Genomic DNA, 70,546 nt, shown 5'->3' with positions numbered 1-70,546 from the left:
CTAGAAGAAAAATTATAGTAGTGACTAAATGTTCAAATTAAGAAAGGGCATGTGATTTTTGTTTATCCTCTTACCTTATTGATTGAAAAAAAAAAAAAAAAACCCTTTACAAAAAACAAATTAAGCAAAAATTAGAAGAGGATACCTGATTATAACGGCCAATACAAATGTAATGGCAGGATATAAGTTCAGAATGGCAATTGTAGTGGTGCTAGAAACCATCTTCAAGCTCACCACGTATGCATTGTAACTTATTGTCCAACTAGTAAAATTTTCAACATAAATACTTGTATTAGTGAAATGCTATTTGTTTATGTTTATGAAAAAAATTATAATTTTGAATGTAATAAAGAAAAAATGTAACTTACCCAAGAAGGCCGCATAAGAAACTTAATCCCATTACTTTCCAAGTGAGTTTGGATCGATCTTGGGGATTTTTTCTCCTTTGAAAAAAGATTTTTTTTTAATTAAAATAAATTAGTGACGGAATACTCTTAAAAAAATACACAAAATGAAATAAAGTAGATTGTGATCGAAATGTGCTTACCATTCGAAGATGACAGCCGATGGTACTAGGAATATGGCTGCGATAGTCATAGTATATGCAACCATATCCTGTATTTTAAAATTTCTCTCCTCTATGTATGCGTATGCAAGGGCGATCACGGCTAGAATCAATTGAGCCGTGATCATTGCAAGTGTTGCCGCAAAATCAATAAAGAGGGTCATTTCTAAAAATTAGAAAACATAAAGAGTAATTAGAAACTAGTTATTTTAAGAGGTAAATATTGTAAATGCATGGGGTGCTCATAAACTAGCTAGTGCATATGATTTAAATAATAGTACGTAGTATATAATAAGCACTCACATCAATAACCCATAGTCCCATATAACCTAATGTATATGTCCATAATTAAATGTTTAAGACTTTAAGAGTAAAGAAATGGTGGAGGAGATGGTGGGAGTGTTAAGGAAGGAGATGAGAAAATGACGACTTTAAGGTCTTAAAAGTAGTATGTACTAATGGCTTCTTACTAACTTAATAAAGATAAATTAACCTATATTATATTGCGTTATTAGTTCCCAAAGTCGTATGCTATATTCAGATTACATCCAATTAAAGCAAATATGAAGTAAATGTTAGTAGTATATAGGATCGATCAAGAATAAAAGGTGTCTTTAGCCAACCATTAGGGTATATTTTCTGTAACTTTATTATTATTACTCTTTTAGGGACTTTGACACACAACAAAGGGACTTAAAATAATGAAACAACATGACATAATATTTTAAAAAGACATCACTTAAATATCATTAATGTTATAATGTATCATTTTATATCCTGTCAAAAAAACGTATTATATTATATTAAACCTTGAAAATACATGATTAAATATATTTCCGAAATTTTACTTATTTACTGTGTAATTTAAGAAAAAAATGTTATAAATTAATTATAGCTAACATTATTTCAGTAAAACTCAAGTAAATTGTAATGTACGTACACTAATAAAATTTCTTTTTAGCTTTTGCTAGGAGGTTTAACATGTCGAAGAGAGGGTTTAGACCTCCCAAGTAAACTAGCCAGGTTGACGTTAGCCACTAACATTATGCAACTAACATATATAAGATAAAAAAAAAATGACGTGTATTCTTCTAATTGGTCATTTACATATTTAAAAATATTTCCCAATTTAATTTGTTTCATGCCCTAACAATAATATATTGACTTAATCATGCATGAACTCAAAAAAGTCATTTCAAATTCACCACAATTCAATCTGAACCCTATATATGTATATATAGCAGCCAATATTTTACGTACCTCGGTTACAATTTTACAAATGCCACGTAGCGACCGGTGGCAAAGACGGATAATTTTTGAAGTACGTGTATAGTATTACGAATGCCCTAGAGGAATGCTATTTTTTAAGAGTTATGTTTTATGAGAAACTCTATTTTTGAAGAAGGAAAAGAGGGTTGTATGCTTGTATCTTTTGAGAATGAAGAAGAAAAAAGGATCCAAAATGCAGACTTTTAACTGTGATTAATCTTGGTTAGTTTCTGTAACTAAAACTCTGTTTTTTTTTTTTTTTTTTTTTTTTTTTTTTTGGAGCGGAGAGATAAATAAAGTGAGAGAGGGAGAAGAAGCAATGAGAGAGTGATTAGAAGTAGGTAGAAGCAAACTCCATATAAATAGAGAAGTGAGACGTAAAACCAATTTACAAACAACTCAAATCAAGTAATTAATTAGGGCTTGTTCTGATTTACTGAACTAAGCTGAGCTGAACTAAACTAAACTGAACTGAATATTTTCTGAGAGAAGGAAATTAGGAACTGAAAATAAGCCGAAGAGAACATACCCTTAGTATGTAAAGTGAGGAAAGGTAGAGGCAATAATATAAGGGCCATTTTTGGTCAATTGATGTCAAAACTTCATAAAATTGACTATTTGAACCAGTTTCAAGTTATAAAAACTTAAATCTATGTAAATTTGGTAACTTATAAGTGTTAGTGACATTGTTTGCACAAAAAAAATGTATTACAGCATTTACAGGCAAAGTAGAAGTAATTATACACATATTTTGGGCCATTTGGGTCATCAAACTGACTTTTTAAACTCTTTTAAAGTTATAATTAAAAACCTAAAACCATGTATATATTGGTGGAGTGAGCTAAATTAATTGCCTGTAATTTTGATGGATTACCAAAAAGATTGAATGCTTAAATATTCAATGCATGTATGACCTACTTGACAGTAGTAGATATCATGATGTATTATTGTGTATATTTTGTATTCCCTCCGTCCCTTAAAGAATGACCCATTTGACCTAATTTTAGTCCAAAAAAGAATGACCCATTTGTTTTTCCCAACATCTATTAAAATCACAAAATTACCAAATATATCCTCAAATATTTTTGTCATGTAGCTCCTTCTCCCTATTTTACCCTTGTATTTTTCAGATCTTTGTGCCATCTCTCTAGGTATTAATTGCAAATTATTGTTGACTTGTGTTTCCCATACATTTGTACTTGCAAATTAAGTTTATTAATACCCACAAAATCAACCCAAATGGGTCGTTCTTTCGGGGACGGAGGGAGTACTTGTTATGGAGTGGAGTACTCCAAATATCTAATGAACTTAGCTTGTATATTATGGCATGTTATGGAAGAATAAGCAAATTAGTCAAAGTTTCAGCCTATTTTGGTAATTCGTAGTTTCGTACGTTGTAGAGTCAAACAGCCAAAAATATGATTGGTAGAATTTATCTAGCTTAAAAATTAAATTAGAGAAGGTTTTAGATGATTTTGTTTCACGTGAGTCCGGTTTATAATGCATACTGCCATCCCCTACCCACTGTCACTGCCTGGCCCATGTCGACGACCGACAACCTTTTCCCACCCATGCCGTGACGCCGGCGACCCTACCCCACCCATACCCGACGCCAGCGACACTGCCTTTGTTAAACCACGGAGAAGTTGAGCGGATGTCAAGAGATCGAACATGGTGAGCACCCCGTCGGAGAAGTTTGAGACAAGGAGGGGAAGAGGTTTTTAGTGTAGAGAATAATATCAAGAAACTATCTTGATATTATTCTGAATCATATCTTTGACTAATAAAGATATTTATGGGAAATAGCATCAAATTAGCTTCGTAGTTTTGTGTAACTGATATCTTTGATTTAGGTAGTTATATTCCTTAAATCACTCCACTTGATTAGCTGTAATTTATTATGTAATATCTTATGTACTTAATTAGTCAATAGCTTGCATATATATAGGCTGTAATTTTATACAAAGAAATACAATTGCTTATCTCTTCTCATGGTATCGGAGCAGGTTTAATCCAAACCTCAATTTTTTATTTTTTTTCCTGCCAAAACAACCCCTTCATGGCTTTATCTAACAACATTGTTGTACCTCCACATCCTCTTGTTATAAGCCTTCAAACGCAAATGAGACATACTACTATGTCTGCCCCAACTCATACTACAACACCCCACGCTCACATTACAACAATCGAAAATGCTACACCTCACACAACTTGGCTCCTTGACACAGGTGCTAGTCACCATGTCACCTACAACATGTCAAACTTAGCCTCCCTACATCCTTATGTAGGATCCGAGGAGATTGTCATTGGCAATGGCACTGGCATTCCGATCACTCATACTGGTTCTCTTACTCTCTCTACTTCTTCAAAATCTATTCATTTATTGAATGTCTTATGTGCACCCACTATGACCCGTAATATTATTTCTGTTTCCCAATTATGTTCTGACAACAATCTTGCTATTGAGTTCTCTTCCAATTCCTTCTTAATTAAGGATAGTCTCACGGGGACACATCTTATCAAAGGTCCAATTACACAAGGGGTTTATGAATTATCATCTTCTTCAAACATCCTAGCATTATCTACTACTAAAACTCATGCAATAGATTGGCATCATAAACTTGGTCATCCTTCATTAGCTATTTTCAAGAGTCTTGTCTCAGATTATAAGCTTGATGTCCCTGCTAGTTCTTTTTCTTTTAATTGTGATGCATGCCAATGTAACAAGAGTCACAAGCTTCCTTTCAACAAATCCACTTTACATTCTCATGCTCCTCTGGACATAATTTACACTGATTTATGGACTTCACCAGTTTATTCCCTTGATAATTTCAAATACTATGTTGTATTTATTGATCACTATACCAAGTACATTTGGTTTTATCCTCTCAAAAACAAATCAGACACAAAACCAGTTTTCATAAGATTCAAAGCCTTAGTTGAAAAGTTTTTTGATAGGTCTATCAAAATCTTATACTCTGATAATGGGGGAGAATATGAAGCATTAAACACATTCTTAACCATAGATGGGGTATCTCATCTCACTTCCCCTCCTCACACACCTGAACATAATGGTTTTGCCGAGCGTCGTCATCGCCATATTGTAGAAACCGGACTCTCTCTTTTGTCCTATGCTCAATTGCCACTTACCTTTTGGTCTTATGCCTTTACCACGGCATCTTATCTTATTAACCGGCTTCCAACTCCTACTTTGTCAAACAAATCTCCATACCACAGCTTATTTGGAGATTTACCTAATTATCTCAAATTAAAGAGTTTCGGTTGTTTGTGTTATCCATGGCTTAAACCATACACTAAACACAAATTAGAGTCTAAATCCAAGCCTTGCATTTTTATTGGGTACTCTAAAACTCAAAGTGCATATCATTGTCTAGATCCCATTTCTAATCGAGTATACACTTCTCGTCATGTTCGATTTGTCGAAACTGACTTTCCATATACTCGGTTATGTGCACAAACTACTTTAGAGCCCATTCCTAATACAAACACTTGGTGCTCACTTACTATTCCCATCATTCCCACTAATCCCACGCAAATTCCTACGCCTAACACATTACCACAAAATTCCTCATTACCTTCCACTTCGGGCCCACCTACAACTCCATTACTCTCATCCACATCAGACTCTAATTCTACCACTACACCCTCATCATCACAATCCATTTCTATGCCACAACCCACTACTACTCAACAACCTACATCTCCACCCTCCTCTTCCTCTGAAGAAGAATCATCTCATTCTAATACACAAGAGTCAGAACAGCCCACTGCACCAACCAATATCCTCCACCAACCTCAACCTCCATCGGGTATCATAACTCGATCTAAAAATAATATTCACAAGCCAAACCCAAAGTATGTTAATTCAACCTCCGTAAAAGGAAAACCCGTAATACCCAAAACAACTTCTCAAGCACTTAAAGACCCATTGTGGAAGAAGGCAATGGAGGAGGAAATTGCATCAATTTACAAACTTGAAACTTGGGATTTGGTGCCTCCGGAACTTGCCCGCAACATTGTTAAATGCAAGTGGGTATTTCGGATCAAATACACACAAACTGGTGCAATTGAGCGCTACAAGGCTCGGTTAGTAGCCAAAGGCTTTCAACAAAGGTCCGGTATTGACTACACAGAGACCTTTAGCCCGGTTGTAAAACCGGCAACAATACGCACTCTTCTTAGTCTTGCGGTCTCACAAGGTTGGAACCTTCGTCAACTTGACATTAATAATGCTTTTTTACAAGGTACATTGCAAGAAGAAGTGTACATGTCACAACCACCCGGATTCATTGACTCTAAATTTTCTACTCATGTTTGCAAATTAAAGAAGGCCATTTACGGTTTAAAGCAAGCTCCACGGGCATGGTACACCGAGCTTGCCAATTTTTTACTTGGATTGGGTTTTAAGAGATGTGTCTCTGACACCTCTCTATTTATTTTGCATCATACTACCACTCCTATTTATCTCATTGTTTATGTTGACGACATTATTATTACTGGTCCAAGTGCAACTAATCTTGACATGTTTATCAAGACTTTGGCAAGCAGGTTTTCTTTGAAGGACTTGGGTCAATTGTCCTACTTTCTTGGTGTTGAAGTCATACCCACATCCAATGGTTTATTTTTAAACCAACAAAGGTATATCATTGATCTCCTTGAAAAGATGGGAATGCTTGAATCTAAGCCAACACCCACCCCCATTGTCATCACTCATACATTGACTGCCAACTCGGGTACTACTCTTGATGAGCCCAAAGATTATAGAGCTGCTGTTGGTAGTCTCCAATACCTCACCCTAACTAGGTCGGATGTTGCCTTTGCTGTTAATAAACTATCTCAATTTATGAATCGACCAACGACGGAGCATTGGTCGGCACTCAAACGCCTAATGCGCTACCTCAATGGTACACTTGACAAAGGCATACACATCTACAAAAATTCACCTCCTATCCTTCATGCTTTCTCCGATGCGGATTGGGCAGGTGATAAAGATGATTTCATCTCAACAATGGGCCATGTAGTCTTTCTTGGTCGTACTCCCATAACTTGGTGCTCCAAAAAGCAAAGGTCCTTAGCTCGATCATCCACCGAAGCAGAGTATAGAGCAATTGCTTCCACCACTGCTGAAATCATGTGGGTTCAAAACCTACTCACTGAGATGGGCATTCTTATAAATAATACTCCAGTTATATACCGTGACAATCTAAGTGCCACTCACTTAAGTGCAAATCCGGTCTTTCACTCCAAGATGAAGCATTTGGCTCTCGACTTCTATTTTATTCGAGAACAGGTTCAAAAAGGTTCTTTGCGTGTTACACATGTACCAACCGGTGATCAACTAGCTGACTTCCTCACTAAACCACTTTCAAGACCGCGGCTCGACTTGCTACTCACCAAGATTGGACTCACTGACCCGCCGACGGTCTTGCGGGGGCATGTAGAGAATAATATCAAGAAACTATCTTGATATTATTCTGAATCATATCTTTGACTAATAAAGATATTTATGGGAAATAGCATCAAATTAGCTTCGTAGTTTTGTGTAACTGATATCTTTGATTTAGGTAGTTATATTCCTTAAATCACTCCACTTGATTAGCTGTAATTTATTATGTAATATCTTATGTACTTAATTAGTCAATATCTTGCATATATATAGGCTGTAATTTTATACAAAGAAATACAATTGCTTATCTCTTCTCATTTAGGGTTTTTCGTGGGTGGGTGAATGTTTTCAGGGGAGGGGGGGATCGCTTTTCGGGGAAAAAGGATCGGCGGTAAAGGGTGGGTGATGTGCGACGAGGGCCGGCGAGTGAGGTTGGATGGTCATTGGGTGGTGGGGTGGCTGGAAAAGGTTTCAAAGTGAAGAAAATAGGAGGTTCCATACTTCTATGGTGGTGGTGTGGTGGTTTGTTTCCTTCTGTTTTTTGTAAAACAAGCAACATTATACTCAGAATGGTTTTTCATTTCATTCTCAAACAGCCCCTTAATGATTTTGTGATGAAATTTTTTATATCATGTGACGTGGAATTTTTCTCATGGTAACGGGCGCAGGCAACCCTTTAAACTTTTTTTTTGGGTAAGGAAATATGGAAAATACTTGATTATCATGGGGGTAGAGGATAAGGGGGTAAAATATGCAACTACAATATTCTGATGTACGAGTAGTATTAAGAATTTTTATTTCAAAAAAAAAAAAAAAAAAAAAAAAAAAAAAAAAAAAAAAAAAAGTAGTATTAAGAATTTAAGATAAAGTTTTCAAAGAATTTAAGATAAAGCAAAAAAAAACATACGAAAAATGACAGCTGTGGGATTTGAACCCACGCCCTTTCGGACCAGAGCCTAAATCTGGCGCCTTAGACCACTCGGCCAAACTGTCGAATGATAAACTATTTGCACAAATACAATACAAAGTATTAAACTTCTATATTTCAAGATTCCACCGACAGTGAGAATATGAAATGATGTATTTTGTCTCAAATTATGTGGTGCAAATTATCATCTTAATTTACAGTAAACTGCAGTCACTATCATCTTGCCAACACAACATTATCAATTTCAAAGGTATTTACTAGTTTTCTTTTGTTAATTTTTAACAATTTGTTTCTTGTTTCTTGCTATTACAAACCTAATCTTGCTTTAATATTGATAATAATGTTGGTCAATTGTTTAATTTTAAATTTACAGTAACTTTAATTAATTGCCCACTTGCTTGATTCTAGTGATGTTTATTTTTAGCTTTCACTTTTTTTTGTTTAATTTGTGTTTGTACCCCTTAATTGCTTTTGGCCCTTTAATTAGTATTGGATTTTAATTAATTTCTCAAGGACCCCATATTACCTAATCCATTGTATGTTTCTTATTTTAATTTGTCACTGCTTTTGGGTCCCTCATTTTGATCAATTTCTTGATTTTAGTTATATTTAGTATAGGTAAGTTTTGGCGATTTTGTATCATATGATCCATAACATGGGTCAGGTATGTTTTAGGAGCAAAATTGGAGTTCATATTATAGTTATTTTGAGCTAATTTAAGCTGTATCATCTCATTATGCTGAATTATAGATTTAATTTATAAAGGACTGCATCTACAAATTGTAAATCATATATCTTCATGCGTTTTTCATAAATCAGCCATTCATCTAGCTGAAGTTCATCTTTGCATATAACATAAAATCCGATTAATTCCGGGTTGTTAGAGATTGTTTTACTTCTTAATATTCGAATCGGGAGGGAAGCTTTAACCAATTGAGCTATCCCCTCACTCTCAGATTTAACCTTAGCTTATAGACGTTTTATATCATAAGTTTTTTTTAGTCAGAAGTTGAGTGTGGAAATTTGACATTGTTTATATTAAATTGACTAATGATCCTAAAGTAGATCATTTTTCAGACTGTGTGTCTATGTATAGAAAGGTCACATTAACAAATTGAAATTCTAGAGTAGAATATTGCAAGTTGAAGTAAGACATAGAAAATTGCTTGATCCTGCTAGTTGGTGTTTATTTAGCTTTTTATATCAACTGTACTGCTTGCACTCGAAAGATGCTGCAACATGATACTGCTTTTTAGAATATGCCTTGTTGTGTTACTATATGGAGGCACGAGCTTGGTGTTTCGCGGTATCTTGCATACTACTATACATACTTTCATGAGTAGTTGGCTTGTTGCTGATTTTATAGGTAACACACCTCATTCATTTTTGCTTGAATCGTAGTTCCCGCCTTAATGTGATCAATGATATTAATTTCTAGTATAGGCATACCCAGGCCATGCTCTGAGGACTAAAATTGTGAAATGAATGACATACATAATTACATATCATGAAGATAGCATACAATATTACAATGACTAGAAGACTAAAAGTCCTCTGTTCTTGCTTCAGTTGCTTAAATTCCATTATCAAGGTTAAAGTTTTTCATGAAACTTTTTGACAAAATACAAAGAGAAAAAAATTAGTTGCTTTAGGTGTGTCTCGATTATTTTACTTAGTACTCTCCATGGAGGAAGATATTCATTAAAGTACTTTTTTCGCTATTCGCAATTGTGTGGTCATGTTGTTTGTTTTTTATAAAATTTGGTAGAAGATTGATCAGGAACCTAAGATATGTCTCACTTTGTTGTTCACTTTTGTGTGCTAACTTTCTGAGTCGTCTGTACTTGAGGCTCCTGATCACCTGATGAGTAAATTCTAGTTGCATTTTGCGGACTAATCTGAGGATTTTGTAAAAATTGAGTTATACTGTTATAGTATCATCTCTGTTGCAAATATATATGAAACTTATAGATTCATGCTAAAATTGGTGGATTATTCTCTAGAAACATTTCACTAATTTACAATCTATACATACTGAATTCTAAATGTTTTCTACAAACTAGCTCTCTCATCTCTAGTCAGACACAGAGATGCTCACACAATCATGCAATCACATAAATAACTAAACACTGCACTTATTTTTGTTGTTGTCAGTGGCATCGCCTAGCTACCTGCCTACCGTTGTTACCCTCTAAGAATCAGGGCCTTGGTTGAATGCCATCTGAACTTTCGTTGTTATCGTCTTCAATTAAAAGAGCAAGTTTCTCAACACATTCATTTCCTGTCACTTTGTTTTAAACAGATGCATCAGGTCCAGGTATCCCACCAGTGGGAAGTGGTACTTGTCGGATCAAAGAGACTCCCGGCATCAAAGCTGCACCATTTCATTGGTGATATCAAGGAACCATCTATGTGCTCGGTTACTTTCAGAAGTTCAGGTTCCTCTTGCCCCAAATACGCTATGTTTCCACTTTTATCATCGTCAGAGTAAAGTGCCCCTTGGTTGTCCATTTCTTCCTGTAAGCTGCTTGATCTTGCTGTTATTCCTGCAACAATCTCACCATTTTCTCTGCTCATATCTTGGTCGTTGGCTTCAATATCCTTGCATACATTCTTTCTGTCATGCGATTTTTCTAAAAGACTACGTAGTTCCTGCAACTGTTGAAAACAGACTGTTAGTCTGCATATTCTACTGCAGAATATACTTGAAAAGTTAGGGAGTATAGCAGAAGCAAAGATACCTGTTCTAGCAAGGACTCTCTTTCTTTTTTGATGCCTTCTAAGCGAACTTTTAGATTATCATAGTTGGATTTGAGCACTCTGTAGTTCTTCTCAATTTGCTTCGACTTCCACCTAGCTCGTTTGTTTTGAAACCATATAGCCACCTGTCGAGGCTGCAGCCCCAACTCTCGAGCCACTTGCACTTTCTTCCTTGGCTCAAGCTTAGTTTCCGATTCAAATATAGTTTCAAGAGACTTAACTTGCTCGTCGCTAAACCTCCTCTTGTTCCTACTCCTCCTCTTCCTTGATGTTGGTAGCTCATCTTCGCCACTCAAGGGCTCAACCTCGATATCAGCTTCTGTTGCCTCTGGGGAGGGCTCTCTTCCTTGCATCATCATATTTCTTTTAATAAGTGAAAACACTCCACTCTCAACTCAAAGTACTTATGATCATGAATTGAATATGTTTTAGAGTCTTGTATAAGAGGACATGTTTGGGGATATATAGTCAGCCATGTAAATAAAGTAATATTATTGTCACTTTCATGCTAATAGAAGGTTTTTAATGATGGCTTATCTAAAGCCAATGGGGCCAGTTATCGTAGGAAGCTTTCTCACTCATTTGTGGAGTATATCATATATAGGTACAAATCTATATAATCTTCTTGCAAATACAATAAAAAACCACAAATGTTATTAAATTAGTAATAATACATAATATCATCTTTCTGTTATTTTTACTTAATATTACTTATGTACATTTTTATGTATTACTGGTCAACCCTATTGTTGGCATGTGTGGGGTTAATTGATCTAACTGTGTCAATTATTCTACAACGGATGAAGTATAATTTTTATTTTTTATTTTTATCATATTCATAGATTGAGTTGGCACGTGTGAGGTTAATTGATTTAACTGTGTCAATTATTCTAAAACGGATGAAGTATAAATTTTATTTTTTTATGTTTATCGTATTCACAGATGGAGTCGCAGCTGTATTAGCTTTTTGAATACGTTCAACGGCTATTATGGGTGCAGGTATGTTTGCTTGTTGATAGCAGACCCACCATAGGATGGTTATGGTTTTGGGAGTTTTCATATGAAAAAGACAGGAATGTGATTTTAGCGTCTAAATATCTTCGTCTCTGAACCTCTCATAGTGCAGCAGTTGGTCCATTCTCTATTTACCTCGTCTACTCTAAAGCGCCCACATTTTAACCACCATTGTCACTTCGATTTACTGTGGATAAGAGAGATTGTGAAAAGGGAAAGATTTTGGTATGTGAATTTCCTTTACTTTTAATGGCCAAAGGTGAATTGATGTCTCTGCTTTCTAGCTTAGGTGCTATTCTTTTCGGCTTATTTTAAGTTCAATTTAGTTCTGTTCCTAGTTCCTAATTTCGGTCATGCTCTCATCAGATTATTTTCAGTTCAGTTCAGCTATTAATTTCCTTCTCTCATAAAATATTCATTTCAATTCAGCTCAGTTCAGTTCGGTTCAGCTCAGCTCATTTCAGTCAATGAGAACAAGTCCTTCCTTCTCTTATAAAATGTTCAATTCAGTTCAGCTCTAATCAATTCAGCTCAGTAAATCAGAACAAGCCCTTACTGTTACAAACAAAAGTGTGCTATAGTGAACGTGTGTGTCGCTAACAACTGTGTTAAACACTATCCTTTAGCAGTCGAGATCTTTTATACCCCTCTGTTACATCTTATATCTCATTATCTATAATTAATTAATCATATCGCATAATTGGTACTTCGTAATATATATTTTCATGATATGTCTAACTTAAAAAGAAGCCGGGTTTAATTTTAGACTAAAATTGGACATATTTTCTTCAGCGTCCTTGAGTAAGTTATGGGTTTAGCCTGCACGATTTAGAGACTAGACGGTACACTCTCCCTGTTTTCATTTAGCCTTGTAAGAGTTGTAACCTTGACGCACAATACATTTTATATTTTGTGCTTGTACTTGACATTGTGTTTTGTACTCAAGGTAACAAGTCATTTTCATCTTGATAAACATTATGTGGTATTGTCAAGTGTGGTTTCTTTTGGTAATAGTTTTGAAAAGCTAACAGGTGGTGGGTGGTCCTGGTTATTGAAATTCATTGAATCAAAAAATCGGCCGCAGAAGAGGCAAAAAACGATAGCGATACAAGCTTATTCATTCATTCGATCACACTTGCTCACATTGCCTATTCTTGCGGATCACTTGTAGCTTTGTGGTACACATTTTCGTTTCTTCCACAAAGCTGTGGAGTGACCAAATGCACAACCTAATAACCTATATGTAACGTTACACTTCAATTAACGAGTATGAATGACCCAAGGTTTTAAGCTCATATTCAAGCTAAGCTTGTAGTCTTGTAACCCTAGATGGTTCAAGCTTGTGCTTGAGCTTAGCTAGTAGTTTTATAAATTTGATGTGTAAATTTAACTTTGTTAGCTTAAACATGTTTGAAGTGAAAATAAACAAATGAAATATAAGAATCAATATTTTAAATGAAATAAACGTTTTAAGATCTTATCACCTCTAATCAGTTACTATATACTACCTCAAAACATGATCTTTGAAGTGGGCAGATCAATAAAAGTTAATTAAAATGTCCGAGATAAGCCTAAGCGCTCCTCAAGCAAATATTGCAAACTTTACAAAGTTGATTCAAACTTGACGCACTTGATTTAAATCAACTCAAATTGGCTCTACAACCCGACCAAAACTAGATAACTTGGAGTTACTTAAGTAGAATTCAACTTCGACTTGCAAATTTACAAAGGATTGATATTTAGCACGAAATTCTCGTGCATAGATGGCCCTATCAACTTATTAAATAGTACGGAGTACGAGTAAATGCAAAGGTCCATTGATACAGATAGGTATTGAAAGATTATATTTGAAACCAAATCTATCAAATACGAAGTACATCACCTTAGGAAATTTATCAATTGAGGTCACAAAAATCTGTAAAACTTTATACTACATTCTTTCCTCCATTGCTGGCAATAGCATAGTTTGTCGAGAATCTTAATTTGTCAATTTTGTAACTATTAATACGGCTGAATCTTAAGATCAAATTTGGTCCACCAGATTAATTATCATCCACTAGATCTTTATAATATCAATTGGTTCATTATTTCCATATTACGAGAATGACGTGGATTTATAGAATATCACTTACTAAATAACTGTTGAATCAATTTTATATATGTCATTTCTTGGTGAGATGATCAGTCATTATTACTATATTTAACAAAACTCATGGATGAGTAATGTTTAAGCTAGGTGACAAACATTGTGATGAGTTGGTGCTTTTTTTAGTAGTTTTAGTATATTATTATAATTATATGCTATTTGGATGAGCTAGGTGACATTATTATTTGGACCCTATTGAGTTTTGGAACATTTTGCTTTTGAATTTTGATGCTTGAATATTCAATGCATGTTGAGCTACTTGATAGTACTAGATATTATGATGTATTATTATTGTATATATACTTGTTTATGGAGTGGAGTTCTCCAAATATCTAATGAGCTTATGGCATGTAATGGGAATATTATGCCATTATTACTCAAGGTTTTGGCCTATTTTGGTAATTCATACTTTGTGAGGTTAATTAATTGGCCTTTGATTCTGCTTTTGATCACCGTGGTTAAACAACCAAAAAGATGATATTCAACTATTTTAATGCTGATCAATGTTACAGTCAAAATATAAATTTTACTACATTTTTTGTAAGACAACTAATTATTACCATTACAGATGAAACAAGTGAAGTGAATCGAAGATAATTTATCCTATAATATATAATCGTTGGTTGTAAGAGAGAAGGAGCGAGTTGATGAAGATATCCCTTCATTATCTCGCATTTTAGCTTACAACTTTTCTTTCGTTATATCCACTTTCAATTTTATTTTTCAAATTAGCAACTTATCTTAACTTTCGTGTAACAAGCAAACAAGAAGATACTCAAAGCCAAACTCCTTTGCTTTAACATATCAACTTTTAATTAGACCTCAAAAATGCAAACACTAATGTTACAAGTAACAAGAAGTTAATCCTCAAATTGTTAGCTAAGCTAGCTTAATCGTGTTTCTCCAACTTAAAGTAGAAGTTTTTGAGTGTTTCATTCGGACAAACTAAGGTGGAGGTGACCAAGTGGATACTAACATCATTTGCCTTTACTACAAATTAAGCAGATAAGAACTCAAAAGGGGAATAATTAAAAGAATTCTGAGACGCTGAATAAACAAGTGGCTTTTTGAAAGTGAGAGGACTATCATTTTCGCCTAATAAATCCAAATAAGAAAGGATAAATTAAGAGAGAAAAGAAGGAAAGTTTTTGTTTTTCTTTGTGAATTGTACGTGTAATAAATAATAATAATAATAATAATAATAATAATAATAATAATAATAATAATAATAATAATAATAATAATAATAATAATAATAATAATAATAATAATAATAATAATAATAATAATAATAATAATAATAATAATAATAATAATAATAATAATAATAATGTATAATTTATCAAATTATATTCTTGAAAAAACTTTTTTCTAAGGTTTGATTTGAAAAAAATTGTGTGAATTTTTTCTTTGTATTTGACTTAAATTTTGTCATGTCCCTTTTCTTAAACTAAATTAGAAACATTAATTTGCTTTTAATATGAGAAAATGAGATGCATGTCTGACCTTCTAACTAAAAAAAAATATAACTTTGTAATTATGAAATGTAATGTTAGATTACATCATGGTGGGTTGGGACCATTTGGACCAATTCTTTGTTAGTACAATATTGTGTCAATTAGCTTGGAGTTGCCCAAAGGATTAGTACATCATACATTTCTCTGTCTTCTTGACAAAAAAGCTAAAAATAAAAAATAAAGATGTTCCAATTCGATTGGGCCATTTCATAAATTTAGTTGTTTTGATTGAATAGAACAAATTAAATTGAAGATTTCACTTCATGAATATTCCACATAGTTGTATTTCCTAATGGATAAGGGAATTCATAGCTTGAGGATTCTTAGTGTATACTAGTGTATTATCTTGTTAACTATCAATTAATTTACTTCAGTTGACAATGATCTCATTTACCTTGGTTTCAGATGTTTATAAATTAGATTTAATTTCTAGTATTGAGTATCTTTTTATTCTCCTTTATATTAGGATTTTTCTTTTTTTAATTTATAACGAAATAATCCTCTCAAGTCTATATATTTATCCACTAACAATTGTAAAAATTACAATTTTCCTTAATATTTCTTGTAAAACGGATGTGATTAAAAGAAGGGTTAAATTACAATTTTACTCCCCTAAACATTACTAATTTACTCAATTGAAGTTAAAGATGACGGAACTCAAGTGACCTCTTTCAATTTATAAATTAGTTACTTGACCATTAAGCTAAATACCTCATTACTCCGCCCTAAAAAAAAAAAATTATTTTGGGGAAGGGGATGATGAAGTTGGTAAGGAGAAGGATAGTAGTTAAAAATTCACTGCAACTGAAGGAGCCCTTAAATAATTCCGCACAACTTGACTCGGATCTTTGGTAGTTTCAGCGTATAATTTTAAGAAACTCCTCGTAAGAAAGAGTTAATGTAAGAATATTTTTGGTATTTAGAGAGCCACAAGGGCGGGTGATGAGAATCGATCCTAAGATCTCTTGAAATCATAAGGAAAGCTCTAACTACTTGAGCTATCCCTCACTCTCAGTTAATGTAAGAATATGATGAATTCAAATGAAAATGTTAATATATATATATATATATATATATATATATATATATATATATATATATATATATATATATATATATATATATATATATATATATATATACAAGAATATACTTCTTTCTTATAATAGTAATTAATTATATTGTTAAATAGTAGCGGACTAAAAGAATACTTATTAATTACGAGTATATTAAAACCCTGGTATAAACTAATGATGACAAAATCGTATCTAAAGTTTCAACTAGCTCATAAAGTTAAACCCTTACAAAAATAATCTCAACTAACACCAACTTAGGGTCTGTTCTCATTGACTGAACTCAACTGAATTGAGCTGAACTGAACTGAACTGAACTGAGTTGAACTGAACTGAAATGAAATGAATATTTTATAAGAGAAGGAAATTAGGAGCTGAACTGAACTGAACTGAACTGAGCTAAACTGAACTGAACTGAGCTGAACTGAACTAAACTCTTGTTTTTGTGGGAATATTATGCGAATTCAATTCTATTATACACCTAGTTGGCACAATGGCATAAACACATGAACACATACAAGACTTACATACTTAAATCTTGCATAAAACACAAACGTTCATATATATATAATTTCATTGGTAAATTTGGAATTCATTCTACTTGTCAACTTGTCATAAGTCATGAAGAAACTTCTTTTTTTTCCAAGGTTTTGGGCCCTAGGTCATTAGGGTTCTCATTTTTGTTGGTAAATGACAAGATAGAAAAAATCATAAATTCATTGACACTTAGTAAGATAGTAAAAGTTGTACTAACTAAAGTGAAATTGCTTGATAAAAAGACAAGTTAGGCAAAAAGAAAAGCGTTGTGTACCCCCCCAAATTTTCAAAGTATGTCTTTATCATTTTTATTTATATCTTATAATATGGACAAGTACTTTAACCTTGTCTGTCGAAATCCTGAAGACTATGCCATCAATTTTAATTGAAATTTGTACTTTTATTATAAATAAAAATCTAAGAATATGGTAAAGTGGGGTTAAATACTTGCAACTATTTATGAAAATGACACACTAATTTGTCTTTAAACGGCTATAATTATCATATTAAATCTTAACAATTAATGTCTAATTAATTTGATCCCAAAGAAAAACTTAATGACGGCAAATCCAAATATGGTATGTTGCTTCAAGGAATGAGATGGGACACATGTAAACAAATGAGTGGTGTGATATGGCAGTCGTTAAAGGTTTCATGCACAATTTGGACTGCCTAAAATGTTTTCATTATCTTAATTATAATCTAGTCTTGGTGGAAAAGCTTAAGGATTTGACTAGCTTTCAAAAATAGAAAGGATTAATTTGAAGTCATATACAATCTTGCTCAAATTTATGATAAAAAATCGATCATTTCAAAGACTACTTAAAGATCTCTTCCCCCACTAAGGGAATGAATAATTTGGTTCCACATGTGATATGTTGGCCACCATTTTATTTTAGATGCCGATTTCTAGAATGTTTTAGTGCTTAAACTTCGAAGTTAAGTTTGATTTAATATTCTCACAAACGAGTAAATTATAAATACTAATAAGACCTTGCCTTCAAAGAAAATAAAAATACTAATAAGACCTTTGTCCTAAGGTTGAGATAAAGGTCAACGTATAATATATCACATTTTTAAATTGCATTTAAGTTCATCAGAACATTAAAAAAAATTAAATAAATAAATAAATGATTAAAAAATAGTTGTAGAGAAAAAGTATCAAAATAATTGAGAAATTAAGATCAAAATTGTTCTCAAGGATGACTTATTTGTTTTTTTTTTTTTTTTTTTTTTTTTTTTTTGAGGCAATGACTTATTTGTTTGATGAGCGTTGGATATTGATATTGAAATATCCTTTAATTTTTTATTTTATTTTTTTTTATTTTTTTTTTGAGAAAAAAAATATATCCTGTAATTGTCCTCTTAATAACAAGTAGTTGATTAACCATGTTGGATATTGATGTTGAGATTTAAGATATCATGTAATTAACCTCTTAGTCCCAACTCCCAAGATGTAGCATAATATAGGGGTGGTAAAAGTTAACCAAACTTGATAATTAGACCTGAACCCAATCTGAAAATAACACTTTTGATCAATTCTTTGCAATCCAATTTTTTTACTAATTGAATTAGGTTAATGTTAAGATTTTCAACACAAATATCCTAACATTAACCTAATTCATTTAAAATTGATCTCAAATCAATTAGTCATTTTAAAATTGATCTCGATTCAACTAGTCATATTGAAGTTAATTACATCTAAATAACATAAGGTTTATAACGGCTTTTCTATTTATTTTATTATTATTTTCTTGTATTTTAGCCTTTATTTTCTTTCATCATGGCGGGGTTTAGTCATTGTGCTTTCTCTTCATGTCCACAGCTACCGCTCATTACCACTTTCATAGGCCTATTTTACCTATAGATTCAATTCAACTCAAAAATGGCTAGTCGAACAGGTTTAAGTTAACACATTTAATACTTCACGTTAGGGGTCAAAGATTGAACTCGAAAGTTCATACAAGTTGGTTCAAGTTGGAAGAGAGTCAACCCGTTTAGAGCTAACCCAAATACAAACATGACCCAGCCTAATTTGATAATTGTCATAATTGTGGAGGCGCAAAATGAGAAAGAAAAGTGTAAGCGGGAACATATGAAATATGATCCTTTATATCTTGGCCCATGAGGGATATATATATATTTTTACTTGTAATTTTTCTCATTAATAAATACGAGTAATAATGTTTGTCGATGAATTACTTCTATCACTAAATTTCTTTAATTGACACTTAATGTTATTGAAATATAATACTCCTTAAGCAGATTTTTTTTGGACGGAATTATGAATAGCCTAAGAATCAAAATCTTGCAAGTAAAAAAACAAACAGATCAAGTATAAAAATGGGTGCATTAAAGTGTTGGTAATAAATGGGCTTCGATTGACCATCATGGAAGATAAATGGGCTTAAAAAAACTGGCCCAACCCCAATACAACTATAATAATTACAGAAATCATATGAGAATCAACTTTAATAAAAGTAAAGTCGAGTTTCAATTGATGGAAGTCATTCAAATTTACTAAAAATATAGTTTCAAAAGCTGCCAGAGTAAATCAAAAGTCACATATTAGTTTTTTGGAAAAAAAACGTCACATATTATAGATAATGAGCTTCACTAATTAACAATCTCTCTTATTTTATCACTATTACAATGTCATAATGAAATTGGCTTATTTCTATCTTTCACAAACTAAAAATCCAAAAAATCTACTTTAATACAAAAAGAGATTGAATTTGCAATGGGTTTTGATCTAATTAAAGACCCTTTATTTTTAATAAATTACAGACCCTAGTTAAAATAAGCATCTTCACCAAGTAGACACAGGAAATGAGCTGATTCATAATTTTAATCAAGAGAGTGATCAAGGATTCCAAAATCAACCACATATACGACGAAAACAATTCTAAAAATAGCGGACTAATAAAATGCAAATTGTCTTACTAATATGAATATTCAAAAACCAAAGGCAACAAAATTATCTGATTTCTGGACAAATAAGACTACTAAGGAAGATGTACGCCTTATTTAAAGATATAAATATAGTAATAATACTAGAACTAAAAGATCAAATGTTTTAAAGCTAATTTGAGTAAACTCCTCCTACGAGCCATAGTTAAACAGCTTAGTCCGAACACTGACACCACATGGAAACCGTTGCCCAAACATTAGCTGCAAACAATTGGTCGCTCTACTTGATCTTCTTCTTTGGCCTCAACTGCAAACCAACAGTGAAATCATCAATTTCAAACCAGAACAGCCACAAAACACGGGTAAGTTCGTTAACTGAAAGGCTAAATGTATAAACTTACCTGGTTGCTGTGGCCACATTTCTTCTTCCTGCAGTTAACAGCACGAGGATGCAGGCGAGCATAGCACCTAGAAGATTTAAGATTGAATTAGAGCGCCATCAACCGACAAAAAGACACTGCTATGATCATGACCAGAGCTAACATTGGAGAACATTTACATGCAGATCCACAAGAAATATCTAATTGCAATGGAACTCAATGTGGTTTGAGATAGAACTCTAAATCCATTAAATTCTGGTTAGGAAAGCTAGTCTTAATTAAGCTGGATAAAAGACATGTAAGATTAAACATAAGATGGTAAAAAAAAAACCCAAGTCACATTTTATAAGCAATTTGAACTCATGTTACCAAAATAATTAATGAACCAAACACCATATAACTATGCTCATGACCTCATGAATTCAACCAAGGCATTTGTTTAAAATCTCGATTGTTACTATGCTCATGTTAGATTAATAGAGCCAGATTAAGAGGATGCTCCATTAACAAAAGGAGACTGCACACAAGATAATATCAGTGCCAATTACAAACCTCTGCTATCAAAAGCATATTTTAAAAAGCAAAAAATTAACCAAGATACTTACTTGCGACAAATCATCTTGTCTTGGTTGAATTTCCTAGCCAGGGCCATCAGGGAAGGCTCAATAATTCCACCACGGAGCCTCAGAACCAGATGAAGGGTAGACTCTGCAATTGCTCAACAATTAATCAGATGATCCCGTATATGAATAAAAGTAAAGCAAAAAAATCAATACAGAACCAGAAACAAATTAAATAATACTAAGCATTCCTACATTAATATGAAATTGGCTTGGAATTTAAATTGAAGTATATATATAATTTCTATAGAATCGAGGTGTAGCCGTTTCACTATGTAAGGCATGCCTATATTAATCATACAAGAATTTAACCAATAGAAAAAGGGAAAGCCGTAAAAGCAGAGCAACTAACCCTTTTGAATGTTGTAGTCAGCAAGAGTGCGGCCATCTTCAAGCTGCTTTCCGGCAAAGATCAGCCTCTGCTGGTCTGGTGGAATGCCTGTTGCAAAGAAATCATCATTAACCCTTTGATGTATAATATTCACTACTGTGCAAAAATTAAGAAGGTACGACGCACTATTAACCCATACATCAATATGTATCACATCAAAACACAGCACAATCACATGTAGCTAATAACTTACAAAAGCTACCTGTTAGGATTATGACATTCAATGAGTGAAAACTATAAAGATAATATACTAAAAAAAAATTTTAAAAAAAATCAATTGGCCATACACAAAATTTTAAAACACAATTACACTAAGATCAAACTGCAATACCCTAATTTCAAACAATTTGCCAATGTCACGTTAAATCAACAAAGATTAATAGTAAAATAAATGTGAATCAAATTAAAGAAATTCAATTTCGATAAATTTTCAAACTTCTACATTTAAAAACCTTATTAAAGATCACACCTTCACTGTAACCCACATCAAATTTCAGTTACCCACTATACAAGTTCCATAGATAAGTACATTAACGATTTTCCAATTAAATTTATACAAATGTCAAAACTCAAATTAAAATTACCAGCTCCAAATCACAATCAATCACAAATAAAAGCTTAATTATAAGCAAATATAATTTTATATTCAATCTCAATTGTATAATTAAATCTCAATTGTTCAAATTCAATCTCAATTGAATAATTTAATCTCAATTTTTCAAATTCAATATCACCCGTATCAAAAATCATCACTCACAAATCATATAACAAATTAAATTAAAGCTGTCATCCAATAAGTTCAATTACAAGCAAATTAAAGTTTAAATTCAATCTCAACTATATATTTTCAATCTCAATTGTTAAAATTCAATTATCGTCAGCCAAATTAAACAAGTAACAACTATAAAGATTATACCTTTATCATCACGCACTTCAAATTCCAATCACCAATATATAAAATATCAAAACATAATCGAATCAAAGCCATAATTCAATTCGCAATCAACCAAATTCAACAAATTAATCCATAAAAATTAAACCTTTATCATCACCCGCATCAAAATTCAATAACCCACAAAATCATAATTGAAATAACAACCAAATTAAAACAAAATCAATCACCCATAAAAGCAAAATTATACAATAACCAAATCAAACAATACAAAACAACAAAAGATAAAAATTTAATAAAACCCATCAAAAATAATACCTTCCTTGTCTTGAATCTTAGTTTTGACATTGTCAATAGTGTCGCTTGATTCAACTTCAAGGGTGATGGTCTTCCCAGTAAGAGTTTTCACAAAGATCTGCATCTTGAATGACCTTCCTACCCTCTCGTTTAGAATTCTTTCTCTTACTTTTTTTCTTAGGAAAATGTGAGAAGTGGAGGAAGGCGATAACTTGATTCTGAGGTGTGAGATTGGGTTTTATAGTGCTTGGTTGAAATGATAAAATTAGGGTTTTTCCGTTTTACCGGGGTATAGGGTTTTTGGAAAGCTCTTTGGAGGGGTAGTTTGGTCATTGTAAAATTCCGTAATTTTTTACTGGTAGTTCAGTCCAAGTCCTAATTTCATTCTCTTATAAAATATTCATATGCGTTTAGTTCAGTTCAGTTCAGTTCAGCTGATTTCAATCTATTAGAACAGCCCCGTACTCTGTATTTTGTGTATGCAACCAAAACGCATCATTATAGTACATACCAAAATTTATGAGGTTTTCGATCTTCTAGAAAAAATTAGGTAAACAAGTAATGTTCATTGCACTTTTGAAGTATGATGAGTTAGGCTAAGGTCCTAAATTTTGGATTTTATCACCATAACTATGTTGTTGTCCCACACTTTAGGTTCTCATCACTAGAATCCGGCCAAAAAAATAAATAAATTAGGGTGTATCGTTGGGTAAATAACTTAGATACGTGAGTTATGCGTTATATAGAATATTAAAATGTTAGCTAAATTTTAGTCCACGGAAGTGTTAGGTTATATATATATATATATAACTTAAACTTGCTAGGGTTTGTACACCATTTTTTTTTTAACACAAAGGCCCTGTTTGGGAGAAAGCCGAAAGCTGAAGCTGATTTTGACTGGCTGATTTTATTAACTGATTTGACTAACTTATTGTATTAACCGATTATATAAAAGTGTTTGGTAATAGCTGATAGCTTAAAGCTGATTGAGTATGTGAAATGACCAATAAGCTAATTGTGGGGTAGGTAGTTTGGATAGGATTTTAAATTAAATGAGGTTATAAGTGTCATTTCACAATAATTAATGAATAAGCTAATTGAAAAAGCTCCTAAAATGAGCTTTTTCAAAAAGAGCTTATTTAGTGGATAAAGCTCTTTCAATAAGCTTACTACCAAACACTTGTATTAGCTTGTTGGACTAGTCAATCAGCTAAAGTTAGTCAAATAAGCTAATATACCCCCAATAAACTTACTACCAAACTGGGCCAAAATAAGGCAAAGCAAATCAATCCCCCAACCTTCAATGACTAATATGCCATGTAACTTTAATATACAACCTATTGGAAATTGGAATGATTTATTTTAGATTTGTATAAGTCTTGTCTTGTAGTTTATCATACATAATTGTCACTTCGCCAGAATAATCCCTTCCAAAACGCTCATCTATTAAGCGGTTCAAGTGATGGAATCCGCTGTTTACCAAACCAGCTACTTGTCTATTCAAACCTTGAATCCGCTCATTAACAACAAATGGCATCTTCATTTCAAACACTCTCCCACTCAACAACAACGCAAAGAACCCCCATTAGATTCTCACAAATCAATCAATCTCCCCCAAAAAACCCACTAATTTCTTTCCCTGTAAAAGCTTCAAACTTTCCTCTCAGATTCCCAGCAATTTCAATCTCAAAAAGCTCATTTAATTTCACACCAAAATCAGCTTTAATGGCGAAATCTGAAAAGGGTTATTCCAATGTCGATATTTTCGATTCTGAAGAACAAGTTGCCTTTGAATTAGCAAAGTTTACTGCCAATTTATCAGATCATTTTGTCAGTGAAAGGGGCGCTTTCACTGTTGTTGTTTCTGGGGGTTCTCTTATCAAATCTCTCAGGTAATTTTGACTTTCCTATAGAAAAAGATTTAATTTTTTCAATGTTCAATTTAATGGGTATTATTATTGTTGAAAATTAGGAAATTGGCAGAACCTCCATACTCGGATTCAATTGATTGGACGAAATGGCATGTGTTTTGGGTTGATGAAAGGGTTGTTCCAAAGGATCATCCTGATAGTAACTACAAGCTTGCCTATGATGGTTTCTTGTCTAAGGTATGTTTTCTTGTTTATTAATATGAATTACATTTGCATCAATTATATGATTGTACTATTAATTTATAATGTGTTTATATATTGATAATGAGATATTTGGTCTTGTTGTACTTGGGAGTTCTATGTGCTGTTTTCCTAGTGTTATTGCTGTGATTAGAATGAATCAGATATAATCCTTTGTTGTGGCTAAGGATTTTGTTGTAGGGTTGTAGAAAAGAGAAGTCGAGTTCAGGTTGATGTTGTAGAATGATAAATCATGATTTTCTATGCAATGCACTTGCTTATTTACAGTAATAAATTTATCAATTGGTCTGAAGCTAAGTTAAGTTTTGAGGTTTACATTGTGTCATAGCACCCGTTTTTTGCAATGACTGATAACATAACCGAATTCAGCTAGGAAGAATGTTGAGAATTCGACTGCTATATGGGTAATATGACATCTCTTGTTGCTTTGAAGGACTCAACATTGTAGTAGATTTTTGAAGTTGAAGTTAAATATAATACAAGAATACCGCAATTAGTTTTCAGTCATAGCCAAAATCGAGATCCATTGCTCTTGTAGGTAGAGATTTCCTTTGAGATTTCTTTTAGAAGCTGTCAAGCAACCATACTGTCACTTTTTTTTGGAAGGGTTATTCTGAAGAACAGTCAATTGTAGGTTTGTTGTGTCCTTATTGGCTATTGATTTATTTATAATACAGAGTGCTTCATTTTATTATTGTTTTTCTCTAGAGACCTTGCAATTCTTGGTCGCATACTATATTGTAGAACTGCAAAACAGAAATCGACTGAATTATCCTCAAATTCTATGGGGTTTTAGGCATACTGCATATCGGTGGGAGTTGTCCTCATTAATATACCTTGGATGAAGTCTGCTCGATTGACAACTCAAAGATATTGGCTTAGATAAGTTAGAAGTATTATGCTTGTTCAACATTAAACCTTAGATGTAGCGTAAACTAGAAAGGAGCTTTTTAAAAACTCTATAGTATGATGAATGAATAGCCTTTTGTGGTCAATGCCAACTTATAACCAGTGTGCTTTAACTCAGACAGGATGAAAGATTGTCTAACACTAGCAAATTCTCTTGTGCCAGAAAAAGAGAGAGAAGAACTTACACAAAGGCTTGGATTTGGCTTGCCTTGAAGTAATTATATAAATGAAAGAGCTATAATAGAGAAGATAATATAAAATGGTTGCAGCTTGTACTTATTCCACTAATGAAAGTGCAACAATTAAGTTAGAGAATGCTGGAGTTTTTTATTGCTACCATCAGAATAAAGTAAAAGATAGCCTTGGCCAACAAACCAAGGCTTGCAAGGTTAGAGCTTATAAAGCTTGACAGGGTTGGAATATTGATCTGAAAGTTTCTGTAAAATACATGTGATGCAGTTAAATATGATAACACTCTTAGACTCGCAGTACCTATCAGTGGAGGGAATTGCAAACTTACTATTTTCCTCAGGTAGATGACTGCATATTGTTGATAAGTATTTGTGACTTGGTGCTTATGATTTGTTGTCTCCATTGTTAGCCCATACTTTGAATAATTGTGTCTTTAGCAAATTTTATTATATTAATTAGATTTATGTTCATTTGCAGATTTCGATCTTTTTTAATCTTTTATTGTGTTTGATTGAAATTTCAACATCTCAAGCAAATTCAGATAGATGGTAGCTTGGCCTTGTGTGTAGCTTCCTTGTTATCTTTGAGGGAAAGGTTTTGTAAATGAATCTTGCATGAGAATTAGGTATGATAATGTCCGCAAAAGTATTACAGTTAATCAAGCATTAGAGATGAAACTGAATCAACTCCTTTCAAAGCATGAAACGAAGCTTAAAAACTCTTTGAGCCATTCACAGGACACTAGCCAATAACTTCCATATTACAAGTCATGTATACATTCCGTGCACTCACTATTGTCTCTCCCAGTCACCAATTCTCTCATATCCGTGTTATCTATGAACAGAATCTTTAAACAATAGCCACACCCATGCACACACAGAGCTTACCAATTTGTGTAACGGATACACTACTCAGCAAGAACCGTGGGTGGATTACTTGTGAGCGAAGGAGGAGGAGAGGTCAGCAAATAGGAATGTTAAGGACTGAGACAGAAGGACAGCCACCAAATCAGTGAGCAGCCCCTCTTCTCATGACAGCTGCCATAATCTTTTGTCTTCTTTCTCTTTTTAGGATGATCATGTATATATAAGAAAGGGAGGGTAGGAATGTGCAGGTAGGCAGAGATTTGTAAGCATTAGAGCTAGAGAGTAGTGGCCTCAAGCCACCATTGTGCAAACTTCATCCATTTTCATTAATCAAAAAGCTGCCTACTTTCCTCAAAAATCACATCTTTATTGCTTATTCATTAATATTACAAGTTTATACTAACCAAAGTGTTACAATTTGTTGGTCCAGGGGAAGAGCATAGGAAGATTTATGAACCCAAAAAAAAATATGGAACATATATGAACTTTGTAAAACAGATTACTACACATTTTCTACTCATTCTTCCTCGTATATATATTTAATTGAATGGGTAGGAGCTTGTAAGAAATGCTAGTATATTGTCAATATAGCAATAAGTTTTCTTCGCAATAGAAATAATTCTTTGTTGGATGAGAGGCAGAGGAATTTTTATACTTTTAGCAGTGGATTTGGCATAAAACTATAATCATTTTAATTACTGATGGGTTAAATTTACTTCTAGTATTTTGCTAGTCATGCTGGAAGAATCAGGAACATATACAGAACAGAAACAGGATTTTGTTGTGATTGATAAAAGTGTATTTTCTTTCCTTGTGCTTTGTTGCTCATTGCCTTCTATTTTCCCAGGTTCCTATCCCCCCTGGTAATGTCTATGCTATTAATGACTTGCTCTCAGCTGAAGGCGCAGCTGATGATTATGAAACTGGTCTCAAACAACTGGTAAAGACAAACATATTAGCAACATCACCGACAAGTGGTTTTCCGAAATTTGATGTCATGCTCCTCGGGATGGGTCCTGATGGACATGTTGCTTCTTTGTTCCCGGGTCACCCTCTTCTCAAGGAGAGTCAGAGATGGGTTACCTCTATCAATGACTCCCCGAAACCACCACCAGAGAGAATCACTTTCACCTTCCCTGTAATCAATTCCTCGGCCAACATTGCCCTTGTAGTTTGCGGAAGTGGAAAAGCAGCAGTTGTGAAGACTGCACTAAGTGGAGACCAGAGCTCTGACATGCTGCCTGTTCAAATGGTGTCTCCTGAAGGAGAGCTGAAGTGGTTTTTGGACAAGGAAGCAGCTGCAATGTTGTAGCTCTCACCGTGTCTTTAGGCAAGTCAGAAGTATACCTACATAGGTGAGACCTTGTATGTTGTAATTGTTTATCAGAGTAAACTAATTTTGCAGAATAAAATGGTGGGTATGCAATGAGGCTTTGTATTTGGCGTAAATTTTCTTGACAATTCTATCTTGTATGCTTGTACTAGTACCTCTCCCTCTCAGAAGTTTTTAATAATAATGGCATCAGTTTACATTCAATGAAGTCTCAATCTTCAAATATGGAGTGATATCTATTAGCAAATCGGCAAATACAACTAATAACAAATTAACAGACATGATTATATTGCGAATTTTGAATTATGTGTGATTTAGATTGCTTTTTGGAGTGAATCAGAGGCAGTTATTATGTATTGTACAGTTGATTTTGAATTAGTTTTCTCTCAAATTACTTCATATAACAATTTGTAAATCAGATAATAGTTATATTCCGTTCTGAAGTTGCTTAAGAATTAATCATGCAGCTCTAAATGAAACATGTGCTTAAAACTTCCTAAAAAAAGTTGGAAGAAGAAGTAGATGATAAAGAATCAGAACCTAAAAAAAGTCTTGTTTTCTTATGAAAAAAGAAATCTTAAAACGGCGTTTTTATTAATTAAATTCACATGGGATAAGATTTTTGGATGATACTTCTCTTTGTCCCAAAGATTTTGAGATTTATTATTTATATAGTTCCTGATCACATCATTCTAAGGCAGCAAAACATTATTTGAAAGCTATTGTAAGCAATGACAATGCATTTACACAAGTGATACTAATAGGTAAATTTCACCAAGCTAAGCTAAGCTAGTCTAGTGGTAAGATAGTACCTTCCAACCTTAAGGTTCGGGGTTCAATTCTCCCTCATTAGAGACACTTTGAGGGTGGGGATCCCTTACCCTTCCTCCTCACTCTTAAAGTGTCTGACCCTTAATACCAGACCAAAAAAACCGTGAGAGGTAACGTTGATCATTATATTGTGCTTATCTTAACTCAATTCTCAATGTAATATATTCTTTGATAATTCTAAATTTTCTTTATACTTTCCACATAAAATCTATGTGTACATGTATTAGTACTCTTCTATCACACATACACACTCTTTACAAAATACAAGTATTCCATCATAAAATGATGGATTCTGTACAGTCGATATCAGCAAAAGAAAAAGCCAAAATATCTGAATTTTTGTATGAGCAAATGTAAGTAAAGCAAGAAAGTTTGTTTGTTAAACATGCATGCCTAAATTCCTTACGACATAATTGTTCCCTTTCACTTTTCAATTCCTATTATTACAGCAATTATTATGCCTTTCTTTGTTACTCATATTGATACACATAATTATTATTTTTTGGACTTATTTGTTTGCCTGAACACTAATTGTTAAATTAGGCATAATTTGTAAAGCAAAACAATAACTACTAGATACACCTTACATTATTGACCATGAAAAAATTATACAACATCCGTTTCATATTCTTTGCAACAATTTGACATAAAGTAGAGAGAAAAATGTCTAATTGTTGTAAATAATATATGAAACGGAGGTAGTACTATATAAATAAAAAAAAATGTACTGAGTAATTGACACATCAAAATCACATTATTACAATAGTTTTTCCAGTTATCCTTTCTTTTTTCTTGTAAAAGCAGGGTGAAAGACTGAAAGGACCACTTGAACATTTTTTTTTGAGTTTCTTTCTTTATCGTCATGTGCATGGTATAACGTTAAAACACCTTGCTTAATTGAAAGTGATGATGCATATTGTTTGTTAATGCATATCGTTGGTTGTGAAAAGAGACAATTTCTCCATCTACCCTTTCGTCACATAAGGTTTTCCGCATTTATTGTAAATTTACTGATAAAAGAAGTACAAATTAAATCAAAAGGTTTCTTAGAATTGTATGATTTGTATCCTTATGTATTTTAAGAATTCACACTATCTAACAATAATTAGATATTAAGGTGAGTGGGGGATAGCTCAAGTGGTTAAAATTTTCCTCCCGGTATTAGGAGATGGATCGATTCTCACTCCCACCCTCGTAGCTCTCTAATCACCAAAAAGAAAAATGATATTAGTAAGAATATTGAATTGTCAAAATTTAAACTACATGCAATTCTTTCATTCTTTGTTTATACTTAGGAGGATAAACACTTACATGAAGATATTTTTTAATTAAGGTTCAATTTTTTTTCTTGTCGATGAATTGAAATTATTTTGCTGAACGAAGATTATTTTTAACTGAACTCATATGTAGTATTAATTTAACTGAAAAACTAATATTATTTTTCCTAGAAATTTTTTTAACTAATTTTCAATTATATTTGTTTTTTAAAATTATTGCTTTTTACCGATTAAGCACATAGAAAACTGAATTTGCCAATATTTACCATCAAACAAAAAAAGACTTATAAGGACTTAGCAAGAGTTGACTCACATACATATTACATAGTCAATTGGTCATACATCGTGTGACAAATTGACAATACGCCAGCTGAATCCATGTTATATAATCAATCAAATCCACTATAATATATTAATATTTAATATATAGTATTTGAATGAATGAAAAGACCTTGCATGTAGAATAGCTTACATATTAACAAATTAAAGAAACAAAACTCGATCAACACGATAATATATACGAACAATTTGGTCGGTTTATACATAAATCCAGCAAGACAAGCTAGCTAAAAAATAAAGTAATTAAACATTTAAACATATGGTGTAAGAGAGTAGCAACTAGCAAGCACAGTATTGTACATTATTCTAAGCCAATTAAATTTAAAATAAGATTTTTTTTTTTTTAAAAAAAAAAAATTATTAATTATGTAAAAATATTATAATTAATAACTCAAATTATATGCAGCTGGCCACGTCATGTTATCGCTTGTTAAAAAACGGAGTAATTCCTATAACATTAATAGATAATTAACCTCTATTATAGTGACACTGTAACCAATTATTGAGTAACCCTCAAATAACAATGTACATTACCCCCTATAACACTAACAGAATAATCCTTATATTACTAAATAAGTAATTAACCCTTATAATTGTGATAGTGTAACCCTATAGACTTATGTTACTAAATAATTAACCCCTATAACTGTAATATATAGTGACCCATATAACACTAACATTGTATGGCCATTCACATGTATTACTTCATATTAATTAATTATTGATTATTAATTACTTAATTATTACTAATTTAATAATTACTATGTATTATTATTAATTACAGTTTAATACGAAGGAGAGCAGATCACTTGTTGATAGGCAAAATAGGTACCAGCACAACAAAACAAATGTTAGAAAATAGAGCAGAATAGAAAAATTCAGCTAAAAAAAAGTCTTAGGGCCTGTTTTCATTGACTGAACTGAGCTGAACTGAACTGAACTGAAATGAATATTTTATAAGAGAAGGAAATTAAGAGCTGAACTGAACTGAATTTCAACGTATGAGAACAGGCCCTTAGTCATCTACCACTATCACATCTTTGATCATTTTCAATGTAGGATAATTAGTTTCCATCTCTTTAATTGATTTTTTTTTTTTAATTGTGTTAATCAAAAGTGTATTTTACTTGCTACCAGCCTACCATTGCAAAAAAAAAAAAAAAAAAAAAAAAAAAAAAAAAAAAAAAAATATTGAGGATTTGAGGGTATGGACTCAATTGCAAAAAAAAAATTATAAAAAATTATAAAAAAAAAAATTAATAACATAATTATTGTAGTTCCACAATCTTATCTTCTATTTTCTTAAAAGATCTATGCATTGAAAAGTGATATTTTGATAGTTTTGAAACATATCTAACAAGATCTTGTATAACTACATTTTTCATGACGTAATTACATATAAATCACAACAGTTAGTGAGAAAATAGCACACAAATACTGTAAAATTTTAATGTGACAATTCAAAACAAAAAGAGGGAGATTTACAACTATAACTTTAATGATAAAGCATATCTCTTGAGATACGATATATCAATATTGTAGTGTGTCCCAAGTTTAATACTTTCTTATAATTTACAAGATTCGTTACATTGAACTGTAATTTGTCTCTAAATGTCCAATTAAGTCATCAAACAAATGTGAAGTTTATAGCTTTAATACAAAAAAACCGTTCAATTTGAACAAAATAATTCTCAATACTGGCCTGGTTGCGTGGATACAAGACCATAAATGTCACACATTACATGATGTGAAATTGTGAATAGAGCAAGAAATCTATATATCTTATTGAATAATTTTTTTTTTCTCATTCTACTCTCAACGTTTCTCCTAAAGAAGTTATTCAACAACGTTTTCATCAAAGATATCAATTCAAATCTCAACATACCATAAAGTGCAGAAATCGACATAGATCAATGTTCTTCTGCAAACCAAAGATCGGAATTCAATTATGCTGCGTGAACAAAATCATCTTCACATGGGATTTCATCGGCTTAAAAATGTATGTCAAGGTTATTTTTTTCCTTTAAATGTGATACACTGATACTTGATAGTATGCATTATGAAATTTACATGTTTCCACAAAATTTGCATTTCTTAAGTTTATAAGTTTCTAGTCTCCTCTCTCTCTCTCTTAAAAAATATAGTATATTTTTTATTTTTTTTATTTTACAAAGATGTTATGCGGACATTAGAGGTAATTATTAGACGGGCCAGCCAAGCCAAGGCCTAAAATTTTTGCGCAACTCTCGACCCAGGCCAAAAGTTTGTGTCCAAAACCGCCAAAAAAAAGGCGGGCCGTGTGGGCTTTTCGGACCATTTCGGACTGGGCAAAAAAAAACAACTAAATGTGCATTAAAATGTTTTCCCAAGCAACGCCTTTTTTTTTTTTTTGAAAAATCGGGCCGACTGTGCCCGACTCGATTTCGGGCCAAAACAGGCTACCCAAAATAAGTCGGGGTTACATATGATCAGCTATAGCGGACACATATTGGGCCCCACAATGGATTAAGACACATTAGTCATTGATAAATCAATCTCTCGTTTTTACCACTTAGCCTTGATCTCTTCACTTTATTCAAACAAGTTAAGAGGTACACACAAGAAATTAGAAGGAAAAAAAAAAAGAAATTAACCGATGCCTACCATCAACCTAAAATCACACAAAAAAAAAAAACTCATGTGTATTAGGAGATGTGAAACTAATAATACAAATAAAATATTTTCTAAAAGCATGAGAAAGAAAGAACAAAAAAAACAAAAAACATAAATGAGCAAATTTAGGAAGAGTTTTTCTAAAAAAAAAAAAAAGAGCATTTATATTTTTTAATGTCGAAGATGTGGAGCAATTATGATAGATAATAATTTTAAAAAATAAAAATAATTTTTAATTTTTAATTGTAGATAAGTGAGGTAATTTTGCAAAATGAGAACATTTTGGAATAGAGCAAATTTATCACCCAAGAAACCCTTTCTCTTATATAATACGAGTACTATAGATAGTACAAGTAGGAAAATTGCAAAAAAAAAAAAAAAAAAAAAAAAACACACACACGTTTTATAACACTTTTTTTGTAAAAAAAAAAAAAAAAAAAACTTATAAAATTTTCTTGTAAAAGCACACCTAAAAACCCCCTTTTTTTTTGTTTTTTTTTTTTTTTGTGAGATAACACCTTAAATTGGTTTTCCGGTGTTTGACTTGAAAAAAGAGATAACACCTTAAATTGGTTTTCCAGTGTTTGATTTGGTTTTCTGGCATTGACTTTGCACGTGTGGGTCACGTGATCTCATAAAATCACCTTCCTTTATATTTTTCCCTTTTCCCTCACCAACACCACCTCACTGCCACCCCGCCAACACCACCTCACCGCCACCGCCACCCTCGCCAACACCATCTAACCAATAAATCTACTCCCATGAAAATTCCAACCTGGTTAATTCAACCCCATCCACCTCTTCACTCTCTTCCTCCATTGAATCCCAATATTGCAAGCACATTAAAAAAAAATTGAATCAAAAAACATATTGGTGGCATACTAAACAAATTGGCCCCTTGAAAATACTACTAATTTCATCATAAACACATTGGTGGGTATACATCAGTCCCAAAATAGTAACTTAAATTTTCAATTACAAACCCTAATTTGTGAAAATTTGAAAACCTAACAAAATTAATAAGCAATTTCATTAATTAAACAACTTACAAGCCTTGAAATTAGATTAATTTTAGCAATTTGAGCTCAACAATGAGGAAATTCAAGTTTATAACAGGGATAAACTTGGAATGTTTTATCCTGGGGTAGGAAGGTCATTTTCTTACCCAAGTGAAGGGTAACTTTGGGAATAAGAGTATGAAAGTAGTTCATGGGCGCAACTCCCCGTTAACGATTTATTGTTTGTGGGACCCATAGCATTTAACCATGGTTAAGCATTTTCGCATCCAGATTCATTTGCTGAACACTGAAGAATTGGGGACGAGCTATTGAATGAGCTCAAAGAATTGAATTAATTCGTATAACTGGTGCCTTAATCCGATTGCAATTATTTGCACGCCCTTTTACTTCAAACTTCACCGGCTAAATTGAGGCTTGGTTGGAATAATAGAGTAATAATTGAGGCTTGGTTGGAATAATAGAGGAGAGAGAAAGTTCAATTGGAGGGAAAAAAAAATTAAGAAAGAGGGGTTTTGATCGGACCATGTGCGACTCACATGAAGGTCAATGCCTGAAAACCAAAGTCAACACCGAAAATCAGGTTAAGGTGTTACTTTGAAAAAAAAATGATTTTAGATGTGCTTTTACAAGAAAATTTTTATAAGATGTTTTTTTTTTTTTTTTTTTTTTTTTTTTTTTTTTTTTTTTACAAAAAAAAGGTGTTATAAAAGGTGGTTTTTTGCAATATTTCCTAGATAATATGAAATATTTAGTAAAAACAATTTCATTTCAGTAAAAATAATTTAAGTTTAGAAAAAAAAGGTTTAATTATTATTTTTAAATTGATGAAAATAATTAAGTTCACCAACAATAAGGCTAAGAGGGCCCAAGACATTATAGATAACATTAATATTACGTAATCAATGAGTTTGAGGGATAACTCAAGTGGTTAGAGCTCCCCTCCCGATTCCAGGTGATATTGAGATCAAAACTCATCACCCGCCCTTGTGGCTCTCTAAACACAAAAAAAAAAAAAAAAAAAAAAATTACATAATCAATATATATATATATATAATTGAGATCGAAACTCATCACCCGCCCTTGTGGCTCTCTAAACACAAAAAAAAAAATTACATAATCAATATATATATATATATATATATTATTATTATTAAAACTCATGGCAAGACATGTTGTTTTGCCATGTATCATCAATTCAAAAAATTGTAGTAATATATATTTTGACATGAAATTTATAAAGATTTGATTTTATTTTTTACAATGAGGAAATTTTAATGCAAAAAAATTATTATTATAGTCAAACCAGCTCATACAAACAACAAACTACTTAAGCTATCATTTTTTCTTTAAAAAAAAAAAAAAAAAAAAAACTTAAACCCTTAGTGACAAACAAGCAAATGGAGTATATATAGTTCGGCTAAAATAATAAATTTATAATGACCCAAAACATCATTCGAACCAATAACTAGTTATCATTTATTACCCCACCATTATTTTATCACGAGTGGATGGAGTAAATCTTTAAACTAAATTCTCCTACATTAGAAATTGTCAAAAATAATTAAGTTAACGGGTAAATAGTTGGTATCCCAACTACATCCAAAAATTCAACAAAAAAATAAAATAAAATAAAAATAAAAATAAAAAATCACAATAATACTGAAATGGTAGAATGCTAAGAATTCTAGAATGCCAAGAATCTTTCTAGTCTTCCTTTTGATCCTTTCTCATTTCCCATTTTCTTCCTCCTTGCATTCCTACTCTCTCTCCTCTATAGAAACAGACAATTTTAAAATTTAGACAAATTAAAAATTGCTGAAATTTGAGAGAAAGAAAAAAAAAAAAAACCCCAATTCCATCATCTTCTTCATCAAAGCTACTGTAAGTTTCTTACAGAAAATCCGCCATTTTTGGGCAATTTTAAAACTACCCTTTATCTTCTCTCTCCTCCAATGCTGAACAGCGTTCCATCTTCGAGCTTACCCAGTAGCATCGGTGGACTATTCTTGTTCTTAAGCGGCGGCAATGGCGGCCAAAATGGCGGCGGCGCTGCTGCTGTAGCTGTCGCTGTTACTGCCGTTGCTGGTCTCGCTGTATTTGCCGCCATTGCTTATACTCGTAGGTAAAATTTTACTCTAATAAAACCTCCCCCAATTTTTTTTTGGTTTGTTTGTGTAATTTGATTACTATGAACCCTAGATTTAGTTGGTGATTGATGTTTAGGAAGATCCTCAGAAATTAATTTCTTTCTTCTTTTTTAGGGGGAGGGTTAGGGTTAGGTTAGAATTAGGGATTTTTTTTTCTGGGTTTTGTGTATTTATAGTAGATGAAAGCTCTTAGACGAAGCCATACTTGTTCTTCTTCTCCTTCTTCATCGTCGAAATCATCCCCATCATCATCTAATTCGAAAAAACATCATTATTCACCATCTTCATCATCATCATCATCGTCGTCGTCGCCGTTGTCGTTATCGTGGGTTCATTTGCGATCGGCTTTATTCGTTGTTGCTTCTTCCTCACCGGCATCTTCTTCTTCCCATCGGTGAGTTTCCCTACTCCCCCTAAAAGCTTCCATTTTCTCTCATTTACTGAGGAACCTCACTATTCTCTTAGTTTTAGTTTACCAGTTGTACTTTAGAATTCTTATATAGTTATATCTTACTCATAATCATGGATTCATGGTATTTAAGTTGTGTGGTTATCTCATGTCTTGATTTGATAGTTATGAATTTACTATATTGGGATGTTCGGAAAAGATTGCTTCCCTTTTTAGATTAGTAATGATCTATGATAGTAAGGATTGTTAAAAGTTGTATTGAGTGGGAGAAAGAGATTGGGAATGATCCAACTATTAAAAAATTACATCATGAAGCATTTCTAATTAGGGAGTTTGGAGCAATGTGACAATTGTTTCAGGTGGATGAGTGACTTTTTGGGGATAACCATGTTTTGATTGGGTTGTACTCTGAACTTGGGTATTCATTTTTATTTTATGGAGGTTCAGTGTGATTATGGAATTTATTTAAAATCGAATAGTGATTTATCTTTGGTATTTTAAGTGACTAATACTAGTGAATCACTAATTACTAAAGTTAGTTATGTGATCAAACAGTATGGATGGGAGGTGATAACTTGAAAGGGACTAAAATTAGTTTAGTGGTCTAATAATGTAGATGGGAGAGTTTAACTTGGATGGGTGATTTAGCTCGTAACTGTGTCATACAGCGTCCCAGGCATTACAATTTATTGTTTAGAAAAGGTAAGGATGTTTAGTCTTCTGCCTTAAATTGCTAGAATTAGTTCACTAAGAACTGGAGTGCAATAAACCAAATTCCAACGCACATGTTCCACATTTTGCTTATTTCTACACGGGGAAGAAAATAGCTGGGGAAAGGGGGGAAGATGTTGCAGTAGACTGTAAAATGGTAAGTGTAGTTTATAGCATTGCCGTTTCAGTATTTGTTTTCATACCATCTTGCCTTTCATAATGAAAGATGCAGATATGTATTCTGTGTAGCTGAGTTTAAAGAACAAACAGAAGCTAAATTAGGAAGTCAGTTTATTATGTGAAATTCCTGTGATTGATATGATGCTTGGAAGTTGGGAAACATTATGTGTATCTTGGTTTGTCAACATCATGGAGTTGGATTGTTATGCTGCATATGCATGTCTTAGCTGTGGGTACTGCAGGCTTCATGTTTGTAATATTGGGCATATATAGTTTTGAATGCTATACTGTGGTTTAATACATACTTTGTATATTTATTATTTTCTAAAGAAGTTTGTTCTATGTATTCCCTTTGATATTGAATATGTATATATTTTTTTTGCTAGTGGTCAACTTAAGTCACCATGGTCTCGCAAGAGAAGGAAACATCCCCTCACACCACAGCAATGGAGAAATTCGTTTACTCCTGATGGGAAACTTCAGGATGGTGGAATACAACTTTTGAAAAAAGTTCGAAGTGGAGTAAGTGATTGTATAAATGAATGCATTTTCATGCACTTTGTATGAGGTCGAAAATAAGATTTTAGTCTCCTTTTACTACCTATTGAGCTAAAAGTCCCAAAATTATGATCTATTTCTCTAGGGTCTTGTCTTCATGGAAAAAAACCTATCTATATCTATAGAATTAAAAGTGGCATATAAGACACCCTTTGGGTCAAATTACTGTATCTTAATTCTTAAATGGTAGGAGCCTGAATGTTTTATTCGGTTGTGTAGCCTGTATTATTTTTTTTGCTATGTCTGTTTCCTTAAACTTTTCCTACGGTTTATTTATGATTTGTCTCTTGTAGCCAATTGATACCCACTTGTTGTCTTTTAAATTTTAAGTGATAGTCTCTTCATTTTTATCGACTGATTTAAAGAAACTAGTGGATAGTAAGGTGTCTTTTGGAGTAGAATATCATTGCACTTCAAAAATTTAAACCCTTTAAAGCTGAAAGGTTGAAATGCCTTTTTGTCTCCAAATGTCATGTTTCTCAATGTTCTATAATTTCTTAATGCAGGGTATTGATCCCAGCATCAGAGCAGAGGTTTGGCCTTTCCTTCTTGGCGTGTAAGTATAGAGGACATTTATATTTCCTCCATAGCTTGGTTGACATGTTTTTTATGCATACTTGATGTCTACAGCTATGTGCTAGCTGTCCACCGAATTTGTGATAAATGAAGGAATTAATAATGGTTTCTTGTTATTTGTTTGTACATCCTGGTTAAACTGTCTACTTATACATCATTCTGCTGCGAAATCCTTCATACATTAATTGAACTATGTCATGTAATCATGAGACTTACCATGGTTCAGGCAGTCTAGTTGATGTAGTTGTACCTTTTTCGCTTGCTGTGATCCCCTTGTTTTACATATAATTCTCCTAATCTTGAATTGATAGGTCGTCACTGCCTGAATTGGGGTTTTGGATTGGTCATGTTTTTAAGTTAGCATATCCGATTTATGCATATCTCTTGCTATTTTTAGTTAAGCACTTAGATGTATATGATACTTTTATTTGAAAGCCATCGAAAAGCCAATAAAAATGATGTGCATTTTTTTTCCCTAACTATATGGCATTGAAGAGATACTTAGCTCATGTTAGAAGACTTAGAACAAGTCATAGATTACATTTCTAGGTCTGCAAGTTTGTAGTAATAGCATATAAGAACTGCCTTTTGTCTTCTGTGTGTTCGATGGATTTTAAATTCTGGAGAAGACAATGGGATTGGTAGTCTAGCAATAGTTTCAAACTTTCAATGCATTGTCAGCTGCTTAGATTGTGGAAAGATGTTTTTATATGGCTTGGCGTAATGCGTAATTGCAACTATTTAATTGTTGAAAAGTGGATCACTGCACTCTTTGAAAGGCAAAGGGAGTGGGAATAGCTTAAGGGTGGGACTTCCATACTTTAAGAGTTTAAGGGAAGTGGTAAGAAGATTGATATAGCAGAGCCATACATGTGTTCTGAATTTGAAGTTTTTGGGTCCGCTGAGACTTAAAAAATGTTTGTCTGAGGCTTAAACTTAACAGGTGAAGTTCTAAGCACCACTCCTTAAATTTTACTTCCTCCGTTCTATTAATATTGCAACAATGGACTTTTTGCACTATTCATCACTCTTGTTTGACCATATAATATGAGTTATACGTTAAACAAAATATAGTCAAGTGGGATCTTGTTGGATTCGTCTCATGTAATACTTTCACAATATCAACTTTTTGTAATATTTACTCTTACACAATTATAGATATTTAGCATATAAAATGTGTTTTGGGATGCGTAATTTCCTCCTTGTTGCTATATTAACAGAACGGAGGAAGTATATCATTAGGTAAGTCTTGGATCTTTTTTTTTTTATAAAAAAATTTTTTTTTCTCCCTTGTAGGGTAGGGACTCTGTAGAGAATAGCAAGAATTTTCCCTTTATGTTATTTTTTATATCACTTTGGTGATTTCTATTGTGCTCTTATTTTCTAACTTATAGCTACTAGACTTGGTATCCCCTGCTTGTATTTCTTACTTTCATAGAAATGATTAGGTGGAAAAGTGCTGAAATTTTGCTCAGCTTGAAATTTCTAGACACTATCAACAAGACAACTCCTTAACTAAATTTTGTTGCTTTTCGTTCCTGCTGCCCATTGTTTCCATTTAGCCTAGTCATCTAACATACTGTATGTTGTTTGTGTACATATCTTTTGCTTGTGGTGCTCTTTTGGCCTCTGTAAGAGAAATTATGTTGCTGAGGTGTACTTTTAAATTGCAGCTCTTCTGCCCATGGCTTTATTTTTTGATGTATATTAACAATTTCTTGTATGCTTAACTTTGTAATTATTGTTTTTGTACCCTATTGCCTTAAATTCACTAGATGTATAATCTAGATTTTCTCAGGCTTATATTATTGGCATGATGGCACTTAATTTCATACTTACTTTTTTTGGCATTTATAATATTTAACTGTGCCTGTTCTTATTAAATTGAATTTTTTTTTTTTTTTAATTGTTCATTTGTTTTGTTAAACAGCTATGATTTGAATAGCTCAAAAGAAGAAAGAGATCTGGTTAGAAATACAAACAGGTACTATTATGCTATTAGTATAAGCATCCTTCAAGAGATTCATTAGTCAGTTTACTTGAGTATTTAATTTTGGTGTTTGTGTATCCAGAAAGGAGTATGAGAAACTCAGAAGACAGAGTAGACGACTACTAAAACAAACTGATGAGAATTTACTGAATAGCAATGGGAGTTGTTTGAGCTCCAATTCAGAGCCCAGTTCACCTGCCTCAGAAGATGTTGTTAGTGCTCGCGAGTCCCTCTCCAGTGAGAAGGGAAGTTCTGATCTTGAGTTTTCAGAAAATCATTCCAGTTCACTATTGGATAGGACTAATAGCTCCAAACGGGTCACAAGCTCTAGTCCTTCTGTAATCTGCAGTGATTCATCTGACGTGGAGTCATCTGTAGATGAGCAATTTGATGAAGTTTCTTCTCCATTTGACCAAGAAGATGATGCTGATGCAGTTTCAAAGGGTGATCTTTCCCCTTCTAAGACAAATCCACAGTCTAGTGTCTGTCGCACTGAAGATTTTGCTAGTTGGCAGCGCATAATTCGTCTTGATGCTGTGCGGGCCAATGCAGAGTGGAAGGACTATTCTCCTTCTCAGGCTGCAGTATCAGAAGATCGAGCATGTCGTTCTGCTGAAGCTGTAGGACTTAAAGATTATGACCACCTTGAGTCATGCAGAATTTACCATGCTGCTCGGTTGGTAGCAATACTTGAAGCCTATGCTATCTATGACTCAGATATTGGCTACTGTCAAGGCATGAGTGATCTTCTTTCCCCAATAATCTCAGTAATAGAGGAGGACCATATGGCATTTTGGTGCTTTGTGGGTTTTATGAAGAAGGCTCGGCATAACTTTAGGCTTGATGAGGTGGGAATTCGTCGGCAACTTAATATTGTGGCCAAAATTATAAAACACAAGGACTCTCATCTATATAAACACTTGGTAAAGCTCCAGGCAGAGGATTGTTTCTTTGTGTACAGGATGGTGGTTGTCTTGTTTAGGAGGGAGCTGAATTTTGAGCAGACACTTTGCCTGTGGGAAGTGATGTGGGCTGATCAGGCTGCACTAAGGGCTGGGGTTGGCAAGTCTGCATGGAGCAGAATAAGACAACGGGCTCCACCGACTGAGGACCTGCTGTTGTATGCTATTGCTGCTTCTGTGTTGCAGAGGAGAAAACAAATTGTAGAGAAGTACAGTAGCATGGATGAGATATTGCGGGAGTGTAATAACATGGCCGGACATCTTGATATCTGGAAACTCTTAGATGGTGCACATGATCTGGTAATGACTCTTCATGATAAAATTGGTTCAACATTTTAACTGATGATTGCTTCATATCGGTCTTTCTTCCAATTGGGGCCTAATCTGTTGTTGTAGCACATAGTACAGGGCCGTGATTGAAAATGTATGAGCCTAAGGTGAATTTCTGTAAGGTCTCATCTTGTGTAATTCGGGTCTTTGATTTCCCCTATATTTCGAGGTGGAGAAAAATAAATTGTTGAAATTTTCTAATTGAGAAATTTTGCAATTTAACTTACGGCTCTGTTTGGTTTGAAGGAAAACGTATTATCTGTGGAAAACATTCAGGTCGGATAGAATTGCTATTAGTTTTTCTTCATGTAGGACGGATTAAGGGATTGTACGAGTGAAAGAGGAAATTTGAAAAAGGTTGGGGCTTTTCTTGTAAAGGTAAAATATCTTCAAGGACATGTTTGGATTGAAGGTGAGAACCAGGTGTAGCTTCTAATAATTGCCCAATGCCCATCATAAGGTTATTAACTCTATCGTTCTTATCTCTTTTATACTAAAACTAGTATACTACCGTTACCTTATTCCTTGTACAATTAAACAAATCTCATCCCGTTATTGTTATTAAATCTACTCAACCTCATATATAGTTTTACTTTTATAACCCCTTTAAATGTTACCTACGATTTAATGTAAAACCTCCTATAACTCTGCATTTACAACTCTTAACATTTTTTAAAAAAAAGAAGGGAGTATTATTTTATTTGTTGATATATAAATAATATCAACAAATAAAATTGCTCTTTGATATACAACAAAAATCAAGTCAAAGTAAAATTGCTGAAAAAGTTTGACTATTATATGAGATCGATATAATATTACAATATATAGTTACAAACTAACAAATTAGTTTAAACTTATTCATACGACATTTTGATATATCTCAATAATGATCTTTTGACTGATGTGTATAAAATGCTTACAGCTAACTCATAAATTTCTGAATCTGTTGATCTTTAACACAACTCGAGCGCACAAGAAATTCATGATACTCTCAAAACGCCGGAAAACAGCGTGTCTCCATCCCGGCATGAGCACTAAACTTCCAACCACTCCCCAAAACCCGGTAGCAAAACCAAGAAATACGACGACATAGAGTTCCACCTCTTGATGTTCATCATCCTCCTCTTGAGCATGGGTTGATCCTTGTTGAACACCTTGTTTGATTTTGCATTTTTTCGGCAATGCATCTCCGCATAAACCCGGATTGCCAGCATAAATCAATGATGGGTCATCAAGAGTTTGGAGTTGGTTTCCTATTGGGATTGTACCGTGAAGCTTGTTGTAGGACAAGTTTAAGTGGCTCAAGAAATTCAACGCGGATATGCTTGGAGGAATTGTCCCTGAAATCATATTGTTAGACAGGTCAAGGGACTCTAATGATTTCATATTACCAATCTTCTGAGGTATAATTCCTGTTAGATGATTGTTCGACAAGTTGAAGCCAACAAGTCCTGCTAAATTAGTAAGCTCTTCAGGGATTGAGCCTACTAAACCGTTGCACGAAAGATCTAAGTTCACTACAAACTTAAGGTTGGTGGTGTATTGTAGCTCTTGCCCTTTCAACACCTCCATGGTAGTTTGTTCAATGGGAAATGTAGGTGATGATGCACTTGAATTACGAGTTGTGGGAAGCAACACCATACCGTTTAAGTTGCCAAAACATTGAGGAATGTTCCCGGTCAGATTGTTGCTTGCAAGGTCGAGGATTTGAAGCCAAGGAAGTGAGCAAAGTTGTACTGGAAGAGCCCCAACAAGTTGATTTCCTCGTAATCTGAGGATTTGCAGATTCGGGTGGCTTTTTGCACTGAATTTTGGCATGTCCCCTGATAGCTTATTTTCACCAAGATCTAGGATGATCAATCCTCTAGACTTGTTGAAAGTCTTAGGAATTTTCCCTTCAAGTGAATTGTTGTTCAAATTCAAAAATAATAAGTTAGGAAGTAGTCCTATGGACTTGGGAATGAGCCCTGAAAGATTATTCGAGGACAAATTGATAGTATACACTTGTTCAGAACTCCAGCAGTCAGGTATTGTACCTGATAGCATGTTTCTCTGAAGATCCAGCACATTCAGTATCTTCAAATGGCACAAAGAAGTTCGAACAAGGCCATTGTAGAGCACTTGACCTTGTGGGAGAGACCCCGAAAACAAGTTATATGAAAGGTCTCCATAAGAGAGCTCAAAGGATAAGTTTGTGATTGGACCTGTAAGATGATTGTGGGACAAATTTAGTCCAAAAAACTTCATGTTCCAAAACCATTCTGGCAAATCCCCTGAAATCCCTGTATTCGAAAGGTCCATGAAAATGAGCTGTTTTTGTGATTGAATCCATTGAGGAATCTGGCTTTCAATTCTACAGAAACTTAACTGAAGTTCATCGAGTTGAAATGGAGGTTTCCAGTCAGAAGTAAGATTCAAGATCAATGAGTTGAAGCGTAGGTCTAAACTCTTTAGACTAGAGAGGTTGGTGAAGTGAGAGTCTGACACTACGCCTTCCAAATAATTCGATGAGAGGCTAATTCTCACCAGTGTCTTGTGCTGTCCAAGGACTTCCGGGATGGTTCCGGTCAAGGAATTGTTTGACAGTTGCAAAAGGGTTAGAGAATGCAACTGTCCTAGAAAAGATGGAACATTGCCATTCAAGAAATTGTGTGACAAGTCTAACATTTGCAAGGATGAAAGTTCTTGAAGAGAAGTCGGTATGGTTCCATTGAGACCATTCCTAAACAGACTTAACTCTTCCAAGTATGGCAATCTTCCAATTGATGTTGGAATCAATCCAACTAATTTATTACCTCCTAGATTCAACCGTCTAAGATTTCTCATGTACCCCAACCAATAAGGCAATGTGCCCGCGATCTTGTTATTGCTTAAATCCAACATCTCCAAATCATGTGTAGTACACTTGGAGAAATTTTCCGGAGGGGTTCTATCTCTGCTTCAAGAACATCATTCCATGATAAATCCAATCCTTTGAATTTGCATGGATTCCCTATGACTCTCATGATTGCCATTCCCTCTACGTGGCTAAACGAATTCCCCTTGAGGCTGAGAAATTTGAGTCCTCTTATATTGTTTAGCCAAAGAGGGATGTAGCCATCGAACATATTAAATGAGAGGTCAAGGTATTTCAAGGAGGTCATGTTGAGTAAAAATTGAGGGAGAGGGTTATCTAACACGTTCATGGAAAGATCGAGGAATTGTATCCTAGAAAGCAAAGTTGAATTGTGGAAAGCACAAGTTAAGTGAGCCTTACCTAGTCCACAGTCTTGAAGCCGCAACTTCACCAAAGAAGGAAGCCTCGCGAGAGTTGCCATAGCCTTGTTTGTTGGAGTAAGGTGGATGCCACTCAAGTCCAAAGACCGCAAGTTCACAAGTTGAGAAATCCAAACAAGATCACTATGGAAAGGCGGACCATAGAGATTTGAGCTATCAAGATCAAGTATCTCTAGTCTTGTAAGATTGCCGAGTTGGGGAGGTATAACTCCCCAAAAAGATGCCATAGACAAGTTAAGGTACCTTAGATGTTTGAATGAGCCAATGAACTCTGGGATTCGGCTTCTTTGAAAGTCATTGCCACTCAAATCCAAGTAGTTCAAGTGCCTCAATTCAAGCAAACAAGGGTCTAGCATTTTGGCTTCTATCTGATATGGTGCTGCCATCAAACTTAGTGGATTATCGATATTCCACACTGGGTTAGCCCTTAGATCAAGATGGTCTATGTAACCTGTAACATTGTTACAGACCACTCCTTTCCAACGACAGCAGTCTTTGCCAGTCCATGAAGAAAGACGATTTGCAGGGTCGCTAAAACTCATCTTGAGCAAGGTAAGAGCCTCTCGTTCTGCATTATGGCAGCTCAAGACTAAGGTGATCAATTGCAAAAGAGTAAAAAGAAATAGACTGTAATTTCTCATTGAAAATATTTTGTTTTTTGAGGTTTGTTTCTGTTTTTTTTTTTTTGGTGAATATAATATTACAGGTTGTGTGGCATGTTATATACTAGTGTAAAGGAGATCCTTTACCCAAAAGAAGGGTTTGAACTGTAAACGCTTGTTAAGTTGATAACAAATTTTATAGTAGTAGTAGCAGCATCAACAATACTGACCGCGAATAACATGTTAACACCTCTCACTGAAAGTGAGATAAAAGATTAATCAATGACCGTAAAAGTGGTTACATTTCTTTCTCATGGAGAAAATTTTCCCGTTGTTGCAGGCAACTGATCTTCTTAGACAAAGTCCTTAATCTAACCTTATTAAAATTGTCATGTATGTATTGAACCAGTCTTCAAATCACTCGCGATTCATTGGGTGAAATTGTCATGAGGGCCTCCCGTAACTCTCAATTATGTAAGCATTGATTCTCTTCTTAAACTCATAAAAATTGTTTGTTTGATTGATAGCTATAGTCATGACTGATAATGTAGTAAATAAACTAAGCAGTATACTTGTCAACTACTCTCGACTCTTGTGCTCTTGCTACTTGAGGGAGTATTAACATAACATATTTTAATTCAAGACATCACCCTATGTATGCTATCGAAATTCGAAACTTATTCAATCAGAGCAAGTTTGAGATGAGGTTATTTCACACCCTTAACAAGCATGTAATTTATAATGAATTGGCCCCTTAAAAGTACTCCAATTCCATGTCTTCTCAAGTTGTCCGTGTAAATGTAAATTACAATTTTTGAGTTTGATCGCAAATTGTAGATGTACTCGTATTATAAAATTAATGTAAATTACAAGTAAAATTGATGATATGTGACACTAGTTTAAATCAAAAATTTCAACACCACAAAAGACATTAAAAATTAAATATATTGGAACACTTGAACAAAGAATAAATGAAAGACTACATATTCTAAAACATGTATGTGGTGACATGGTGTATTACAATGAATGTCACTAACTTTAGCAATGAGCACTTCATTAATTTAACTATGTCTATCACAACTTTAGAAAGGACTAGTAACACACCAATTGTAAAAAAAATGTTTCTTATAGTATCAACAAAGATTGAGCTTATATGTGTTAATTTTAAAGTTAAGCTTACAAGGTGTTCATTAAAATTAGAAAATGTCAATTAATTTAGTTGATAAAAGGTTAAGACAATTTTTAAGAGTAGACTAAGGGCTTGTTCCCTTCAGTTTAATTTCAGTTCAGTTCAGCTCAGCTCTTAATTTCCTTCTCTCATAAAATATTCATTTCAGTTCTATTTAGTTTAGTTTAGAACAATTCAGTAAATGTAAACATGCCCTAAGAAAAGGTGAGAATTAACACTGATAAACTTATAACGAAAAGGTGAGAATTAACACTGATAAACTTATAACGAAAAATATTATCCAATGAAAAACAGAGAGACAGTAAGAAAAGGTGAGAATTAACAATGATAAACTTATAACGAAAAATATTATCCAATGAAAAACAGAGAGACAATAAGAAAAGGTGAGAATTAACACTGATAAACTTATAACGAAAAATATTACTGCAAAGCACAAACACATTGAAATTCTTAACAAAGGTTTGCCACATACAATTATCCAATGAGCAGCAGAACAGTGACCTGAGTGTACATCCAGAATCACAGTAATATAGCATGATAGAAACTAGAACAGAACCTTCAGACACAACCAACTGAATAATGATCAATAATCCAAGGACTGAGACTTCTGAATAGCTAATTGATACATGCCTAGATTCACTCTTCAGAGGACAGATAATTTTCTAATCCTCCTTTTTGGTGTAGTGACGCACTGTGAAAGCCAGACCTAAGATGAGAAGGGGTACCAGGAACTGTAAGATCTTGATAATAAACTCGGGTGTCTTGTCATGATTGTAATGAGCTTGTTGTGGTGGAACATATGAGCGCTTTAGAGGGACAGTTGATACGTCGATTTCTCCAACGTAGTATTTGTCCATCATCTCTCTGGCTGAATCACTGTGTCCCACATCTTCAAAATCGTTTGTTGCGTCTTTGCCTATATAAAAATGTGTAAGAAGCTAAGATGCATGCTTAGTAATGTAGATGGCAAATAAGAGAAATGTAGGGAAACGCACCAGTTGCAGATAAAAGAACTTCATCACCACCAGGATGGTCTTCCATAAAAGGGGTTACATCATAGACCTGAATATGTCAATCAGCAAAGTGCCATTAATTTTCACAATTATTCCCTCTACCAAGATATGATTGTCACATAATTAAGAATACTTCATGGTAAGGATATGTTATAATAATACTAAAAGACCCATAATTGGTCTAAATTGATCCATCTGACACCCCTCATAACTCAATGTCAGTAGGGCTTCTTGGAATATACAATCATAAATCTATAGGATATATGAACTTCACAGATATCCCAAAGTAATTAGAGAGAGTAATAAAACTGGACAGATGGAGCAAAATTTAGATGCAGCAGAAGTGATGTAATGTTAATATAATTCAGGGAACGTGCACATTTGAAACAGGAAGCAACCCCAAACAAAAATTGAAAGAGCAATGATCGAAATCAAAAACTAAGGCTGTAGCAATCAATCAAGAGATTACTAATGATATTATGATTTACATAGTGTAAGATGCAGAAAACATAGATAGAGGTAAATTCGGTTAGTTTAAGATTACATCACATGTACGATTACATCACATGTGCATAAGGTTCTACACTGACACTATCAAGTGATTGAAGACTTGAGAGAACATGGTTGTTTCATACTAACTGATATGATAAAAACCACATTGAGAAAAGCCATAAAAAAACAGAACCCCCTGAATAACAATTGATTCTGGAAAATGTTCTTATGTTCTATTCTCAGCTAGTTTTCACTGACAAGCTGTATCGGCCAAATAACAAGATCCAAAGTGGGGATCATTATTCTTGTTACTATAGGCCAAGAAAGATAGTTCATCAAATCAAGATGCTCTATCATGCACAACCAACTTGCAAAGACTACACAATGAATCACTCATCATATTGAACAGTCCGCTCTCAGAACAGTATCCATCAAAGAGAATACTGATGAAGAAGGCTCGTGCCATTCGTGTCTCTCAAATCTTAGAAGTTTGAACTATTATCTTCTACTAAAGTGTCCAATTTAATAATTTATTAAAGCGTCACACACCTCAAACCCTCTAGCTTCTAATGCATTTCTTGTGGATTAAAAACCTCAAAGATTCAAGAGTTCTAGTCATACGAGCAATTGAGCATCACCTCACCTCACCAAAATGATTCAAGCTTTCCAGCATTACATATTTATTTATTCAATAACAAATTAGCAAGTGCATGGTAGTCCTTAAAAAAGTTACAAGCACCTAATCTCAAATAATTGGATTCACCCAATGTTATAATTCCTTCATCCGAATATAATTGTCACATTGTGCATTTGTGATAACCCCTCATATATACATATAATGGTATAATAGTATACTATATAACACAATTCTACGATATCTCTTAACAACAATCGTTCAATATATACCATCTTCCCGTCAATTAAATAATTTAATCATTTAAAACGAAAAACAAACATAAATCATTACAATTTATGAATCGCAACAACTTTTTCCGAACATCTTAAATCGGTTTATGTAATGTGGTTCCAGAACAGAAAATATCAAATTAAAATTCGAAATCCCATAAAAGTTATACAAGAACAACAATTCAGACAATTCAAAACCCCAACAAGAAAAATCAAACGGAAAGAGCAAAATTAAAAATGAGATCTGACCTTTCTGGAGATAATTAACCAGCAATCCTTGCTACTGTTGTGCTTTGAAACTTCGTCAAAGGTGTGAACTTTACCATCTGAAGCCATTTTCACCCCTCTTTCTGATCCTACAAACAAAAAATTCAAACAAAAATTAAGTAAAAACCCAGAAAGGTACAGCCAATTAACAACAAACCCAGAAATTTAATTACTTAAACAAATCAATTGAAGTAAAAAAGATTGAATTTTTGAATCCAGATCAAGCAAAGATCCCTCGTTACTTACAAGAGTAGAACAGAGAAAGAGAGAGAAATAGAGAGAAAAAGGTTAAGGTGTTACTACTTCCTTACCAACCAACTTTACGAACGACCAATTGTGGGAATTAAAGTGTGAGAAAGAAAAAGGAAATGCTTAATTTTTAATGGGTAGCAAAATTGACCCTGATTTGCACAGAAATGTCCTGGTGTCCACAAGACTTGTTGACTTTTTGGTTTGCACGACTGCCAGATTCATTTATATACGAAGTACGAGTACTTTTTTTATGAGGAGAAAAAGATTATTCAATTTTCTCTAATCTAATGTTGTGAGAGTATACATACTCTTTCTAAATTTAATTTAATGAAACGTTTTGACTTTTTGTGTCAATTTTAATGTAGAGAAATTAGGAATATTGTTAATTGTTTTAAGTTTATTGATTTTGTTCCTGTTTTTAGAGAAGCGAATTGCATAGCTCATTCTATGACTCATTTTACCCCGCTTTAGTAGAGCTGTCAAAAGTTGACCCGATCCGACCCGACCCGAAATAACTGACTCAAATCCGATTATTAACCGACCCGACCCGAAATAACCGACTCAAATCCGATTATTAACCGACCCAACCCGAACCCGAAAAAATGGTGACCCAAACCCGACCTGAAACCAACCCTGACCCGAGTTGACCCGAATATGTGAGACCCGAACATGAACAGATCTGGAGATGACCCGACCCGAATGTAACCCGTAAATTATTGACCTGAACCGAACCTGACTTGAATTGAAATTGACCCAAACCCGTTTTAATCCGTCAAAACTCGAATTTGACCCGACTTGTCAATAACCTGACCTGAATTAAACCCGACCCGTTCCTGACCCGACCCGAATTTAACCCAACCTGTTACAAACCTGACCCGAAATCAACACGACTTATTATTGACCTAACCCAAATTCAACCCGACTTGTTATTGACCCGACCCGAATTTTACAAGACCTATTACTAACCCGATCCAAAAATTAAACCCGATATGTTACTAACCCGACTCGAAATCAACACTTGTTATTGACCCGACCTAAATTCAACCCAATTGTTCCTGACCAGATTTCAAATCACCTTAAATGCAATTTAGACCACCTTATTATTGTTGATCAAAGCATTTTGTCTAAGGAGACCAAGTCGGTCCAGGCCAGCAAAAGAAAGGAACATCATTATCAAATTTAAGAGTTAAATATAGTATATATTTGTTGTATGGTCAAAGGAGATAATTATCTTCCTAAATTATAAACTATAGTTCCCTAGTATATTGTCATATATATTATAGTCAAAGGAAATAATTAGCTTGATAAAAATGATAATTATCTATTTATAGTTAGTTGAACCCGAATATGACCTGACTTGGAAATGACCCGACCTGATTGTAACCTGCAAATTATTGACTTGAACATAACCCAACTTGACTCCGAGAATGACCCGACTTGAAAATGACCCAACCTGTTTATAACCCGCAAATTATTGACTTGAATCGAACCTGACTTGAACCCGAGAATGACCCGACTTGAAAATGACCCGACCTGATTATAACCCGCAAATTATTGACTTAAACCGAACCCGACTCAAACCCGAGAATGACCCGACCTAATTCTAAACCGCAAATTGTTGACTTGAACCGAACCCAACTCGAACCCGAGAAATACCCTAACCCGTTTTAACCCGAATTAAACCCGATTTATTGTTCACCCGCAAATGTAACATGACCTAAATCCGACCCAAACCCGACAAGAAGTATGACCCAACAAGACCAGACTCAAGCATGACCCAACCCAAACCCGACACACATAGGTTATGGAATTAATCCAAATTGACTCGACACGAGTTGAACCGACCCACTTTTACTGACCCAAACCCGACCCGTTTACCCGAATTGACAGCTCTATACGAAACCTCCAAAATTTCTCAAAAAGTGTGGATATTAGTCTTCAATTTTGGAATTTTTTGACTTTTTTTCACCCATAAATAAAAATTGTCAAAATGTTTACCATGATCCCTAATACCCTCTGGGAGTTCAATTGGATGGGTAAAACCATCCAATTTTCCTTTAAACGACCAATTTACCGGTTTACAATTTGCACCGATTTCATTAACTCAAGCTTACCACGAACATTTATGACAACATATAATAATCATATATGGATCTAAACGGCATTATATGACCCTCGAGATATATCCCCTAATATCTCAATGCTTTTAAACATTGGACCTTGAAACATTCGAAATTTCTCAAAAAGAGTGGTATAAGACTTCAATTTTGGAATTTTTTGACTTTTTTTCGCCCGGATACAAAAATTGCTGAAATGTTTACCATGGTCCCAAATACCCTCTGGGAGTCCAATGGGTGGGTGGAACCATTCAATTTGTCTTTAAACGACTAATTTACCGGTTTACAACTCACACCGATTTCATTAATTCAAGCATACCACGAACATTTATGATGACAACAAATAATGATCATATATGGTTCCAAACGACATTATATGACCCCGAGATGTGTTCCCTAGAATTTCAAGAATTTTCGACACCAGGCCCCCGAAGACTCCAAAAATTCTCAAAAAGCGTGAATATAGCCTTCAATTTTGGAATTTTTTGACTTTTTTTCGCCCGGAAATAAAAATTGCCGAAATGTTTACCATGGTCCCCAATACCCTCAAGGAGTCCAATTGGGTGGGTGTAACCATCCAATTTGCCTTTAAACGACCTATTTACTGGTTTACAACTTGCACCGATTTCATTAACTCAAGCCTATCACTAAGATCTATGACAACATATAATGATCATATGTGGTTCCAAACGACATTATATGACCCCCAGATGTATTCCCTAAATTCTCAAGACTTTGCGACATCGGGCCACGAAACCTCAAAAAATTTTCAAAAAGCGTGGACATTAGCCTTTAATTTTTGAAAATTTTGACTTTTTTTCAACAGAAAATAAAAATTGAAGAAATGTAAACCATTGTCCTTAATACCCTCTGGTAGTCCAATTGGGTGGGTGGAAGTGTGGAACTATCCAATTTGCCTTTAAACGACCAATTTACCGGTTTACAACTTGCACCGATTTCATTCACTCAAGTCTACCACGAACATTTATGACAATAAATAGTGATCATATATGGTTTCAAACGACATTATATGACCCCGAGATGTATTCCCTAGAATTTCAAGGCTTTTCGATACCGGGCCCCGAAACCTCCAAAATTTCTTAAAAAGCGTGGATATTAGCCTTTAGTTTTGGAATTTTTAAGACTTTTTTTTGCCTGGAAATAATAATTGCCGAAATGTTTACCATTGTCCCTAATATGTTTCGGGAGTTCAATTGGGTGGGCGGAACCATCCAATTTACCATTAAACAACCTATTTAACGGTTTATAACTTGCACCGATTTCATTAACTCAAGCCTACCACGAACATTTATGACAACAAATAATGATCATATATGGTTCCAAACGACACTAAATGACCCCGAGATGTATCCCCTAGAATTGCAAGACTTTTCGACACCGGGCTCCGAATCCTCCAAACTTTCTCAAAAAGCGTGTATATTAGCCTTCAATTTTGAAATTTTTGTCTTTTTTTCGCCCAGAAATAAAAATTGCCGAAATGTTTACCATGGTCCCTAATACCGTCCGGGAGTCCCATTGGGTGGGTGGAACCATCCAATTTGCCTTTACACGACCAATTTTCCAGTTACAGCTTGCACCGATTTCATTAATTTAAGCCTACCACGAACATTTATGACAATAAATAATGATCATATACGGTTCCAAACGACATTATATGACCCCAAGATGTATCCCATAGAATTTCAAGAATTTTCGACACCGGGTCCCGAAACCTCCAAAATTTCTCAAAAAACGTGGATATTAGCCTTTTATTTTGGAATTTTTTTGACTTTTTTTCGCTCGGAAATAAAAATTGTCGAAATGTTTACCATGGTCCCTAATACCCTCCGGGAGTCCAATTGGGTGTGTGGAACCATTCAATTTGCTTTTGAACGGCCAATTTACCGGTTTACAACTTGCACCGATTTACAACGGCCAATTTAATTAACTTGCACCGAATTCGACTTGAACTGAAATTGACCCAAACCCGTTTTAACCCGTTAAAACCCAAATTTAATTTGACTTGTTACTAACCTGACTTGAATTCAACCCGACCCGTTCCTAACCCGACCCGAATCTAACCTAACCTGTTACAAACCCGACCCGAAATTATCCCAACTTGTTATTGACCTTAGTCACCTTACCCAAATTCAATCCGACTTGTTATTGAGCCGACCCGAATTTTGTCATACCTATTATTTACCCAACTCAAAAATTCAACCCGATCTGTTACTAACCTGACTCGAAATTATCACGACTTGTTATTGACCCGACCTAAATTCAACCCAAATTGTTCCTGACCAGATTTCAAATCACCTTAAATGTAATTTATACCACCTTATTATTGTTGATCAAAGCATTTTGTCTTGGGAGACCAAGTCGGTCCAGGCCAGCAAAGAAAATGAGCATCATCCTCAAATTTAAGAATTAAATATATTATAGTTGTATGATCAAAGGAGATAGTTATCTTTCTAAATTATAAACTATAGTTCCCTAGTATATTGAAATATACATTATAGTCAAAGGAAATAATTAGCTTGATAAAAATGATAATTATCTATTTATAGTTAGTTGAACCTGAATATCAACTTACTTGGAAATAACCTGACTTGGAAATTAGCACAAAAAAATGTATCCATTTTCAAAATAACCACCCATTTAATTTTTGGTTTTATTTTACCACCCCTTAAATTAAAAAACTACTCAAATTACCACCCATTATCGATTTTATTTTACCGTAACCCATAGCGCGTAGCTCCTATGGGTTTTAGCAAACATATAGGATGAAAAATATACCATTACATGTATATTAGGTGATATGTGGTAAATATTTTATGGGAAAATATTCAACGTATATGATGGTAAAAAGTACCACTGCATGCATAATAGTACACAAAAAGTATTATTCAAACAATTTATATAATAACAGTACATTATATATGCATAATGGTACATTATAATGTACTCTACTTTTGCCCTCCTATATATTTACAAACACATATAGGAGCTATGCGCCTAGTTGCACTCTACTTTTACCTATTAGGGTAACTTATATATGTTTAAAGGGTAACTTTCATTCATTAAAGGGTAACTTTTGATAATTTTTAACTTTGTTTTATGGTACGGTAACATGTTAAAAAATCCATTTATCATAATTCCTTATAGATTAAGTAAATCAATAATTAATGTGCCAAAAACTCTATTTTTTTTTTTTACAGAATGGGATCTTAATTTGTTATTTCAAGTAAATTTTTTTAAGAACGCGATTATATCAAGTAATTTAAAACGGAGAGAATATAAATAACTAATTGACAATGTAACACATAATTTCCCATCAGAATCTCCACATGATGATAATGAAAAAATAAAAATCCAACGCATTTGAGAAGGTTCGTAACACACGACGTGTGGCCTAAATTAATTTCCCCACAATTTGTAACTTCACCCTCTTCCTTTCCACTCACCGCAGTCACACTACTACTACTCTCTTTCTCTTCCCCACCTCATAAATTTTCCGTTACTTCTCCAATCCCCAGATATTATTATTCATTTATTATTTTTATTTTTGCATCTTCTTCAACCCAAAAACTCAGACACCAAAATCGCCGTTAAAAATGGTGCAGAAACCATCTCGATTTCTCACCACCACTTCATTCAACCCACCAACTCTCAACAAATACCCCAAACAACACAAAGAAGAACAAGAAGAAGAACATGAAGAAGAAGAATTCGACGAATGCGACGTCGTTTGGTCTACCTCATCCTCGCCGGAAAAGACAACCACCGCCGTTGAAAACCCGGCAATTACAATCTCCTCAGCCACCGGAATCTCCGCCGCCTTACTCACCCCCGACGAACCCCGAAGCCCAACCTCAATCCAACGCAAAACGACGACGTCTCCAGTTTCAATGATTTCATCCTCTTTCAGTCGTGGAAATGGGCCTGGGTTAGCGGGCTACTATTATGGGAGGAAGTTTCATCAGTCGGCCCCTGTTAATGTCCCCGTTTGGCCCAATGGGCTTGGGAGTCGTAGGAAGCGGGCTTTTGTTGGGCTGGGCCGGTTTGATGAAGTTGATGATGGTGGTGATTTGTTGGATGATGATGGTGAAGAGATGGTGCCGCCTCATGAGATTGTTGCTAGGTCGCATAATGCGACGTCGTTTTCGGTTATGGAAGGTGCTGGAAGAACTCTTAAGGGCAGGGATTTGACTACTGTGCGAAACGCTGTGTTTCAAAAGACTGGCTTTATCGATTGATTTTTTGGGTGTTTTTTAAATAATTTTTGTAATTTGTATAGTAGAGGTGGGAAAAAAAATTAAAGTTTTTTCTCTTCACTAATTTTAGAAATCAGATATTATGAATGTTCGGTGGGAAAATATTTACTTTTTTTTTTTTTTTTTTAAAATAATTATTTTATTATGGTTTTTGTTCTGTTTGGGTTGGGAATCTTGGGAGAGTTGGGAGTCTTGGGACATGTGAGGGATGTAGCTAATTTCGGAATACTATTATTTAGTATAATGTCAGAAAATTCATATTCGTAGCACTAATTAAATACTTTTTTTTTTCTCAAAAAAAATAAAAATAAATACTGCATGTAAAAAATACTTAAATTATTGGTAAAATATTGTTGATTATGATTTAAAAGTAAGTAGTAACCTTTATATTACCACTTTAATTATTGGTAAAAAATTGTTCTTTTTCCAGTGTTATATGGAGTACCAAATTAGCCTTTTCACCTCACCTTATTTTCGTTGTCTCAAGTAGAAAACCAAAGTATAATTTCTTTTGTAAATATTCCTAGTGTATTTCACATTTGATTTTATATTTCCTTCACCTTCCTTAATTTACATGCAAAATGAGAAAGGAGCATGTAGGAAAATAAGTTTAAAGATGAATACAAGTAGGATTAAATAAGACAGATGAAATTTTGGCGAAGAGATCATTACTTCAGACATACTCTCGACAATATATGCATATACAGAGTATTGCCTTACCCAAAGTATAATATACATTAGGACTAATTTGAGACTATTAATTCAGTCCAAATCCAATCATATAACATCTAATAAACAAGCTAATGCCCTGTATTACAAACAGAGAACTAGCAAATTATTCACAAGTCTACAGAAAATAAAGGCTTCATAGCAACTTAGCTACTTGTATGAGATTAAAACATAAAATCAACAGTCAATTCTATGATTTCTATCAAAGCACTATCGTATCGCTTGTATTTATTTTTGCCTCTCACTTCTATGTAGTTGGTGTCGTATTGACTGATTCGCCTTTAGAATCATAATTTAAGTATCTTTCTCTATAAGCTTTGCCTACTATCAATCTATTCCTGCACCTGCTTCTACCATCATCAGGTGGGAGGCTTATGCTTTGCCAAGGCAAATATCGATGATGGAAGTATCCACAGCCCATCTCCGCATATCAGTCCTGAAGCCACTGCAGGAACCATCAAAACTGCTTTCTGGCTGTTTAACCTATGCAATACAAGTACCACCAAGCTCCCAACACACATGTCGATGGCAAAATAAGCTCCTACGAGGAAAGGCACAGCCATTGCCATTGGAAGTGGTACCCACTTCCCGATCTTTTTAGGAGAGGTATCCCTCACCAAGTTGGTCATGACAGCAAACCCGAAAAATGCATAACATAGTTGCAGGCAGTGTTGAGGTAAAGCAGAAAAGCCTTGCACTCCGAGGATAGCCATGTTCCGATAGATAAGGGCATATGGAGCCTTGTACTCTCCATCAGGGTTACCAACATCAAACACACTGTAAAACAGGAAAAATGTGAGTGGAGCAACCACACACCCAATTGCAGTCCCAATAGCCTGGCTAAGAAGCATAGACCTAGGGGATGTGAGGGTAAGGTGGCCAGTCTTGAAATCATGCATTAGATCAGAGGAAATGGAAACAATGGACTTGATTAGGCCACAGCCCACAAGCCCTGCAACAACACCAGTATTTTCACCCGCTAGAGCAGCAAGCATGAAAAGTGCAACTTTTCCATAATTATAGGCCATGTTCATATCTGTTAAACCAGCACCATAGGCATTGCAAAAACTGAGAGAAGGAGCTAGCATGTAGGCAACAACAACATAGTACCACTTCAACTCCGGGAACAGTACAGGTATCACGATAATAGAGATTATGGAGAATAATGTGTAGCCAAATAATGCAAGCCACACAGGAATTCCCTCTCTCATGAAGACCTCATTTCTTAGAAGATCCTCTAGCACCTGTTTTTCATTATCTGGACCTGGTATAGACAGAGTCAAGTTGCCCCTTACTAGTTATTAACCATCACCACCCAAAATAAATCCAAACCACATTGGTTTAGGTTGACTCAAATCATGTAAACTTAGTCAGGGTAAAGTGACTCAGCAAAGACCCACTAAATAATTCTTGTTGTTAGGATCCTTGCTATAAACTATGAAGCACCAAAATTTAGTAAATATTTTGTCATAAATTAGTAGATATCTCACTTACATGAGCTAAGATTTTTGTCCTTCAAGCGATCATGGATGCTTCGGGTGATGAAGAACAGTGTCTTGAAAAAATTGTAAAGCCCATCACCTAAAATTAGGGCAATCGAAATAAAAACCTGCAAAAGTGCATCAGAAAGTGCAGGAAAGATCAGAAATGTCATCAATATTGAAGGTACATTTAGCTTTGATTAGTTTTAGAGAAGAGGTGTGAATCATGAATCTGAACATTAAGGAGTGTGAAATTGTGAATTGCCTAATTCAATACCTACTTTGTATCCATTTAGGCTCTTCATGCTACTTTCTGGCAAAGATGAGAGGTACCATGTTCCTTTCATGTCACCAATGAGTGGCCACATCACTCCCCACGATAGAACAGCACCAAGAAGCAATGACAGATTTACTAGGTGAGAACATATCATTCCAGCTCCAATATAGGTCATACTGAAATCAAAGTAAAACCTGCAAAATTCAATTCGGATAGTTAAGATTATGATTGGTATCAGGTGGTACTGAAATTGACAGTAAAAGGGATTAAGTACTTGCGAGTTTTCCCATGCTTTGAACCCAAATGTTGGAAACTGAGGAAAGCCAGATTGGTTTCCACCAGAATAGAACCACTGGACGAAACTCCATAGGAAACTAATGAAGAGATATTTCACAAAGCCATGGACTTCCACCCTGCAAAATATTTACAAGTCTACATTGGTCTCCAGGAGATTACTGTCAGAAAGATGAATCTAGATGTAAATGAATTTGGCTTACCTGGGTTCGTGTTCTCCTCTACCGGCATGGAAACCATTGATTAGATTTGCTGTGGCAGTTCCACTTGGATATTGTAACTTGTAGTCTATTATCATGATCTGGGGATCAAATCTGAAATTATGATTACACTCCACAGCAATTTTGAGGTAAAAGTACATACTGTAATCATCTAATGTAAAATATAAATTAGCTTAATATGTTGCTATGGCTTCAGAAGAAAAGAAGAAAGTGGTATAAAGTGCTTGTCTATCAAGGGAAAATGTGGATGAAGAAAACCCAAACATCTTGATAATCATATCCACCATCTTAAGTATCCACACAAGAAGATAATTTGAACCTCCTCTGTTCAAAGGAACTTATTTATAGCCTTTTTCATATGCTTGCATATACTACTTACATCATTTACCGTTGAATATCATTTATTTATCCAAATGCTGGAAAAGATTTAAAAAATAGTCCCAGATGATCTTCTAAAAATTACCCTCTGAAACATTAATTTACACAGAACAGAAGTCACTGAAATTTAGAAGTCCAAGAAAATAAGTAGGCAGCTACTGAAGTACCATAGAACTTAAGGTCCTAAACAAGAAAATTAAAAGCCTGTTTTAGTCTTCCTTGCCTATAAGGTTATGCAAACAAGATAACATATTTTCCAAAAAAAAAAAAGAAAAAAAGGTTAACAGATTGTATGTCATGAATACAAAAAAGAGGAAAAAAAAAGCTCTTATTTATCACATATTGTATGTCATGAATACAAAAAAGAGGAAAAAAAAAAAAGCTATTCTCTTTCATTGCAAATAAAGGGGAAAGAAAGCCAATAGACTAAAAAGGTAACCACACATCATATTTTCAAAAGCAAACCAAAGATAAGGTGGACAGTGAAAGCTAAGCAAAAAATGTTCTAAAGTGCCACTGTCACTGCGGCTTCACCTAAGCTAAACAGAGAATGTTCCGAGGTGACACTGCCAGGGAATTTCGTTCTTTATCTCGATAATGTATTCTTAGAAAGTTCACTTTACACAAAGGTTCTTAGCATAAACAGGGAAATAAACAAATCAAACCTTTCTTAGCGGAACCAAAGCCAGCAACCCAACAAAGCTGCTAACAAAAAGAAATCCAGTCATCCAACCAACTCCTGGCTCCTTAAAGCTATTGGATGTGTTTCCTTGTGTATCAATCCCAGCTTGCTCGTATGTCTTCCTGTTCAGACCCAACAGGTACGAGCCAAACCCACCTGTAAACATGTAGCATGATACAAATGTTACCAAATACTTCGTAATATTTATTTGAATAATGTGATAGTACATACTAAACCAATTAATTATAGCATCACATAACATCACAGCATATACAATCATATTTAAACAAATTAAACCAATCAAGGTTAAGCTTTTGCCCACTAAATGAAGTTATATAATGAATACACCACTGTCCACTAGTACATAGCTTTGTTGAATGAAAAACTGAAACAACTAAACAAAAAGAAGTTTTTGTCAACTAGACTCATTTGTATACACCGCCAGTAAGTCTAATATGATGAAACTAGTGTCATTTCACCATCAGGATTCCTGCCATAAGCAGATTCTACAGAGACACATTTGTACACACTAAGTTATTTAGACTCGGCTGTTAATGTCCTAAACATGTTTATGTCTAGGTATAAAACTTGGTCATGTTACGTAATATTTGCAAATTTTGATCCAAAATAACAGGTGCCAACACATATCCATATCGGAGTATCAGCCTATCAGGTACCTGAATTCAGCTTTTGGGGTGAAATAAAGAATCCATATAGCATAGATATGCAATAATCACCAACAACATTTAAGTCTTGACCTGTTTGGCTGCAGTCCAACACTCTTGATAAAATATATATACCAGAGTTGCTTCTCCACAACAAAATCGTACATTTCACATATTGGACATCATGACAGTTACTGTACTTCGTTTAACACAAGTTAGAAAGAGAGGATAATCTGACCTCCAACAGCAATACTATAACAAGCAACTGCACAAGTTTGAACAACGGTATTCTCCTGTCTAGTGAAAGGAGTGGTTATAACCCCAAGTTTCTGAAGCAAACTAGTCCAACTCCGAAGGAAAACGAAAGCAAGAAGAGCAGCCGAGACATTAAGATTAGGAATAAGACCAGTTGTGAGAATAAGCTTCATCACTATCACACTGTAAATCACCCCAATCAATAAACTGGCAATAATTCCTCTTACAGTAATCTGTTTTTGCCATGGTGGCACTCTCTTTGTTTCATCTTGAACCTTGTTTTGTTCTTCAAATCCTTCTCTTCCAATAGACTCTTTCAATTCAATATCACTCCCCATATCCTGCAATAATCTATGTGATTATATGCTCAAAAAAATTTGCTACTAACCCCAAAGTCCAAACCATCAAAGACTGTAACTTTTTTTAGAAATTAACCTTGATAATAAAATTAACTGAATTCTAACAAATTCAGAATGTCAACTTATTTAATCAATTTAAGTCTTGGGGTAGTACAACGGTACCCCAATACCTCGGATCAAATCTCGTCTTCATCGTTGCCCTTTGTGGTGCTCTCTCCACAATAAAACAAAAGGAATCAAATAAACTTTGGGGAAAAAGGAAGGAAAGATGCAGCATAAAGAATAATGGCAAACATTTTTGAGAGATCTTACCTCACTTCCCAATAGTGTTAGCTTTTTGCCGCGACAAAGAATTCAGATTCTGTGACGATTGCAAAGGTAAACCCTCAATTATTGCTCCGCCTACACCATAATATTCTTCAGCAAAAGTACAAATGCAGGAAAAAAGGGGAAAAATCAAAATTTCCCAAGTGGGTATCTCCATTATTCAATCAGTTCGCAATAAAGCTCTTTAAAACAAAAATGAAATCCCAAATCACCATCTTCCAAAAAAGAATAAAAAAAGATGATGAAGAAATCTGAAATCAGAATTTAGGAATAAGCAAAGAATGGGATGAAATTAACTGAGTTAAGAAGAAGTCTCACCAGAAACAAATTGAATTTTTCTGGCATATTACAAGCAACTTGTTCTGCTACTGCCATTTGCAATAGCAACTGTGCAAAGAACTTCATATTGATCTTTTTAATCTTTTAACTTGTGCATCGCACGAGTTTCAAAGCTAGTTATTAACCCGTACTTTTTTTTTTTTTTTTAAAAGAAAGTTATTAACCCGTACCTTATACTACGTACATTAAAAAAAAAAAATGAAGAGTTGACCTTCATAGGTTTATAACAAGTCATGTTCACCAGATTCATGACCTTGTTCATCTTTAGTCTTGTTAGTAAAATAAGGTAGTTATACAAAATTACATATGTTGAGAGTATATACGAGAAAAGTATTTATTTTAAATAAAGGAATTATTGTCTTTCTAATTAATACGAAGTATCAAATAAAAGTACTTTACAGTTTAATGCCTGAAAATATAAGCGTAGTCTATCTAATGCGTAGTACGAGTACAAGTGTACAACATAATACCACGGAGCTAAATAGTTACAATAGTATCTGCAAGCTACAATGGAAGGGCTAAGAAGCTAAACTATGATATTACTATTACATTACTAATTGCTCCATACATTTGTATAAATACACCACCAAGCCCAAACTAAGGTTCAAACAATATTACCACAATGCTGTTGTATGTAATAAGTATATTTGTTTCTGACTTTAATGTAAGTTTAACTGTTTAAGTATCATATATACTAACTCAGCTTTTGTGTTACTACTGTTAATTCTCTTCAGTGCAAAATTTTCCAAAAGTTACCTCCATATCTCACCATAATATTTCAATAACCTCTATAAGCTAGCCTTTCTATCGATTTTATTAGCTATCATCAACAAATTGGAGTCTAAGAAGATTGAAAGGTCATACAGATGGGAGGATTGAGCTTCAACAAGGCAAGTATCGATGATGGAAGAATCCACAGCCCATCTCCACATATCAGTCCTGAAGCGACTGCAGGAATCATCAAATTTGCTTTCTGACTGTTTAACTTATGCCACACAAACACCACCAAGCTCCCAACACACATGTCGATGGCAAAATAGGCCCCTACAAGAAAAGGCACGGCCATTGCCATCGGAAGTGGAACCCACTTCCCGATCTTTTTAGGGGAGACATCCCTCACCAAGTTGGCCACAACAGCAAATCCGAAAAATGCATAGCATAGTTGCAGGCAGTGTTGAGGTAAAGCTGAAAAGCCCTGCACTCCGAGGATGGCCATGTTCCGGTAGATGAGGGCATAGGGAGCTTTGTACTCTCCATCAGGGTTACCAACATCAAATGCATTATAGAAGAGGAAGAACGTGAGTGGGGCCACAACACACCCGATTGCAGTCCCAATAGCCTGGCTAAGAAGCATTGATCGAGGAGAAGTGAGGGTAAGGTGGCCGGTCTTGAAGTCATGCATCAGATCAGAGGAGATTGAGACAATGGACTTGATAAGACCACAGCCTACGAGCCCTGCCACCACACCAGAATCTTTACCTGCTAAAGCCGAAAGTACGAAAAGTGCTACTTTTCCATAATTGTAGGCCATGTTCATATCAGTTAAACCAGCTCCATATGCATTGCAAAAACTGAGAGAAGGTGCTAATATGTAGGCCGCAACAACATAGTACCATTTCAACTCAGGGAACATTTTAGGTATGATAATGATAGAGATTACGGAGAAGAATATGTAGCCAACACATGCAAGCCAAATGGGTATTCTCTCTCTCATGAAGAACTCATTTCTTTGAAGATCATCTGTTTCCCGCTTTTGGCCATCTGGACCTGTACACAAAATCAAGCATTAGTCCATTACTAGTATGTACTACAACAATTAACACCCAGAATGGATCCAACCCACATGCACGGGCTAGGTTGGTTCACATGTATATAAGACATAGAGTTGCTAGGCTCCTCACTATAAAGTAGGGGTGAAAGTTTGGTTTGCGGTTTGGATTATAGCCAAAACCGAATTCAATCCAAATTAATTCGGTTTCGGAAATCTCAATCCGAATCCAAACCGATTTAAGATTCAATCCAATCCAAACCAAACCGAATTAATTCGGTTTTTCAAATTAGAATCCAATCCAAACCGAAATTTGTTCCCTTCTTTTGCAACATTCAAATCCAAAACCCGAACTTCACCCAGAAAATTCCTACAATCATTTCTTGTTAACAACATTCTTTGTGAAAGAGTAAGATATTGTGAAAGGAAAATTGAAAATTAGGTTTTTTTTAAAGTTTATATATGAAAGGGGAAAGTGGTTGGATACTTTGAAAAAAAAAATGGGTTTAACGTAATCGGTCGAAATTCGGTTTATAATTCGGTTTTCGGTTTTTTTTTAAATCCTAAACCGAATCCAATCCGTAATCCATATTTTTTAATTTTTCCAAACCGATCCAATCCGAATTCTAAAAAAATCCAAACCGGATTACTAATTCGGTTTGGTTTTCGATTCGGTTCGGTTTTAATCCGAATTACTTACACCCTTACTATAAAGCACCAAAACTCAGTCAATATCTTGTCATGAATTGGTGATTTGAGAGTCTCACTTACTTGAGCTTAGGTTATTTTCCTTCATGCGATAATGGATGCTCCGAATGGTGAAGAATAGTATCTTGAGAAAGTTGTAGAGCCCGTCGCCTAGGATTAAGGCTATAGAAATGAAAACCTGGAAAAGATTATCAACAAGCAAAGCAAAAGTCAGAATTTCCATCACTTTTCAAGGCATTAGTAGTAAGTGGGACTGATCTGAATCATGAAAATCAGAACCCCAAATTCAGTTCACACCTTGTATCCATTCAGACTCTTCATGCTGCTTTCTGGCAATGACGAAGGGAACCAATTTCCTTTCAGATCCCCGATAAGTGGCCACATTACTCCCCACGATAAAACAGCACCAAAAAGTAATGACAGATTTACTAGGTGAGAGCAAATCATTCCGGCTCCAATATAGGTCATGCTGAAATCAAAGTAAAACCTGCAAAATTTGATTCAAACAGTTCCAATTATGAAAAATGGATTGGTAGAGTAAACAATGGCAAAAAATAGGACTGGTTACTCACGAGTTTTGCCATGCTTTTAACCCAAATGTTGGAAACTGAGAAAAGCCACACTGGTCTCCACCAGTATAAAACCACTGGAAGAAACCCCATAGGAAACTGATGGAGAAATATTTTACAAAGCCACGAACTTGCTTCCTATAAAAAAATACAACGATTAACATTAGTCTCTAGCAGCTTATCATGAGAGGTTAAATTAGGTTCATTTTATTTAAAATTAGCTTACTTGGCTATCTTGTCACCTTTGGGGGTGTGGAAACCATTTATAAGAACTGCTGTTGCAGTCCCACTTGGGTAACTTAGCTTGTAGTCTATTATCATGATCTGCAGATCAAAATTACAGAACATTTAGGGGTTATGACATACACTGTAAAACCTTACAACAATGATTTTGCAGCAAATTATGCAACTTCTCAATATAGTTACGATTGTTATGAATCTTATGACTTAAGGAAAAAAGACGGAACCAAGGAGTGGCAGAAGTTCCTCTCTGTACATTACTGTAGGCCTTTAAGGGTTTGCTGACAATTATAGGCTGTAGTATGAACACAACTTGCACAAGAGAAGGAAAACCAAATTTCTCGAAATTCTTAACTCATCATCTAATCTATTCAATAAGTATCCACACAAAAGGTTTATTTTAACAAATTATCACAAGAACTTTTTTTATTCATCTGAAAATACTTTAAAAAAAATATTTCTAGAGATCTTTTAAATATGAGCTTTGTAACATGCATTAATTTGCACATAATAATGTACACTAAGAGAATAACAAGTCCAAAAGAGAAAACAGTAGGCATTATGGTAGAATCTAAGGTTTAAGTGAGGATATTACAGGACAATAGGAGTCAGAGAAAATATGTTATTTGTCATTCTCTAAAACATTCCTATAAGGAGATGTCTCTTCCTTGACCGTTAGAATGTAAAGTGATGCAAACAAGATCACATGTTTGCAAAGAAAGTAAAACGAATATGATTAGCAGGACAAGGAGAAAAAACGGAAGGACAATACAAAGAATAAAAGTTCTTGTTCATCGCAATCCACATGTTACGATTATTATCATTATTCTTCATTCTCTTTCAATAGGAACTAAGGGACCAAGAAAGCCGAAAATGCTATAAAAAGTAACCATATCTGATAGTGGGAATTTAACCCCACAACAATATGCCCAAATCAAAACTAAACATAAGGTGGAGAAGCAAAGTTAACAAGAGAATATACAAAGATAAAGTAAGCCTACATAATAGCTAAGCTTAGAGAATGTTCTAAGGTGACTATGTGATTGCATACCCATTATCTTGATAAAAAAGTTCTTTGTTGGTGATACACTTTATTTAGAATCTCTTTTCTTATTACATGAAATATGGAAAAGTAAAGGATGATAAATTAATACAGACCTTTCTTAGAGGAACCAAAGCCAGCAGCCCAACAAAACTGCTAACAAAGAGAAATCCAGTCATCCAACCAACTCTAGGCTCCTTGTAGCTATTCGGGTCATTTCCCACCGAATCGACCCCAGCTTGTTCATATGTCCTCTTATTCAGACCCAATAGATATGATCCAAAACCACCTGTAATTTGAAATATGTAAGGTAAAATACTGTTACAAGTTATGCAGTAGTAAACCAAATAAAATATCACATAACAGCAAATTAAGCTATAGTTCAATAACACTAATAAATTAAACTAAATAGGGTTGCCTTAAGCCTCTGTACACTAACAGACCAGTATTGCCACACTATTAGTTAAGCCTTATGTAACAAAGTTACCAAACTTGTGTCTACTGCTAGGTCTGCTACCATGTATAAGCATATACTATGTTACTCAGAGAGTCAGAGTCTCAGTCTCAGTCTCAGACACAGTGACTAGTGTTTTATGTCGTACGTTGTACACTTGTACGTGCCTAAGTGTCAAACTTGGCCATCTTATTAAAAAATTTGCATGTTTTAGTTCAAATATGATGAAGTGCCAAATATCCACACCCATGTCAAACTATAACCATTTAAAACATAGCAAGACCGGTTTTGAGGTGTGCTAGGTGAAATGAAAAGTCCAAGTAACATCGATATAACAAAATTGTACAATTCAAACATTGGACATCATAACATCATGTATCTAGCAATTTAAAACTAGTAGTTAGAAAGGTTGGTTATCTAACCTCCAACAGCAATACTGTAGCAAGCAACAGCACAAGTTTGAACAACAGTATTCTCTTGTCTAGTAAAAGGTGTGGTTACAATCCCAAATTTCTGAAGCAAACTAGTCCAACTCCGAAGTACAACATAAGCAACAAGAGCAGCTGAGACGTTAAGATTAGGAACAAGACCAGTTGTAAGATTTAGCTTCATCACTATCACACTGTAAATAATCCCAATTAATATACTGGCAATTATTCCTCTTATTGTAATTTGTTTTTGCCACGGTGGCACTCTCTTTATTTCTTCTTGCACCTTGTTTTGCTCTTCAAAATCCTCTCTTTCCATTTCCCTCATTTCACCATTACTTCCCATTTCCTGTAATTAATTACCGTAGTTAGTAACTGGTATAGAGAGACACCAACAACAATGATGTAGACGGGATTTAATGTCGGGTTTTTGGAGCCACCCTAAAGACTATACCAATTAAGCTAGCATATGTCCACACAAAACCTAATAAAAAAACAATAACTTTATTTATAATAAGTAATAATCAAATTCTGAGAAGAGAAAAATGCCAAGAATTATTACCTCACTTCAATAGTTTCCAAAAAAACAAAAATAATTCAGATTATGTGACGTTTGCAAAGACAAAATTCCCAGCTATTGCTCCTCCAATATCATGAATTTCTTCCCAACATGAACAATTCCACGCAAATGGGTATCCCTAATATGCAATCAATTTGCATAAAAACTCCTGATAATCTAACAAAAACCCCAAATCATCAAATGGGTGTTTTAGAATTTTTATAAAAAAGAACAAATTTATAATCTTGAATGAACAAGAAAAATTGCAGAGAATGGAGAAGAAATGAGGAATGATTGAGGATTTATAGACATGGGAAAAAAAGATACTTGACCAGAAATGAAAATCAGCAAAGTTTCGACACTTTACAGTCATTAATTCTGGTACTGAAAGAATTAGTAGTACAGAACATTGTACTACACATAAAATAAAAATGTAATAAAAGTTTAAATACTTCGTATATGAATACAAATGTTGGGCTAATATTGATGTTAGCCTTCTCGTTGACTTCTCTTTTCATTTTCCTCCTACCTCCACTATATGATCGGAATTTGGAAGATGATTTTGACATTGGAATTTTTTTAATTAGGAGTATTTAGCCTACTTTCACTCAAAGCAATACGACAACTTTTAAGCGTGTGGCCAAAACTAGGTGAACCTAAATGCCATATGTCAATTTCGTCAAGTAATTCATCGATCGATACTTCATTGATTATTGAAGAATATTACTCCGTACTCGTATTATGTCGGCCCTCCTTTAATATCAAAAGACATCTTATTAAACTGAGTTGTAACACGAGTTTCTAATCATTCTATCATACCAATTACTGTACTTTATTTTACTTAATACTTCGCATGTAAATGGACTTATTACACTAACATTTTTTAAAAAAAATAAAAAAAATCTTATTACATTTATATGATTAGACAATTAAGTGATTAAAATTATAGCGTTTAAATGAAAATAAATAATCATGTCTCATTAGCAATTAAATCATACTTGAATGCTTTGTCAAAAACTAAAACATATTACGGAGTACTATTCAAAAAAAAAAAAAAAAAAAAAATCATACTTACAATTTCCAAAATTAGAGATTGGTATTGCCGTATATAAATAAGACTACTAGTGGCAATCCGAAGAGTGTGCAAATGTATCGTCATGAACTTATGGTGTCAACATATACTTAGTATAATAGATTGAAGTTATTGCACATTTATAGCTTGAATCTTGGCTGAACTATTTATGAATTGAAGATTGAATCGGTGTAAATTTCTATCATCTCTGTTTACATTGCGGCTCGGTGAGCTTATCATATTATCGTTGACTTTCTCCCTTTACTCAATGTCACAACTCACAAGGAGATCCAAACACATGTATATATGTATAAATGTATAATGTGATCATTTGAGTAATGCCATATGCCTATATGTTTAATCAAAATGTGCTCTAACATTAAGTGAAGCAATAAATGTGATGCGTATCTAAAATTCAGTTTTAGATTTTTAAACTGAATTTTAAATACACATCACATTATTGGGGCATAGTGATTGGTTTTGAGTGAGAGGTAAAAATTTAAATCTCGATCCCTACAATATTTTGGTGAAGATTAATTTGCTGATATTTGTCTTTTGGGGACGGAATAACTATTAGAGATAATACTCAATTTTTTGGTGTCTAGAGAGCTACAAGAGTGAGGGATGAATATCGAACTCTTAATTACCAGGAATTGGGAAGAAACCTTAGCTATCCCTCACTCTCATAGCTAATAATTAGATTCTTGCACGACATAGGGCATTTTATCTGCGTAGGTGTAATGTGGCTCCCTTGAGAGTTGGGATAGAGATAGCGGAATAACTTGCTAGGTGAATAATGTTGACAAAAACACACTATACATTGAATTTGTAGAGGAAGGCAGGAAGCAAAAATTACTTTGTCGCTTCGATCTTGTACTAGCAACTTGTGACTTGTACTTCCTTGTTAGGTGCATGGTTGAGAAATGAGAAGTAAGAGAGCAAGTACGTACATAAGGAAGCTTAGATTAACAAGTCAAATTTGTCAATTGTCATGGTTAGTTGTTCAAAGGACTCCATCATAAAATAGGGAAAAGAGTATTAAACCAACTTACACTAGCTAACTAGCTTAAAGGAATTGTCATCCTTCCATCACACATAAGGAAGACAATGGGTTAGAGCCCTAACTAAAAAGTGGCTAGCTAGTCGGCTAGACCCTTCCCCTTTAAGAAATTGAATCCAACTATATAAAGTG

The 70,546-nt window shown here is 34.1% G+C and overlaps 8 protein-coding genes, 1 non-coding gene and 1 pseudogene across 15 annotated transcripts in view; 2 read left to right on the top strand and 8 right to left on the bottom strand.

Annotated features, from left to right (window-relative positions):
- LOC145631369 (WAT1-related protein At5g13670-like) overlaps window positions 1-729 on the bottom strand; it is a 3,505-nt gene extending 2,776 nt beyond the window's left edge. The window contains exons 1-2 of the mRNA XM_081683438.1: window positions 548-729; window positions 146-262 (exon numbers count right to left, since the gene is read on the bottom strand). Coding sequence (XP_081539564.1) covers window positions 146-262; window positions 548-729 — 299 coding nt within the window. The remainder of the gene's footprint in view (window positions 1-145; window positions 263-547) is intronic.
- Window positions 730-8,154: 7,425 nt separating this feature from the next.
- On the bottom strand, window positions 8,155-8,234 carry TRNAL-UAG (transfer RNA leucine (anticodon UAG)). The gene has a single exon. It is a non-coding gene; the product is annotated as a tRNA-Leu (tRNA).
- Window positions 8,235-10,141: 1,907 nt separating this feature from the next.
- On the bottom strand, window positions 10,142-11,497 carry LOC145631657 (homeobox-leucine zipper protein ATHB-12-like). The gene is made up of 2 exons (XM_081683789.1): window positions 10,911-11,497; window positions 10,142-10,827 (listed from the first exon to the last, which is right to left on the bottom strand). The coding sequence occupies exons 1-2, from the start codon at window positions 11,286-11,288 to the stop codon at window positions 10,477-10,479; spliced, it is 729 nt and encodes a 242-aa protein (XP_081539915.1). The 5' UTR covers window positions 11,289-11,497; the 3' UTR covers window positions 10,142-10,476.
- An 8,631-nt stretch (window positions 11,498-20,128) lies between these two features.
- On the bottom strand, window positions 20,129-22,945 carry LOC145631656 (ubiquitin-ribosomal protein eL40 fusion protein-like). The gene is made up of 5 exons (XM_081683788.1): window positions 22,728-22,945; window positions 21,479-21,565; window positions 21,112-21,214; window positions 20,528-20,594; window positions 20,129-20,433 (listed from the first exon to the last, which is right to left on the bottom strand). The coding sequence occupies exons 1-5, from the start codon at window positions 22,828-22,830 to the stop codon at window positions 20,407-20,409; spliced, it is 387 nt and encodes a 128-aa protein (XP_081539914.1). The 5' UTR covers window positions 22,831-22,945; the 3' UTR covers window positions 20,129-20,406.
- Window positions 22,946-24,199: 1,254 nt separating this feature from the next.
- On the top strand, window positions 24,200-28,342 carry LOC145631655 (putative 6-phosphogluconolactonase 4, chloroplastic). Its single transcript, XM_081683787.1, has 3 exons — window positions 24,200-24,598; window positions 24,679-24,814; window positions 27,653-28,342. The coding sequence occupies exons 1-3, from the start codon at window positions 24,237-24,239 to the stop codon at window positions 28,115-28,117; spliced, it is 963 nt and encodes a 320-aa protein (XP_081539913.1). The 5' UTR covers window positions 24,200-24,236; the 3' UTR covers window positions 28,118-28,342.
- Window positions 28,343-36,022: 7,680 nt separating this feature from the next.
- On the top strand, window positions 36,023-42,496 carry LOC145631654 (rab GTPase-activating protein 22-like). 2 transcript variants are annotated; one of them, XM_081683786.1, is made up of 5 exons: window positions 36,023-36,378; window positions 38,090-38,225; window positions 38,768-38,817; window positions 40,768-40,821; window positions 40,910-42,496. In XM_081683786.1, exons 1-5 carry the CDS (start codon window positions 36,209-36,211, stop codon window positions 42,126-42,128), a joined length of 1,629 nt encoding a protein of 542 aa, XP_081539912.1. In that variant the 5' UTR covers window positions 36,023-36,208; the 3' UTR covers window positions 42,129-42,496. The 2 variants fall into 2 exon arrangements, with proteins under 2 accessions (XP_081539912.1, XP_081539911.1); XM_081683785.1 differs by having other exon boundaries at window positions 36,241-36,797.
- Window positions 42,497-42,906: 410 nt separating this feature from the next.
- LOC145631368 (receptor-like protein EIX2) lies at window positions 42,907-46,036 on the bottom strand (annotated as a pseudogene).
- Window positions 46,037-47,586: 1,550 nt separating this feature from the next.
- Window positions 47,587-50,313, bottom strand: LOC145631653 (cytochrome b5-like). 3 transcript variants are annotated; one of them, XM_081683783.1, is made up of 4 exons: window positions 50,176-50,313; window positions 49,847-49,953; window positions 48,182-48,248; window positions 47,587-48,102 (listed from the first exon to the last, which is right to left on the bottom strand). In XM_081683783.1, the coding sequence occupies exons 2-4, from the start codon at window positions 49,931-49,933 to the stop codon at window positions 47,849-47,851; spliced, it is 408 nt and encodes a 135-aa protein (XP_081539909.1). In that variant the 5' UTR covers window positions 49,934-49,953; window positions 50,176-50,313; the 3' UTR covers window positions 47,587-47,848. The 3 variants fall into 3 exon arrangements, with proteins under 3 accessions (XP_081539909.1, XP_081539908.1, XP_081539910.1); XM_081683782.1 differs by having other exon boundaries at window positions 50,111-50,258; XM_081683784.1 differs by lacking the exon at window positions 50,176-50,313 and adding an exon at window positions 50,038-50,173.
- A 6,851-nt stretch (window positions 50,314-57,164) lies between these two features.
- Window positions 57,165-63,019, bottom strand: LOC145631652 (metal-nicotianamine transporter YSL3-like). Of its 4 annotated transcripts, XM_081683780.1 has the most exons (10): window positions 62,494-63,019; window positions 62,161-62,250; window positions 62,019-62,060; window positions 61,473-61,830; window positions 60,553-60,725; window positions 59,492-59,589; window positions 59,273-59,407; window positions 58,999-59,188; window positions 58,731-58,845; window positions 57,165-58,500 (listed from the first exon to the last, which is right to left on the bottom strand). In XM_081683780.1, exons 4-10 carry the CDS (start codon window positions 61,825-61,827, stop codon window positions 57,596-57,598), a joined length of 1,971 nt encoding a protein of 656 aa, XP_081539906.1. In that variant the 5' UTR covers window positions 61,828-61,830; window positions 62,019-62,060; window positions 62,161-62,250; window positions 62,494-63,019; the 3' UTR covers window positions 57,165-57,595. The 4 variants fall into 4 exon arrangements, with proteins under 4 accessions (XP_081539906.1, XP_081539904.1, XP_081539905.1 ...); XM_081683778.1 differs by having other exon boundaries at window positions 61,925-62,250; XM_081683779.1 differs by lacking the exon at window positions 62,019-62,060.
- Window positions 63,020-63,168: 149 nt separating this feature from the next.
- On the bottom strand, window positions 63,169-68,743 carry LOC145631651 (metal-nicotianamine transporter YSL3-like). The gene is made up of 8 exons (XM_081683777.1): window positions 68,286-68,743; window positions 67,718-68,072; window positions 66,958-67,130; window positions 65,786-65,883; window positions 65,563-65,697; window positions 65,288-65,477; window positions 65,054-65,168; window positions 63,169-64,281 (listed from the first exon to the last, which is right to left on the bottom strand). Exons 2-8 carry the CDS (start codon window positions 68,067-68,069, stop codon window positions 63,356-63,358), a joined length of 1,989 nt encoding a protein of 662 aa, XP_081539903.1. The 5' UTR covers window positions 68,070-68,072; window positions 68,286-68,743; the 3' UTR covers window positions 63,169-63,355.
- Window positions 68,744-70,546: the final 1,803 nt, after the last annotated feature.

This window comes from Chenopodium album, chromosome 5, assembly GCF_948465745.1.
Source record: "Chenopodium album chromosome 5, dcCheAlbu1.1, whole genome shotgun sequence".
NCBI classification, from domain to species: domain Eukaryota; kingdom Viridiplantae; phylum Streptophyta; class Magnoliopsida; order Caryophyllales; family Amaranthaceae; genus Chenopodium; species Chenopodium album.
The sequence above is the reverse complement of the archived record's forward strand: the minus strand, read 5'-3'. Positions and strand labels throughout refer to the sequence as shown.

Coding starts and splice junctions, on each gene's coding strand:
- LOC145631657 (XM_081683789.1), bottom strand. CDS start 11,288: ATGATGATGCAAGGAAGAGAGCCCTCCCCAGAGGCAACAGAAGCTGAT. Junction 10,828..10,910: donor GAGAGTCCTTGCTAGAACAG/GTATCTTTGCTT, acceptor TGTTTTCAACAG/TTGCAGGAACTACGTAGTCT.
- LOC145631656 (XM_081683788.1), bottom strand. CDS start 22,830: ATGCAGATCTTTGTGAAAACTCTTACTGGGAAGACCATCACCCTTGAA. Junction 21,215..21,478: donor TGACTACAACATTCAAAAGG/GTTAGTTGCTCT, acceptor GAGCAATTGCAG/AGTCTACCCTTCATCTGGTT. Junction 20,434..20,527: donor AATGTGGCCACAGCAACCAG/GTAAGTTTATAC, acceptor GTTGGTTTGCAG/TTGAGGCCAAAGAAGAAGAT.
- LOC145631655 (XM_081683787.1), top strand. CDS start 24,237: ATGGCATCTTCATTTCAAACACTCTCCCACTCAACAACAACGCAAAGA. Junction 24,599..24,678: donor TCTCTTATCAAATCTCTCAG/GTAATTTTGACT, acceptor GTTGAAAATTAG/GAAATTGGCAGAACCTCCAT. Junction 24,815..27,652: donor ATGATGGTTTCTTGTCTAAG/GTATGTTTTCTT, acceptor CTATTTTCCCAG/GTTCCTATCCCCCCTGGTAA.
- LOC145631654 (XM_081683785.1), top strand. CDS start 36,583: ATGAAAGCTCTTAGACGAAGCCATACTTGTTCTTCTTCTCCTTCTTCA. Junction 38,226..38,767: donor TGAAAAAAGTTCGAAGTGGA/GTAAGTGATTGT, acceptor TTCTTAATGCAG/GGTATTGATCCCAGCATCAG. Junction 40,822..40,909: donor CTGGTTAGAAATACAAACAG/GTACTATTATGC, acceptor TTGTGTATCCAG/AAAGGAGTATGAGAAACTCA.
- LOC145631653 (XM_081683783.1), bottom strand. CDS start 49,933: ATGGCTTCAGATGGTAAAGTTCACACCTTTGACGAAGTTTCAAAGCAC. Junction 48,249..49,846: donor GGTTAATTATCTCCAGAAAG/GTCAGATCTCAT, acceptor TGACATATTCAG/GTCTATGATGTAACCCCTTT. Junction 48,103..48,181: donor AGTTCTTTTATCTGCAACTG/GTGCGTTTCCCT, acceptor ATTTTTATATAG/GCAAAGACGCAACAAACGAT.
- LOC145631652 (XM_081683778.1), bottom strand. CDS start 61,827: ATGGGGAGTGATATTGAATTGAAAGAGTCTATTGGAAGAGAAGGATTT. Junction 60,726..61,472: donor TTATAGTATTGCTGTTGGAG/GTCAGATTATCC, acceptor ACATGTTTACAG/GTGGGTTTGGCTCGTACCTG. Junction 59,408..59,491: donor AGAGGAGAACACGAACCCAG/GTAAGCCAAATT, acceptor AATATTTTGCAG/GGTGGAAGTCCATGGCTTTG.
- LOC145631651 (XM_081683777.1), bottom strand. CDS start 68,069: ATGGGAAGTAATGGTGAAATGAGGGAAATGGAAAGAGAGGATTTTGAA. Junction 67,131..67,717: donor CTACAGTATTGCTGTTGGAG/GTTAGATAACCA, acceptor TTCAAATTACAG/GTGGTTTTGGATCATATCTA. Junction 65,698..65,785: donor AAAGGTGACAAGATAGCCAA/GTAAGCTAATTT, acceptor ATTTTTTTATAG/GAAGCAAGTTCGTGGCTTTG.